General features: G+C 48.8%; 5 protein-coding genes across 12 annotated transcripts in view; 4 read left to right on the forward strand and 1 right to left on the reverse strand.

The window, feature by feature from the left end:
* The window catches only part of LOC308532651 (C-type lectin domain family 10 member A-like), a gene marked incomplete at both ends in the record, with an annotated part of 9,241 nt that extends 5,061 nt beyond the window's left edge, over positions 1–4,180 (forward strand). The window contains 8 exons of the mRNA XM_081110174.1: positions 1,000–1,116; positions 1,425–1,520; positions 1,611–1,682; positions 1,785–1,856; positions 1,963–2,049; positions 2,132–2,283; positions 3,783–3,889; positions 4,024–4,180. Of these exons, the coding sequence (XP_080966300.1) occupies positions 1,000–1,116; positions 1,425–1,520; positions 1,611–1,682; positions 1,785–1,856; positions 1,963–2,049; positions 2,132–2,283; positions 3,783–3,889; positions 4,024–4,180 (860 nt within the window). The remainder of the gene's footprint in view (positions 1–999; positions 1,117–1,424; positions 1,521–1,610; positions 1,683–1,784; positions 1,857–1,962; positions 2,050–2,131; positions 2,284–3,782; positions 3,890–4,023) is intronic.
* A 6,178-nt stretch (positions 4,181–10,358) lies between these two features.
* LOC308531808 (asialoglycoprotein receptor 1-like) lies at positions 10,359–13,008 on the forward strand (the record flags this gene model as incomplete). The annotated part of the gene is made up of 9 exons (XM_081108918.1): positions 10,359–10,425; positions 11,028–11,144; positions 11,453–11,548; positions 11,640–11,711; positions 11,814–11,885; positions 11,990–12,076; positions 12,357–12,538; positions 12,613–12,719; positions 12,858–13,008. The coding sequence occupies 9 exons, from the start codon at positions 10,359–10,361 to the stop codon at positions 13,006–13,008; spliced, it is 951 nt and encodes a 316-aa protein (XP_080965044.1).
* A 6,331-nt stretch (positions 13,009–19,339) lies between these two features.
* LOC308531809 (C-type lectin domain family 10 member A-like) lies at positions 19,340–36,981 on the forward strand (the record flags this gene model as incomplete). Its single annotated transcript, XM_081108919.1, has 9 exons — positions 19,340–19,406; positions 25,437–25,553; positions 31,361–31,456; positions 31,548–31,619; positions 31,722–31,793; positions 31,891–31,977; positions 32,065–32,216; positions 36,282–36,388; positions 36,574–36,981. 9 exons carry the CDS (start codon positions 19,340–19,342, stop codon positions 36,728–36,730), a joined length of 927 nt encoding a protein of 308 aa, XP_080965045.1. The 3' UTR covers positions 36,731–36,981.
* Positions 36,982–41,551: 4,570 nt separating this feature from the next.
* Positions 41,552–43,966, forward strand: LOC308532653 (C-type lectin domain family 10 member A-like; the record flags this gene model as incomplete). The annotated part of the gene is made up of 9 exons (XM_081110176.1): positions 41,552–41,618; positions 42,222–42,338; positions 42,647–42,742; positions 42,834–42,905; positions 43,008–43,079; positions 43,171–43,257; positions 43,346–43,497; positions 43,571–43,677; positions 43,816–43,966. The coding sequence occupies 9 exons, from the start codon at positions 41,552–41,554 to the stop codon at positions 43,964–43,966; spliced, it is 921 nt and encodes a 306-aa protein (XP_080966302.1).
* A 12,891-nt stretch (positions 43,967–56,857) lies between these two features.
* LOC308532872 (C-type lectin domain family 10 member A-like) lies at positions 56,858–64,871 on the reverse strand. 8 transcript variants are annotated; one of them, XM_081110532.1, is made up of 11 exons: positions 64,566–64,789; positions 64,097–64,187; positions 63,728–63,822; positions 63,028–63,144; positions 62,625–62,720; positions 62,462–62,533; positions 62,288–62,359; positions 62,096–62,182; positions 61,647–61,798; positions 57,450–57,556; positions 56,859–57,265 (listed from the first exon to the last, which is right to left on the reverse strand). In XM_081110532.1, the coding sequence occupies exons 3-11, from the start codon at positions 63,792–63,794 to the stop codon at positions 57,109–57,111; spliced, it is 927 nt and encodes a 308-aa protein (XP_080966658.1). In that variant the 5' UTR covers positions 63,795–63,822; positions 64,097–64,187; positions 64,566–64,789; the 3' UTR covers positions 56,859–57,108. The 8 variants fall into 8 exon arrangements, with proteins under 8 accessions (XP_080966656.1, XP_080966660.1, XP_080966658.1 ...); XM_081110533.1 differs by having other exon boundaries at positions 64,586–64,705; XM_081110530.1 differs by lacking the exon at positions 64,097–64,187 and having other exon boundaries at positions 56,858–57,265; positions 63,728–63,855; positions 64,586–64,871.
* Positions 64,872–67,764: the final 2,893 nt, after the last annotated feature.

A 67,764-nucleotide genomic window follows, 5' to 3' on the forward strand; every position in this document is an offset into this window, starting at 1 on the left:
CTGGAAGGGTCCGGAGAGGCAATCTCTGACGTGGCCACGTTTTACGGACAGAGATGCCGGCTGCCACATGGGACCGGCACGGGGTGGGGCGGGACTCACCGCTGATGCTGCCAAAGTGGGAAAAGTTGCTGAGCTGAAGAGATGAGGTCCTGACGGGTCCAGAGCCACGAGGAGGGAGAGGCGGGCACCCAGAGCCGTGGAGGGACGGCCAAAGGGAGTGCTCGCGCCACCCGGGTTTCGAGGCACCAAATGTTAGGTTAGGTGGCTCAGGAGGCGGCGCAAGAAATAGAGTCCAGTGAATCAGAAAAGAAAGGAAAGGAAAAGGTTTATTCTGCGTCCCCGGGAGACCCACGTACCCCAAGGACAGGGCACGTGGATTCACGCCAACAGGGAGGGGGGCGCTTTTTTTATACTGCGGTTGGGTGAGGGGCGGGGACATGAGCTGAGGAATTCTCTGCTGCAGGGGATGGGCGGAATATTCAGGACAAAGTTCTTATCTGTGTGGGGGTTTGTGAATTCAGGGAGAAGCTGGTATCTGTGTCTGGCACCTTGATCTGTGAGAAATTCCAGGGGAAGTCCATTATCTCATCACATGTATCTGATCCTGGGCTCTCTCCAACCTAACACATTTACACTGAGAGAGTGAACAGTCATGTTTGGAAGTAAATGGTGGCTAACCTGACAATACAGATAAGCACGAGCCTGCTGAGGGCCTGGCTGCCCTGGCTCACTCTGTGTCCTCCTGCCCCCTGTTCCAGGCCTGATGATAAGACCTTACATGTCGTCATCATGTGTTTCCGGGGGAGAGGGGGTCTGTGTGACTGAGAACTTTTGCTGGTCCATGAGGGGTGAGATGCCTGGGCATCCCCTGCACCACAACCTCTCCCCAGCGTTACCTTCACCACTTTTCATCCCTGACAGGTCCCTGCGGCCCTCTGCTCCTCCCCCGTGTCTCTCCTGTCCTCAACCTCCATGTCCTGATGTCCTCTCCTCTTGCAGGGCTGCCTCCTCCCCCAGCCTTCCTGCAGCATCTCTGCTCTGGCCCCTGGCCCCTTCTGCTCTCTCTGGGCCTCATCCTTCTCCTGATGATTGGTATCTGCGTGATTGGATCCAAAAGTGAGTGTCCCAGGATGGGCAGGGAAGGGGGCGACAGTGGGGTACAGGAACCCAGGCACTGATGATGATCATGGTGGGTAAAGAAAGCTGCTGGCTCTGTTGCTTACTCATGGGTAATGTAGTCCAAGTGCCCAACCTCTGGAAGCCTGAGTTTCCTCTCTGCAAGCTTGGATAACAACAGTGCCTGTCCCTTGAAGTGGGGTGGCTGTGAGGACCCAATGAGCCAATGTATGTCAAGTGCCCTGCCCAGTGCCAGCACAGAGAGGACTGAGCAATCTTAGCTCTCATTGTCCCCCCTGCCTGGTCAGATGCCAAGATTCAGAGTGATGTGGAGACCCTGAGAACAACTTTCAGCAACTTCACTTCCAACACGATGGCTGAGGTCCAGGCACTGCACTCCCAGGGTGAGCCTGGCTGGAAGGGGCTCTGGATGGGAGGGCTCCTGGTGGGGGAGGGGATCTGAATCCTGAGAACTGAGTCCCCATGTCCTCCAGGTGGCAGTTTGCAAGCAACAATAACATCTCTGAAAGCTGTGGTGGAAAACCAGGAGCAGGAACTGCAAGCAGGTGAGAGGCCCTCCAGGAGTGAGTGTGGGAGGGTGGGGGCCGGGCTCTCAGGACAGAGGTGGGGTGGGCACAGCCTGGGGTGCTGAGTGCCCTCCCCTCCAGCCCGCAGCCTGAATGACAAGGTGTTTTCTCTGGAGAGCAAGCTGGAGAGAGAGCAGCAGGAACTCAAAGCAGGTCAGACCCCTCCTCCCCTGCCCCTGGGCCTGATGTGGTTGGAGGGTATGGAGAGCCCTCAGCTGGCCCCCCATGCATTGTCCCCACTGCCCTCTGTGTGTCCCAGGTCATTCTGAAATGCTCCTGCAAGTCCAGAAACTCGTCAACGGCCTGAACTCCCTGAATTGTCAGCTGGCTGCGCTCAAGAGCAATGGTGAGTGGTGGAGGGCAGTGCCTAGCCCCATATTCTGCCCATGTTGGGCAGCATATCAGATCCTCCTCCCTTTCCACCTCAGACTCGCAAAATACCTGCTGTCCCCCTAACTGGCTGAAGCATGAAGGCAGCTGCTACTGGTTCTCTGGTACTGGGAAGACCTGGCCCGAAGCTGAGAGGTACTGCCAGCTGCAGAACGCCCACCTGGTCGTCATCAACTCCAGAGAGGAGCAGGTGAGGGCTCAGGTCTGAGCTCCGGTCCTGAGAACTGGCCCCACTAAGGAAACGGTTCTCCACTCTTGCTGCACACTGGTATCACCAGGGAGCTTTAAAACCATGGCGATGTGAGCCACACCTGAGGGATTTATAATCATGGGCCACACAATGACATTTCAGCAAGGATGGACCAAAGAGATAACAGTCATCTCATAAGATTAGACTAGAGCGGAAAATTCCTTTCACCTGGTGGGCAGTAGCCGTCATGGTGTAGTGTAGCACATTGCTCAGGTGTGTGTGCTGATGCTGGTGTGAACAGACCTACCTCACTGCCAGTCATATGTGTAAAAGCACAGCACTTACAATTATGCACAGTGTAGTGTACTTGAGAATGGTAATAAACAACTGTTACTGATTTATGCATTTATGATACTACTAGAGGCCTGATGCATGAAGATTCATGCACATTAAAAGGGGATTGATTAGAGGAAATATTTTAATATTGCTATTTGCCCTTTCTCTATAATAGAAGTGTCAGAGATGAAAGAAAATTATTAAAATGTGCATGAAAATATTCCTCCTGTCAGAGTCTGGGGTGCACCGCAGGACCCAGAGACAAGTCGCTGCCCACCCATGGCACCTCAAAATGGCACAAGACCCAGACCCAGTGGGCCCCACCCCCGTTGGGCGAGATCCAGACCTGGCTGGCCCCACCCTTGTCAAGCCCCGCTGGGCAGGGGGCACAGCCTCAGGTCCCCTGGCCTGGTGCCAGGTGGGGTGTGGGGCCTCAGGTTCCCTGTGAAGCCCTGCCGGGTGTGGGGCATGGCCTCAGATCCCCCACCTTGGCCAGGGTGGGGGGCGTGGCCTGAGGTTCCCCTGTCAAGCCCCACTGAATGGGGGGCACAGCCTCAGGTCCCTGCTGATTGCTCGTTAAGGCTCATTAGGGGAGCCAGGCCTCCGCTGTGGGTGCAGCCATCTTGTGTTACAGAAACCCCTCCTCCACTGTGGGCGCCACCACCTTTGTGATGGTGTGACGGTCAATTTGCATTTTCCTGCTTTATTAGATAGAATACTATTATTATGTTAGAGTGTATTCTTTCTACTTATAAAAAAGGTTTGTTTAAATGTAAGCTGTGTTTTGCTGGCAGCAGCCTCATATCATACACCTTGTGTTTACTGTGTCTCTTTTGTGCATCTTTTCCTCTTGTGTTTGATTTTATCATCTCTTGTGGTTTTTGTAGAGTAACACACCATAGAGGCTGATAACCTAGGAGCAATTGGCCATGGCCTAGGTGTGCGGTAGGCTATCCCATCCAGCTTGTTAAGTGCACTCTATGATGTTCGCACAATGATGGAATCGCCAGTCTCTGTTGTTAAAGCAGAGTTTGACGGCAATTGGTCTGGGCATTGGGATAAACATCCCAAATCCTCTCAGCTGATATAATGTACATGTAAAGTTCAGAACTCCTAGTCCAAGGAGTTGGGGAGAAGACATCATTGTCATTCTGTCGTCCCAGATTTTTGTCCAGAAGCACATAGGCTCCTCATACACCTGGATGGGCCTCAGTGACCCTGAAGGAGCCTGGAAATGGGTGGATGGAACAGACTATGAGACCAACTTCAAGTGAGTACACTTGCTTTCTGTGCTCTTCCTCCCCCTTCAGCTCTGCTCCTCGAGGATCTGACCTACAGCCTCTTCTCCCCACCCCCACTCTGTTCCATCTGACTTCCCAACTTGCTGTTGCCTTTCCCCCTCAGGAACTGGAAGCCGGGCCAGCCAGACGACTGGCAGGGGCACGGGCTGGGTGGAGGTGAGGACTGTGCCCACTTCCACCCGGATGGCAAATGGAATGACGACGTCTGCCAGAGGCTCTACCGCTGGATCTGTGAGGCCAGCATTAGCAGGTCCAGATAGGAGTGTCTTAGAGCTGCTTCCTGTGGACCATCGAGCCATGGACATGGCAGGGATGGGGGCAAGATTCTTCCCCAGACACTCCTAACAAGATCTCTGTGGGAGAGAAATAAGCCCTGCGAGATTGGAGCACTGCCATCATTTTGAATTTTTTTCTCCTTAACTTTCAAAGATTATATAGAGTTTCTAAGGTGTTTTTAAAAATTGAATTTCAGCTTGATTGAAGTATAATTGACATATAAAACTTTAAGTTACTTAAAGTATACATGGTTGTGATTTGATATATATAGTAAAGGAAAGACCCCATCTAGTTAATGAACACATCTATAATTTTACATAATTATTATTATTTTTAGTAAATACTTAAGTTCTATTTTCTTAGCAAATGTCACTTATACTATACAGTGTTATCAACTACAGTCACCATGTTATACACTGAGCCTCAGACCTATTCATTTTGTAACTGAAAGTCTGTACCCTTTTACCAACCTCTCCATATTTTATACCCCCACCACCCAGGCAACCACTTTTCTACTATTTCTTACTATGAATATGATATTTTCAGATTCCACATATAAGTGATGCCATGCAGTATCTGTCTTTCTTGGTCTGGCTTATTTCACTTGGTATAATGCCCTCAAAGCCCATTCATGTTGTGGCAAATGGCAGGATTTCCTTCTACCTTGTGAATGAGTAATATTTCATTGCTCATATATACCACATCTTCTCTATCTATTCATCCACTGATGAACACTTAGGTTGTTCCCATATCTAGGCTATTGTTAATAATGCTACAATGAAGATGGGATGCAGGTAAACCATTTTCACTTCATTTGCATATATTCCCAGAAGTGGGATTGCTGGATCATATGGTAGTTCTATTTTTAATTTTTGCAGAAAGCTCCATATTATTTTTCACAGTGGTTGCACCAATTTACATTCCTACCAGTAGTACATAAGAGTTCCCTTTCGCTTTGCCAACCCAGATTTGTAACCTTAAAAATAAACTTTATTGCCGAAACCGGTTTGGCTCAGTGGATAGAGCGTCGGCCTGCGGACTGAGAGGTCCCGGGTTCGATTCCGGTCAAGGGCATGTGCCTGGGTTGCGGGCACAGGATGTGCAAGAGGCAGCTGATCGATGTTTCTCTGTCATCGATGTTTCTAACTCTATCTCTCTCCCTTCCTCTCTGTGAAAAATCAATAAAATATATTTAAAAAAAAATAAAAAATAAAAAATAAACTTTATTGAGATACAATTCTTACATAGTAAAATGAACTCACTGAAAGAGTAGAGATGACTTTTGAGAAATATAAATACCTACATAACTACCACTCCATCAAGGTGTAGAAAGTTTCCTTTATCCCAAAAATCTCCCAGAATTTCATATAAATGAAACCACACAGTATATACTCTTTTGTGAAACCTTATGCATTACACACAGACTAATTTTTAGCAACCATAAAATAACAGAATGAAGAAGCTAGGTGAGGCCTGGGAAAGTCCTGTGTTATAGTGAAAGAGCATTTTCTTTCCTATAGATTGAGTTCCATTATTTTCTGTCACTTAAAAACTGTTTAAACTTAGGGTGATAATGAAAGATGATTCTTTAACTTCTTTGAATATCCCAAAGTTGTTAGGAGAAGCAGATAACATCCCCAGTTGTATTGGTTAGTTATTGTTAACAATCTACCCCAATGAGCGGCTTAAAACAATAAACATCTGTTACAGCCCATGAGTCTATAGATCAACTGGATGTTTTTTGGTCTGACAAGGCTTGACTCACCTTCGCTGCTCTCATTCATGCATTTGAGGCCAGCTGGTGGGTTGGCTGGGAGCTGGTCTAGGACAGTCTCACTTCCATGTCTGATATTTGGCTGGCTACAGGCTGGGACAATGGGGATGAATGGGTTATTTTAGGCTAGCCTGGGCTGATTCACATTCTGCCTTTGGACAGGGTTCCAAAAGAGTAACCGGAAGAGTGCAAGGACTCTGAAGTCTTAGTTTTGGAACTGAAGCATCACTTCTGTTAACTCCTGTTGGCCAAAGTAAATCACAAGGCAGCCCTGCTTCTAGGAGTCAGGAAATAGAACACCTTTTGATGGGAGGAGCTACAAAGTCATAATTTGGAGAGAATGGATATAGGGAGGCATGGAAGATTGCTATGTTTTTCAATCAATTTGGCATACAGGGGAAGCATATTGGGACACCCTGTAAAGAACCAGCCCATAACTAAAGGTTCCCATTAAGAGAGGCCAGGACCCATGCATTCTGGTATTACTTGCACCCAGACAACTGCCTGGCATATAGAAAGGTGTCAATTAAAATTAATTAACAATAGAGAGGCTCAGCTGGCATGGCTTAGTGGTTGAGCGTCAAGCTAGGAACCAGAAGTTCACGGTTCGATTCCCAGTCAGGGCATATGCCTGAGTTACAGGCTTGATCCCCAGTTTGAGGTGGTGCAAGAGGTAGCTGATCAATGATTCTCTCTCATCATTGATGTTTCTATCTTTCTCTCCCACTCCTTTCTTCTCTGAAATCAATAAAAATACAGTGGGGCCTTGACTTACATGTTTAATTCGTTTCGAGACCGAGCTCGTTAAGGAGCTCATTAACTCAATTTACTCTATCAACTCAGTGCAAAAAATCGGCTGAGAGACAGCTGGTATCTCAAAAAAGTCATTAGTCGGGACACTCGTAAGTCAAGGCCCCACTGTATTAAAAAAATAAAGAGGTTGATATCAGAGGGAAAGTATGAGAAGGACAAAATTATCCCTTGGAGGCAGCACAACTTCACTTTTCCCTTCCACTCTCTCTAAAAATCAGTGAAAAAAATATCCTTGGGTGAGTATTAAAAACACCAACAAAAAATTAAAAATGGGGAGACAAAGAAACATCCCCAAATAAAAGAACAGGAGAAATTCCCAGAAAAAGAACTAAATGAAATGGAGGCAAGCAATCTACCAGATACAAAGTTCAAAACAATGACTATAAGAATGCTCCAGGAACTTAGGGGAGGAACGGATGAACTCAGTGAGAACGTAAACAAAGAGATAGTAAGCATAAAAGAGCACATAGAAACTATAATAAAGAACCAGTGAGAAGTGAAGAATACAATATCTGAAATGAAGAATTACACTTCAAAGAAAGGTATAAATTGTGGGTTAGGTGAAGCAGATGATCAAAGCAGTGATTTGGTAGACAAGGTAGCAGGAAACATCCAATCAGAACAGAAAGAGAAAATAATAATTAAAAAAAATAAGGATAGTCTAAGGCAATGGTTCTCAACCTGTGGGTCTTGACACCTTTGGCAGTTGAATGACCCTTTCACAGGGGTCACCTAAGACCATCCTGCATATCAGATATTTACATTATGATTCATAACAGTAGCAACATTACAGTTATGAAGTAGCAACGAAAATAATTTTATGGTTGGGTCACAACATGAGGAACTATATTTAAAGGGCCAGAAGGTTGAGAACCACTGGTCTAAGGGAGCTCTGGGACACCATGAAGGATAACAATATCCACATCATAGGGGGACCAGAAGGAGAAGAAAGCAAGAAATGGAGAACCTTTTTGAAGAAATAATGATGGAAAACTTCCTAAACCTGGTGAAGGAAAAAGACACACAAGTCCAGGATGCAAAGAGAGTCCCAAATGAGATGAATCCAAAGAGGTTCACATCAAGACACATCATAATAAAAATGTCAAAGGTTACAGACAAAGAAAGAATTAAAAGCAGCAATAGAAAGACAGTTAATTACCTAAAAGGAGCTCCCATAAGACTGTCAGCTAATTCCTCAACAGAAACATTTCCGGCCAGTAGGGATTTACATGAAATAGTCAACGTTATGAGAAACAAAGACCTACAACCAAGACTACTCTAACCAGCCAGGCTATTATTTAAAACTAGAGGCCCAGTGGTTGAATTTGTGCATGGGTTGGGTCCCAGCTGCTCGCAGTGCAATGGCAGGTGGGAACTGTGGGCCCCGGCCGCCTGCGGTGCTGTGGTGGGAGGGAGCTGTGGGAATAGAGCTATGTTGCCATCTGACTGGCCTCTGGGTCCCTCCCCCGCCCGCAGGATCTGTGGAACCGGAGCAATGCTGTAATGGGACTGGACCCTACCTGAGGGGTCCCACATCGTGAGAGGCTGCAGGCTGGGCTGAGAGATACCCCCTCACCACACCCCCCAAGTGCACAAATTTTCGTGTACTGGGCCTCTAATATTATATATTTCGTACTCATTTATTGTATCTGTCACCCACCAGAATAGAAGTTCTATGAGGGCAGGACCACTTTTATCTGTTCATAGTTCACACTATTCTTCCTTTGCCTAAAACTAGGGTGAGTGTCTAGGAGGGAAAATCCTGTGTACCAGCCCTTTAAAAAAGGGGCTTTGTCCCTGGGCGGTTCAGGTCTCTGGCTACTAGAAGCACAGATGCTGGTTGGTGCATGGTGGCTATTGCCAGTTCTGGCTGTCCAGGCTGGTGTGCCCTGCCTGGTGTCCAGGCCTCTCTCCTCTCTTGGGGAACCCTCTGCTCCCTGGGCCTGAAGCTCCTGGTGCTGGGCCAGTGCCCATTGGCTCCTTGCCTTTCCTACCAGTTTTGAGGAGATCTCTGCCCTTCCTAGTTTAAAAGTCTCCTCTTCATCCAGTCTTCAGCTGGTATTTTAGGGTGACTATTCCCCAATTTAGTTCAGTTCTAGTTAAATTCTGGGAGGAGGTGGGAGAAAGATCCACCTACTTCACTGCCATCTTCCAATTCCTCCTCCCATGGTCCTGCGTGAACTGAATGGTTAATGTGATACTCAATCAAAGTTTGTTCATGTCCTCAGATCCTCCTGTCCCAATCTGGCCAGGGATCCTACTGTCCTTCACCCTCTTCCCTCCTTCTGGGAAGAGTGAGCAGAGCCAGAGCTGGGGGAGCTTGGTGGTTCAGGCCCCAGAGGAAGTGCAGATGCCAGGGACTTGGGTTACGCTTGAGGAAGGACTGAGAAAAAGGCTCTTCTGGATCTGGGTGTGCAATGGTGGAAGCACTATCAATAATGGAAAATTCTGATGCAGGAAGTGAAATGTTGTGTGGGGCAAAGAAGAAGCAACAAACTGTACCTATGGACCCCTCTGGGAGGGGTTCCTCTCCACAATGGCAACAATGAGGAAGTCAAGGGAGTTCAATAGAAGTTGAAAAGGACCAGACACACCCTGGAGGAGCAGGGGTGAGGTGGGGGGAGCAAAGCTGGCCTTATATATAAGTTCTTCACTCACACAATCTCTGCCTGGGTTCCTATTATTATTTACTACCAAAGTTGAAGAAAAGGGAGATCCCAGGTTATAGACTCCTGGGCTTTTAGACACAGAGACCAGCAGGACTCCAGCCACTGACCTGACTCCTCCCTCGCTCACCTCTACCCCACTCTCTAGGATTTCATTTTATCAACTCTGCTCATTGCTGCAAGGCAAACCCAAGAATCACAGCCTCCAGACTTTGCACAGGTAACTTTGCTGAGGATGCAGGTGAGACCAAGGGGACAGGGAGGGAGTTAGAGAAAGCAGGGAGAGGGGGCTGTGGGTCTCAACTGGGACTGAATAGGAAGAGATATAAAAGGGCAGCTTGGCGATTCAATGAGCTGGTGGAGATTTTAGATTCTCTTCACTTAATTGGATTTGGATTACCCCATCTCTATCACAGTTCCAGCCCCATCTTCAGCCTCCAGCTTAGACACAGCTCTAACCCCATTACAAACACTAGCACCAACCCAACTCTTCAATTTCCAACATCAGCACCAAACTTAGGCCCCACTCCATTCATGGCATCAACACCAATATTGACCCTGGTCCTAGGAGGAGACACAACCTTACTTGCATCCCCAATGTAATACCCAGTCCTAGTAATACCTTTAACTCCAACTCTACCTATACCTTCAATCTCACATTCAAGCCATGCCCAGCCCAAAGACCAATCCTGACCTTATTTCCAATCTCTGCTGCAAACCCAGGCCTATTCCCATTCGTATCCCTAACCCTGGTTCATTCTCAACCTGAACTTCTTCTCTTACCTCAACTCCAGCCCTGACTTCATCTCTAACCTAGTCCCAGCCTCCCCTGTCTCCTATCTCCAGCCCCAGCCTGGTCACTGGCCCTGCCTCCATTTCAGCTCTGACAGCCTCAGAGTTGGTCCAAGGATGTCAATGAACTGTGAAGGCCTCCAGTCCTTGGAGAGTGAGAAGAAAAGCCAGGGTTCTAGAAAGGGTAAGAGGAAAGGAGAAATGGTGTCTCCTGAAATACTCTGTTAATATGGTTAGAAGGATTTCTGCTGTCAGTGTATCTGCACCTCTACCATGTGCACTGCTGGGGTCCCCGACACTGCGGGTGTTAGGATCTAGCTCCTGGTGGCTGCAATATGAAGAGGATTCGAGAAGGACAGGATCAGGGTGGAGCAAAGCAGTCCTGGCTGCTATACTCTGGGGAAGGTCATGAGCATTTACACTGAGAGAGTGAACAGTCATGTTTGGAAGAAAAACGGTGGCTAACCTGACAATACAGATATGCACGAGCCTGCTGAGGGCCTGGCTGCCCTGGCTCACTCTGTGTCCTCCTGCCCCCTGTTCCAGGCCTGATGATAAGACCTTACATGTCGTCATCATGTGTATCTGGGGGAGAGGGGGTCTGTGTGACTGAGAACTTGTGCTGGTCCATGAGGGGTGAGATGCCTGGGCATCCCCTGCACCACAACCTCTCCCCAGCGTTACCTGCACCACTCTTCATCCCTGACAGGTCCCTGTGGCCCTCTGCTCTCCCCCGTGTCTCTCCTGTCCTCAACCTCCATGTCCTGATGTCCTCTCCTCTTGCAGGGCTGCCTCCTCCCCCAGCCTTCCTGCAGCATCTCTGCTCTGGCGCCTGGCCCCTTCTGCTCTCTCTGGGCCTCATCCTTCTCCTGATGATTGGCATCTGCGTGATTGGATCCAAAAGTGAGTGTCCCAGGATGGGCAGGGAAGGGGGCGACAGTGGGGTACAGGAACCCAGGCACTGATGATGATCATGGTGGGTAAAGACAGCTGCTGGCTCTGTTGCTTACTCATGGGTAATGTAGTCCAAATGCCCAACCTCTGGAAGCCTGAGTTTCCTCTCTGCAAGCTTGGATAACAACAGTGCCTGTCCCTTGAAGTGGGGTGGCTGTGAGGACCCAATGAGCCAATGTATGTCAAGTGCCCTGCTCAGTGCCAGCACAGAGAGGACTGAGCAATCTTAGCTCTCATTGTCCCACCTGCCTGGTCAGATGCCAAGATTCAGAGTGATGTGGAGACCCTGAGAGCAACTTTCAGCAACTTCACTTCCAACACGATGGCTGAGGTCCAGGCACTGCACTCCCAGGGTGAGCCTGGCTGGAAGGGACTCTGGATGGGAGGGGTCGTGGTGGGGGAGGGGGAGCTGAATCCTGAGCACTGAGTCCCCATGTCCTCCAGGTGGCCGTTTGCAAGCAACAATAACATCTCTGAAAGCCGTGGTGGCAAACCAGGAGCAGGAGCTGCAAGCAGGTGAGAGGCCCTCCAGGAGTGAGTGTGGGAGGGTGGGGGCCGGGCTCTCAGGACAGAGGTGGGGTGGGCACAGCCTGGGGTGCTGAGTGCCCTCCCCTCCAGCCCGCAGCCTGAATGACAAGGTGTTTTCTCTGGAGAGCAAGCTGGAGAAAGAACAGCAGGAATTCAAAGAAGGTCAGGCCCCTCTTCCCCTCCCCCGGGCCTGATGTGGTGGGAGGGTATAGAGAGCCCTCAGCTGGCCCCCTGCATTGTCCCCACTGCCCTTCTGTGTGTCCCAGATTATTCTGAAGTGTTCCTGCAAGTCCAGCAACTGCTCAGCGACCTGACCTCCCTAAATTGTCAGCTGGCTGCGCTCAAGAGCAATGGTGAGTGGTGTGTAGGGCAGCGCCTAGCCCAGCCCTAGACAAACTATGGCCCGCGGGCCGGATCCGGCCCTTTTGAAATGAATAAAACTAAAAAAAGAAAATACCCTACCCTTTTATGTAATGACGTTTACTTTGAATTTATATTAGTTCACACAAACACTCCATCCATGCTTTTGTTCTGGCCCTCACGTCCAGTTTAAGAACCCATTGTGGCCCTCGAGTCAAAAAGTTTGCCCACCCCTGGCCTAGCCCCATATCCTGCCCATGTCCCACTGGGCAGCATCTCAGAACCTCCCCACTCCCACCTCAGACTCTCAAAATACCTGCTGCCCCATTGGCTGGCTGGAGTATGAAGACAGCTGCTACTGGTTTTCTCGCTCTCCATTGACCTTGCCTGAGGCGGAGAAGTCCTGCCAGCTGAAGAACGCCCACCTGGTGGTTTTGAGCTCCTGGAACGAGCAGGTGAGGACTGGGAGAGCTTTTATGGGAAGCTGGTTGGTCTACTTGAAGTCACAGCCCTCATCCTCTCCCCCCAGAAGTTTCTTGAGCAACACATGTACCGTATGGACACCTGGATTGGCCTTACTGAACAACATGATCCCTGGACATGGGTGAATGGGAAATACTATAAGACCGGCTTCCAGTGAGTGTGTGTGCTCTGTACTCTGTTCCTTTGGCCTGGATCCTGCTATCCCTCCTGGGTGTTTTTGAGGGCAAGAGGGACTCCTCGGCTTGGCTGAGGGTCCGGCTTCCAGGGTCCACATCTATCTGCTCTCATTAGGAACTGGAGTCCAACGCAGCCAGAAAATCGGTACTACGATGGGCAAGAGTACTGTGCCCACTTCGGGACCGATGACCTATGGAAGAATTACCTGTGCGTGATGCCCTTCCGCTGGGTCTGCGAGACAGAGCTGAGCAGATCCAGCTCCTAGCCTCCTCTCCCCTAATCTATTTCCTTAATGCTTTCACCTGCTGAGGGAACCTGGGTGGGGATTCTTTTTTCTGGGGGGCCTCCTGCATCACCCCAGGGGTTTTCATCTAGGATTTGAAGGGCAGGGGAGAGGACGATTTGAGATGAATGCAGAATGATGTTTGATGGGGTGGGTAGATGAAAAACCACGCCACTCTCTGCAATTTGCAGGTTATTATTGTCAACTTTTTTCGAATAAAAAGAAGAGAAAGATACTAAACATTTTGTGCTGTCTGGTGATTGGGGGTTAGGCATGTGCTGCGGCTTGTTGGCACTAGGAAGCCTTGCGGAGGCAGCAGGGCATTGGGAAAACTGTGTGAGTTTTGGGTCAGAAGGTGGGATTGGTTACTTATAGGGCAAGTAGCTCTGCTCTCTGAGTCTCAGCTGTAAAACAGTGTTGTTGCTGGGACCATCCTCTTTCCAGAGCCTCTCAGAACAGAGCCACCCCTGTGTGCCGGAAGCCAATTCCAGCTGTCAGCAGGGCTGAATCAGCTGGGAATGGCTGAGGGCATTTCCCCAAACCTGAAAAGGACACATAAATGATTGTTTGCTGCCAGACAGCTGAGGACATTGCAATCTACATGTTATTGCCTCCTGCTGGCCAAACACCTGAACAGCCATAGGCAGTTCCCCCAGTCTGACAATGGATTCTGTATACCAAACCTTGGCCTTTGATATGTATATCTACCTTGCTTTAGGACAATTTGTGTTAATAAAAAGCAAGGGGTCCAGAGAGACAGGAGAGCTTGATTCCTACAGCCAAGCTCCTCTGGCCCCCCAAAATGCCTTCCAAATTTATGTTTCGTCTCTGGACTCTTGATTAATTTACACACAGCGCCTTCTCCAGATTCCTGAACCCTTCTAGATGCTGGATCAAGACTCCTGGCATTACCTGTGTGTCGAGTGCTTTCAAAGCTCCAGATGAAACTTCTTGGTGTCAATTGCTTGCATTACAGTGAAGAGAAGCAGCATCCACAGGCAACAAGTACAGTGGGGCCTTGACTTACGAGTGTCCCGACTAACGAGTTTTTTGGGATACCAGCTGTCTCTCGGCTGATTTTTTGCATTGAGTTGATAGAGTAATTTGAGTTAACAAGCTCCTTAACGAGCTCAGTCATGGAATGAATTAAACTCGTAAGTCAAGGCCCCACTGTACAATGAATCAAAGCTGAGGCCAGTGTTGGCTCATGCTGTAGACTTTCCTAAAATCTCTCAAAGGTTACAAACCTTGAACATGCAGATCTGACCTTGGCATGCTCCATATTCTTGCCAAGCAGCCCTAGTCCCAGCATTAGCAGCAGCTGGCCTTATCTTTACTAAATCTACTCTTTGCTCTGGAGGCAGACACTATTTCTATTTTCCAAGGCTGTTTGCTATACAAATATCCTTGAAAAGACAGTTGAGAATGTAGGCGGTCAGTGACTCCGCTCCTAAGATGTTCACAAATGTGAGAATTTTCTTCCCAAACCCTAAAGATACAGTTCTCCTACAATTGATATATATACTAGAGGCCTGGTGTAGGAAATTTGTGCGCGGGGAGCGGGGCAGGGGGCGGGGAGAAGGTTGTCCCTCAGCCCAGCCTGCACCCTCTCCAATCTGGGATCCCTTGAGGGATGTTCGACTGCCCAGGCAGTCAGACATTTTTCTCACAATCCAGGACTGCTGGCTCCCAACCGCTTGCCTGCCTACCTGATTGCCCCCTAACCACTCCCCTGCCAGCCTGATTGATGCCTAACTGCTCCCCTGCTGGCCCAATTGCCCCAACCTGCCCTCCCCTGCAGGTCTGTTCACCCCCAACTGCCCTCCCCTGCAGGCCTCTTGTTTCCTAACCACTCCCCTGCCAGCCTGATTGATGCCTAACTGATCCCCTGCTGGCCCAATTGCCCCAACCTGCCCTCCTCTGCTGCTCTGGTCAGAGAGAATCATTGATTGGCTGCCTCCTGCACACCCCCTACCAGGGACCGAGTCCAAAACTCAGGCAGATGCCCTGACTGGGAATTTATTGGTGACCTCCTGGTTCATAGGTCAACACTCACCATGGAGTCACATCAGCTGGACTTGCTTTGATTCAGGTCTTAAAGTTAGCTAAGGATCTTGAAAATTATGTTTCAGCTGACACACCATAGAATTAAATTGTTATCAACAGAATATTTTAAAGATTATAATTCAATTTTGCTTAATACTTTTTTCAAATATTAAATGCGTATATTATACTCCACACTGATCAAATTAGGAAAAAGACATATAGCTGTTTATAAGCCAAAAAATTTATTACACCAATTTGATCTTGTGGACTTAGATTTTTATGGAGAAATGCTTTTAAGCAAATGATTTCTGTGAGAGTGATGTTTCTACAAGTTTGAACATTCAGCATTTTATGGTTGGGTCACAACATGAGGAACTGTATTTAAAGGGCCAGAAGGTTGAGAACCACTGGTCTAAGGAAGCTCTGGGACACCATGAAGGATAACAATATCCACATCATAGGGGGACCAGAAGGAGAAGAAAGAGAGCAAGAAATGGAGAACCTTTTTGAAGAAATAATGATGGAAAACTTCCTAAACCCGGTGAAGGAAAAAGACACACAAGTCCAGGATGCAAAGAGAGTCCCAAATGAGATGCATCCAAAGAGGTTCACACCAAGACACATCATAATAAAAATGTCAAAGGTTACAGACAAAGAAAGAATTAAAAGCAGCAATAGAAAAACAGGTAATTACCTAAAAGGAACTCCCATAAGACTGTCAGCTAATTCCTCAACAGAAATATTTCCAGCTAGAAGGGATTTACATGAAATAGTCAAAGTTATGAGAAACAAAGACCTATAATCAAGACTACTCTAACGAGCAAGGCCATTATTTAAAACTAGAGGCCCAGTGGATGAATTTGTGCATGGGTTGGGTCCCAGCTGCCCGCAGTGCAATGGCAGGTGGGAACTGTGGGCCCTGGCTGCCTGTGGTGCTGTGGTGGGAGGGAGCTGTGGGAATAGAGCCATGCTGCCATCTGACTGGCCTCTGGGTCCCTCCCCCCGCCCGCAGGATCTGGGGAACCGGAGCCATGCTGTGATGGGACTGGACCCTACCTGAGGGGTCCCACATTGTGAGAGGGTGCAGGCTGGGCTGAGAGATCCGCCCCCCCCGACCCTCAAGTACATGAATTTTCATGCACTGGGCCTCTAGTGTTATATATTTCTTACTCATTTATTGTATCTGTCACCCACCAGAATAGAAGTTCTATGAGGGCAGGACCACTTCTATCTGTTCACAGTTCACACTGTTCTCCCTTTGCCTAAAACTAGGGTGAGTGTCTGGGAGGGAAAATCCTGTGTACCAGTCCTTTAAAAAAGGGGCTTTGTCCCTGGGTGGTTCAGGTCTCTGGCTACTGGAAGCACAGATGCTGGTTGGTGCATGGTGGCTATTGCCAGTTCTGGCTGTCCAGGTTGGTGTGCCCTGCCTGGTGTCCAGGTCTCTCTCCTCTCTGGGGGAAGCCTCTGCTCCCTTGGCCCGCAGCTCCTGGTGCTGGGCCAGTGCCCATTGGCTCCTTGCCTTTCCTACCAGTTTTGAGGAGGTCTCTGCCCTTCCTAATTTAAAAGTCTCCTCTTCAGCCAGTCTTCAGCTGGTATTTTAGGGTGACTATTCCCCAGTATAGTTCAGTTCTAGTTAAATTCTTGAAGGAGGTGGGAGAAAGATCCACCTACTCCGCTGCTATCTTCCAATTCCCCCTCCCATGATTCTGCGGGAACTGAATGGTTAATGTGTTGCTCAAAGTTTGTTCATTATCCCCAGATCCTCCTGTCCCAATCTGGACAGGTATCCTACTGTCCTTCACCCTCTTCCCTCCTTCTGTGAAGAGTGAACAGAGCTAGGCCAGAGCTGGGGGAGCTTGGTGGCTCAGGCCCCAGAGGAAGCTCAAAGTCTAGACCATGGGTGGGCAACCCCTGGCATGCATGCCAAACATGGAACGCCAGTAACTTTTGCTGGCACGTGAAAACCTCTCTTATAATCTTCCATTTACAATTTTTGTGAACATTTGAATGACTTAAATGTTAAATTATAAGGAACTGGCAAGACACTTGATGTTATGTTTGGTTACATAAAGGCTTTTGAAAAGAAACTGGAAGTCTTTAAGGGGGATGTAGATGGTGAGAGATTTAGATATTTCCCAAACCTCAAGAGGCACATCAAAGACCTCCCAAAAGATGACAGAACAGACTTTCAAAGCCTTCAAAAGCTGTTTTTAAATACCATCGAGTCAACTATTGAGCAGCTCTTCTCAAGATTTGTGAAATTCAGAGAACTGGAAGAGAGAGCAAAATTCATGAGGTTTCCAGACAGCATGAGACTGGAAGAACTAAACTTACAAATATTTGCATGGCTAGACATGGCTGAGTTTGAAATGCAGTTGATTGAATTTCAGAGTAGCTCAATTTGGAAGCAGAAATGTATTGACCTTAGAGTTGACCTGGAAAACATTGTAAAAAAAGCAATTAGAGACAGGAGTACCAGAGAGAAGTGTCGAAAATGAACTATTGAGGACTTGGAATGCCAGTCCAGAAACTTTTTTCTGTTTAGAAAACTTTGCAACAGTGTTACTATCCATGTTTTCATCCACATACGCTTGTGAATCTGTGTTCTCAGTGATGAATTTTGTTAAGTCTCCTAATAGGAGTAGCCGGACAGATGAAAGTAGTAGCTTGTGCATATCTCTGAAGGTCACAAAATATAAACCTGAGGTAAAATCTCTGTCATCAGTGATGCAGCAGCAAAAGGCCCACTGATAATATCAAATGGAGTCATAAAGTTTTCTGTTGGACTATCAGTGTACATGTATACATTAAAAAATAAATGTATTTTTCATCATCATATACTGTGTTTTTGTCACTCGAATGAATTTTATTATTTCTTCAAGGTTCTTCACATACGTACACCTTAAGAGATATCAAGTAGGCATAACATGTTCTCAAAAAATTAGGGTTGCCACGCAGAAGAATTTTGAGTCAGAGATTTTCCTGGTTTTGGCACGCACTCACAAAAAGTTGCTCATTCCTGTTCTAGACACTTGGGTTACGATTGAAGAAGACTGAGAAAAGGCTCCTCTGGATCTGGGTGTGCAATGGTGGAGACAGCATCATCTCTGGGAAATGCTGATGCAGGAAGTAAAATGGGGTGTGGGGCAAAGAAGAAGCAAGAGACTGTACCTATGGACGGCTCTGGGAAGGGTTCCTCTCCACAATGGCAACAATGAGGAAGTCAGGGGAGCTCAACAGAAGCTGAAAAGGACACACCCGGGAGGCAGATGGGGTGGTGGTGGGGAAGGGGAGGGGCGCGGTGTGTGAAGGGGGAGCAAAGCTGGCCCTATATATAGCTTCTTCACTTGCACAATCTCTGCCTGGGTTCCAATGATCATTTATTGCCAAAGTTGAGGAAAAGGAAGATCCCAGGTTACAGAATTCTGGGCTTTTAGACACAGAGACCAGCAGGACTCCAGCCACTGACCTGAATCCTCCCTCGCTCACCTCTACCCCACTCTCCAGGATTTCATTTTATCCAACTCTGCTCATTGCTGCAAGGCAAACCCAAGAATCACAGCCTCCAGACTTTGCACAGGTAACTGGCTGGGGATGCAGGTGAGACCACGGGGACAGGGAGGGAGTAAGAGAAAGCAGGGAGAGGGAGCTGTGGGTCTCAACTGGGACTGAATAGGAAGAGATATAAAAGGGCAGCTTGGAGATTCAATGAGCTGGTGGAGATTTCATACTCTATTCACATAACTGCTTTGGGTTGCCCCATCTCTAGCACAGCTCCAGCCCCATCTACAGCCTCCAGCCTAAATGCAGCCCTAACCCCATTACAAACACCAGCACCAACCCAACTCTCTTCAATTTCCAACATCAACATCAAACTTAGGCCCCACTCCATCCATGGCATCAACATCAGTATTGACCCCAGTCCTAGGAGGAGACACAACCTTACTTGCATCCCCAATGTAAGATCCAGTCCTGGTAATTCCCTTAGCTCTAACTTTACCTTTACCTTCAATCCCACATTCAACCCAATCCCAGCCCAAAGACCAATCCTCACCTCACTTCCAACCTCTGCTGCAAACCCAGGCCCATTCCCATTCATATCCCTAACCCCTGGTTCATCCTCAACCTGAACTTCTCTTGCCTCAACCCCAGCCCTGACTTCAGCTCTAACCTAGTCCCAGCCTTCTCTGTCTCCTATCTCCAGCCCCAGCCTGGTCACTGGCCCTGCCTCCATTTCAGCTCGGACAGCCTCAGAGTTGGTCCAAGGATGTCAATGAACTATGAAGACCTCCAGTCCTTGGAGAGTGAGAAGAAAAGCCAGGGTTCTAGAAAGGGTAAGAGGAAAGGAGAAATGGTGTCTTCTAAAACACTCTCTTAATATGTTTAGAAGGATCTCTGCTCTCACAATGTATCTGCACCTCTACCATGTGCACTGCTGGGGTCCCCGACACTGCGGGGGTCCCAGACTCTAGCTCCAGGTGGTTGCAATATGAAGAGGAGTTGAGAAGGACGGGATCAGGGTGGACCAAAGCAATCCTGGATGCCTATACTCTGGGGAAGGTCATGAGCATTTACACTGGGAGAGTGAACAGTCATTTTTGGAAGAAAAACGGTGGCAAATGTTAGGTTAGGTGGCTCAGGAGGTGGCGCAAGAAATAGAGTCCAGTGAATCAGAAAAGAAAGGAAAGGAAAAGGTTTATTCTGCGTCCCCGGGAGACCCATGTACCCCAAGGACAGGGCACGTGGATTCACGCCAACAGGGAGGGGGGTGCTTTTTTTATACTGCGGTTGGGTGAGGGGCGGGGACATGAGCTGAGGAATTCTCTGCTGCAGGGAATGGGCGGAATATTCAGGTCGAAGTTCTTATCTGTGTGGGGGTATGTGAATTCAGGGAGAAGAAGCTGGTATCTGTGTCTGGCACCTTGATCTGTGAGAAATTCCAGGGGAAGTCCATTATCTTGTCATGTCTGCATGTATCCGATCCTGGGCTCTCTCCGACCTAACATCCCGGCCTTTTGGTGATAAGGGACGGTGACTCGTTCTGGCTGCTTCCAGCTGGCTAAGGGCGATGGAGTGGGGGGGGGGGGGGTTAAAGGCCAGGGTTAGGCAGAGGCAGGTCGGAGGGCAGCCAAGTGTAGGGATGGAGCAGGAGCTGATTCACAGTCACTCGTGACATCTCCGCGATCCGGGAGTGGATGAACTTGAGGAGGCAGGGGGCTAGGAGAAAAAAAGACACAGATGAGAATCAGGGGCCCTATCATGGGTAGGACCCAGGTGGCTAAGGGGCTTTGGAACCAGCCGGAAGGAGAGTTGTCCTGGAAGTGTCCTGCATGTAGTTCTTCAGTCAGCTTAGTCAGGGTCTGTACGTTTACGTTTTGCTACTCCGGACTCATTGATGTAATAACAGCATTCTTCCTGACGGAATATACAGGTTCATCCATTTTCTGCAGTCAGAAGGTCTGAGGCGAGCCGGTTCTGCAGGGCTACTTGGGCTACTGATGTCACTTGTCACTGTAGGGAGGCTAAAAAGAGGCGGTAGTAGACTCCAGGGCTAACTGGAGCTTGTCATTAAAGTACTGAGCAGTGACCAGACTGTTCCCGAGGGCCCCCCCCCCCGCGAGGCCTATCGAGGTAGCGATACTCACCCCTAACATGACAGGGGGGAAGGCAGCCCGGCGGGTCCAGGGATGGGATGGAGGGAGCAACCAGTGAGCTCCGACTCTCCATACAAGGTTAGTTGGGGAACTACTGTGACCACGAAGCAAGGCCCGGGGTCAGAGGAGTTCATGCAGTTCCTTAAGGTGCTGTTGCACCAAAAGAAGGTACCTGGGCTGGCCTTGGTGAGACTGGCTGCAGTGTGGTATGACAGTCTCTCCCGTGGCAACCCCACAGGTGTTGACATCTTGATTACACCTGTCTGGGTTCCACTGCCAGGTGACTTGTTTGCCGTTCTGGTAGTAGGTTTCACGGACCTTGAACCTCCACACATAAGCGGGTGGGGGTGGGTGTAGGTTGCTCAGGGCCAGGAGGAGAAGGAGGAGGGGAGGGCAGTTAGGGAAGACCTTAGTGGGGCCCAACACCTCACATTTATAGATGTCATGTTGCTCCGGGTTCCTCTTGAGTCTGGAGAGGTGGTGCCAGGACAGGTCGTCAAGCTGGGGTCGCCAAGCAGCTTGGCCGCAGTGGGGACTGTGAGGATTACAGTGTGAAGTCCCGTCCACCTAGGCTCCAAGGCTCGTGGTTGTAGGTTCTTAAGGAGGACCGAGTCACCAGGGTGAAGGGCTGGTCTTGGGAGTCCTGGTCGGTCAGCTCTGGCTTGGGCAGAAACCTGTTCTCGTGTTCTCGGAGCAATTGCCTGGTTAAAGACAGATATGGGAGATACGTACCAAGGGGAGGGGGATCAGTAAGAAGACGGTGGTTGAGCAAGAAGAGTTAAAAGGGCTCAAGAAAATGGGGCTCCTTGGTGTAGCTGGAGTTTGGTCAGGGCCATGGGCAGGAGGTCCGGCCAGGAGCTGCGAATTTCTAGAGAGAGTTTAGTTAGATGGTTCAATAGGTTGGAATTGAGTGGCTATGATGAGGGTTTGAGCCAGTGACAGATATCCAGCAGGATGTAGAGGAGGAGGGACTGATGTCAGAGAGTAGACGGAAAGTTGTGTTGATGAGGGTGGGCATAGGAGTAGGCCCAGGGTTCGTAAATAGAGAGTGACACTAGAGGATTTCCCATCCAGACAGTAGAATTGATGACTCCCCCATCATTCCGTGTCTGTTTCACCTGAAAATATGAAAAACCTGAGCAGAATTGGAGGGTGCCTTGCCAGGTGAGAGCCTGTCAGGAATGATGGGTCATCCGATCCCGGATGGTGTGGCCGAATCTTCTTCGGGGATGGTGGGAGGCACTCGGTGAGCCTGAGAGAGGTAGGTATTGCAGCGAAAGTGGGAGAAAACGTTAGAATGCGCTGATATCCAAAGGAAAATGGAAGGAGCAGTGGAGGCCAGGGACCTGGAGGCTGGAGAAAAGGCGGGGAGGGAGGGAGCAGGTCGCGCAGCCTGTTCCCAGACCTCTAGCCCCTTGGATTTTAAAGTTGCCGCATTTTTTCCTTTGGGGAGGGTGGAAGGGGATGGGGCGAGGTCAGAGCAGTTTTCAGTTCAGAGGAGGGGACAGTTGTGGCGGAGAGAAGGAGAAAAGGCGTTCACAGCGAAGACTGAGCTAGGCAAAGACTGAGCTAGGCTACGACTGAGCTAGGCTACTGTGGTCAGGGACAACTGGGCCCCATAACGGGATGCATGGCAGTGGAGGATCTTTGTCCCTGTAAAGGGAGGGGGCCAGGAGTGGGAGGAGCAGGGAAGCTGAAGGGCTCAGAGTGACTGCAGAGTGGCCACTAGGATGGTGAGGATGTCTCGTCCTAACAGGGGCATGGGGCATGCTATCATCAAGGAGGCAGGGAAGGGGTCCAGTGGCCAGAGGGCAGGTGGATTTGCCGTCAATACCCATGTCCGAGATCTTGGAAGGATAAAGGGGCCCTAAAAAGGAGGGCAGGACAGAGAAGGCAGCCCGGGAAGGTGACCTACTACCTTCATTGTGACCCGAGGCTCAGCGAGGGGATTGGAGTCATCGAGGCTGGGCTTCTTCAGTCTTCAGCCAGTTCCAACATGGCCAGCGGGTGGGTCCTGGACTGCAAGGGTGGTCCCCCCCCACGCTGAGGCGTAAGGGGCCCGCCACTTTTCCAGGGCAGTCACTCTTCCAGTGACTATTTTGACCGCACGCCGGGCAGGGCTTGGTCGGAGCTCGGGGCCAGGGGCACTGCATTGCCCAGTGGCCTTCATTTCCGCATTTGAAGCATCCTCCGGTGGCGTTCCTTTCGTTGCACCCCCACCGAGCACGGCCCCCTTAGGGCCATGGCTGCCGTCAACCTCAGGGCCACAAACAACTAAGGCGTGTCTGCAGGTCCACCTCCTGTGGAAGGCAGGCCTCCCATTCTGACTGTGCCTGCTCCTCCAGGGCATTAAGAACCTTCAAGGCCATTTTTCACTCAATCTCGGACCTGGGTTTGAGGACTAATAAAGACCTTAAAGGTCGGGTTAGAGAGTGGGGGGCATAGATTCAGACTATGCCCTCAGTTCCTGACGGGACTATGGCAGGGGTAGAATGGGCACAGAAATGGAAGAGGCTGTTTTGGAGCTGACGTTCTTAGGATTTGGGCTCTAGGGGAGAAGGAAGCTTCACGTTAAGAGGGTCTGAAGAGAGCACAGCTGCAACCTCCCGCAAAGGGAACTGGCCGGCCACCGGTGAATTAAAGTGCTGGCAGTCATGGTGGCGGAGTTACAGCAGAGCGCACAGAGGAAGGCGGACGGTTAGATCTTACAGAGGGCACTGCGTGGGGTACAGGTTACTAAGGCAGGCTGTAAGGGAAGGGGAGAGCGCGGGAGAGGTGGCCTGGGTGGGCCTGGGAGAGGTATTGGCAGTTCAGTTTAAAAGCTGCAACCTCCCAGGGGCAGAATGGAGGAGGAAGGACAGAAGGAAGGTAGAGCCTACAGACGCTTGTGTGCACCGACTGGGAAAGCAGGCAGAGGCGGCAGGGGACTTTGTTGCCGGCTCCCGCAGTGGCTACGGCTTTAGCGGCTGCGGCGGTGCGCGGACGGACCAACTGCACGGAGGAGGGCATGGGGTTGTAAAAGGCGGTTTGAGTTCCCGGCAGCCATGGGGCGGGCAGAAGAGGGGAGGCGGGGCCAGTGGGTCGACGGAAGGCGTGGCTGGAGGAGAGTCCAGCAGGGAGGAGGAGGGGAGAGTGTGGACGGACAGGGGCACGAGGCAGGTGGGAGAGCGGCGGCTTACGCCAGGGGAATTTGTGGTGGCCTCTGGTGAAGGGGGGTGGGAGAGCACGGAGACAATGATGATGATTACGGCGCTCCGCCACCCACACACAGCACATGAACCCACCTCCACATGCACCACACACCGCGGGCTCAGCGGTGCGGGGAGCGGCACGGTGCAGGGACAGCCCGGAGGGAGAAGGACAGGACTAGGAGAAATGGCGGAAGGAACTTTGGGGGAGGGACGGGGAACGCAGAGAGATGGAGAGAGGCTGAGAGAGAGACTGAGAGAGAGAGACTAAGAGAGAGAGACTTGGGCAAATTTCCCAGTTCGCTGGCAGAAATTACGGGGATCGGTGTGACCTTAAAGTCAGGGCCCCGTGTTTAGCCAGATCGGTGAGCTGGCACCCTAAAGGTGTGCTCAGGTCAGGTTTGGAATTTGGATTCCCCGTGCAATATACCCGTGGCCTGTAGCGGGGCTAAAGGCTGGCGTCCCAGCAGTTTAACCCACGCTACGAAGGGACGGAGGGACCGTGGGTGGGGTAGAGGCGTCCCTGCTACCCCCCAAGGTCCGGAGGAGCCTTCCTGGAAGGGTCCGGAGAGGCAATCTCTGATGTGGCCACGGTTTACGGACAGAGATGCCGGCGGGCGGGTGGCCACCTGGGACCGGCACGGGGCGGGGCGGGACTCACCGCTGATGCTGCCAAACTGGGAAAAGTTGCTGAGCTGAAGAGATGAGGTCCTGATGGGTCCAGAGCCACGAGGAGGGAGAGGCGGGCACCCTGAGCCGTGGAGGGACGGCCAAAGGGAGTGCTCGCGCCACCCGGGTATCAAGGCACCAAATGTTAGATTAGGTGGCTCAGGAGGCGGCGCAAGAAATAGAGTCCAGTGAATCAGAAAAGAAAGGAAAGGAAAAGGTTTATTCTGCGTCCCCGGGAGACCCATGTACCCCAAGGACAGGGCACGTGGATTTACGCCAACAGGGAGGGGGGCGCTTTTTTTATACTGCGGTTGGGTGAGGGGCGGGGACATGAGCTGAGGAATTCTCTGCTGCAGGGAATGGGCGGAATATTCAGGTCGAAGTTCTTATCTGTGTGGGGGTATGTGAATTCAGGGAAAAGAAGCTGGTATCTGTGTCTGGCACCTTGATCTGTGAGAAATTCCAGGGGAAGTCCATTATCTTGTCATGTCTGCATGTATCTGATCCTGGGCTCTTTCCGACCTAACAGCAAACCTGACAATACAGATAAGCATGAGCCTGCTGAGGGCCTGGCTGCCCTGGCTCACTCTGTGTCCCCCTGTCCCCAGTCCCAGCCCTGATGATAAGACCTTACATATTGCCATCGTGTTGACATAGGGATGAGGGGCTCTGGTGACTGAGAACTTGTGCTGGTCCATGAGGGGTGAGATGCCTGGGCATCCCCTGCACCACAACCTCTCCCCAGCTTTACCTGCACCACTCTTCATCCCTGACAGGTCCCTGTGGCCCTCTGCTCTCCCCCGTGTCTCTCCTGTCCTCAACCTCCATGTCCTGATGTCCTCTCCTCTTGCAGGGCTGCCTCCTCCCCCAGCCTTCCTGCAGCATCTCTGCTCTGGCCCCTGGCCCATTCTGCTCTCTCTGGGCCTCATCCTTCTCCTGATGATTGGCATCTGCGTGATTGGATCCAAAAGTGAGTGTCCCAGGATGGGCAGGGAAGGGGGCGACAGTGGGGTACAGGAACCCAGGCACTGATGATTGTTATGCCCAGAATTCAAGATCCCCAAGAAACCACGCCAGGGAGCCAGTCCGATGCAAAAGCAGAAGGTCCTTTATTGAGTTAGCTAACCCGACCCGGGCATCCAGTCGACGCAGCGACCGGAAACCGAGTGCCACTCACGAGAATAGTGAGGGGAGGGGAGCTGACTGTGGGCCCTCCAATTGGCCAGGCGCCAAGTTGGGTCTTGTTCCCCGGGCGTGGCTAGCAGGGGCCTGGACCTCCGGGAAGAAGGCACTCCTCTGCCTCTGCCCCAACATGGAGGATCCAGGGCAAGATAGAGGGCATAGCCCTCGCCCTTTCATTCCCCCCTTGTCTTGGAACTTCCGGCTCAATCATGAGACGGACTGCACTTTTATTTCACCGTCGCTAGGGGCCCATAGCACATAGAACTATCAACTGATCTATTTTATACATTTAATAAATGGTCCGGTGGAAGGGAAAGAAATCATTTTAGCTTTAATAACTTTTATTGAAATAGGATTTTTCTTCTTAAAATTCCTCCATGGCTATCAAAAAGCCAAATCAAGATTAATTTATTTACTGTCCTGATGTTTGCATAAACACAACAAGAATGGTAACTGACTACCTTTGCTGGAATTTCATGGTTGAACCTTAATGTGCCCCGTAGGGCCAGGAAGCCAAGCCATCCAGCTGCCATCAGGCCTGCCTGCAGTATCTGCTGAGTTAGGTGAATCCCTCACCTGTAGCAACTCCACCTGAGCCCACGCTCCGGGCTTTAAGGCCCATTTCAGTAGCCCTCCTACTCGTTGCGGCCCAGAGTGTGTGGGGGTTCTGCAGGGATGCAGAGGCATCTTTACTGCTCCCCTTCTACTCTTATCAACCGCCAGTGGTGGTAGGGCATGGGCCTGATGCTCCAGCGCCAGCCATTTTCAGGGCTCCTAGGCAGGATACCAGGCTTTCTTCGTAGCATTCTTAGTGGCTTCAAGTCTTTAGAGCTCAGACAGGGCTCTTTAAAACATGATACTCCAGTCAAAGTTTTCCGTTAATAAAACCACTATTAGGAACCAGTCTTACTGAATCTATGCAAAGACACGTACTTACTTAGCATTGCCAGATTTCGGAGGAATTACATAAGGAGAAAAACATACTGATTTACTCTAAGATTTTCTGACTTTCCTTGCTAATTTCTTTTCATGGATTTAAAACAAAATAGTAATTGTTGGTCCATGCCTCAGACTTTCTAGTCTAAACAGGCTTTTTCCAGCTTTACTACCCCTGACATGGGCATGGTGACTCAGGCCTGCAAGACAGTATTACAGGCTGTCAACTGTTAGCTGTCTCTCAACAGAGACCAAAACCTGATGGGCACCCTTCCCTGCCCAGTTGGGCACTTGTCCTCTTGGCAGCTAGACATCCTTTACTTTTGGGGGTCACCCCACACAGCTCCCTTCCAGGACAGCCAACATACATTCAAACCTGCAAAAGAATCAAAGGTTAATATAACATATCAATACAATGAAACATAATATTGGCATCATGGCCGCTTCAGGTAGCCAAATCTACCTCTAAACATGTGATCCTATAAATGGTCCTTGTCTCTTTGGAGCCATGTCCATGAAGATGCAGGCATTATCTAAGTGTATTACACAGTATTGTGGGGGCTCCTGGTGACAGGAGCGATCGCGAGTCATGTTACCGGCATCAGGCAGGTCAAGCACTCCGCAGCTTGAGCTTGAGCGGGTTGCGTTGATCTTGATCAATCGATGCTCCATTTGGTGATGAAGTCTCTCTGGATGGACCCAGGTCGTGACGCCGTCTACCTTGAGAGCGGTGGGGGTCTTCAGCACCACGGTGTAGGGACCCTTCTAACGTGGCTCTAGGGTCGCCCAGCAGTGCCTTCAGACGTAGACCCAATCCCCTGGTCTGTGCTGATGAGGAATTGGGTTTGGGCTGGTCTCATAGATGGCGCGGAGGCGCGGCCAAATGTCCTCGTGTGCCCTCTGGAGCCCTCTCAAGGAAAGAGATAGTTAAAGCGCCAGTCTCTGAGTCAGATTAGAACTTCAAAGTCCTGATGGCTTCTAGGTAATCCTGTTTATCAGTTACAACACTCTGCTTTTTGTCTTTTTACCAGTTCCCTTTGTGGCAGAGCAGCAACCAGGCCTCTTTCAAGGGAGTGCACTAGAAGTGGGTACCATTGACCAGCTTCATTCCCACCCACCTTTACAGATTCTAAGGTCCATTGTTTTATTATTTAATTCAGCATAGGCAGGGGGAAGGGCCCATGGAATCTCTGCCCTGAGGAACTGTGAGCCCCACCCTTAAATGTCCCAATCAGACTAGAAAAGTCACAAATATCTTTTAAATCTACCCCAGAATTCTAAAATCCCAACGTAGCACAGAATATATTTTCACACTTACATAAACAAATACAGTCTTGGGATCTTGAGCAGGTAACAGGAACACCGCCCAAGTCCCCTGATGGGGGCCTGACAGGAACAGATGTGGGGGCCTCCCTTTCCCACGTCCCAGGATGGGATTTTTGACCTATGTCTCATCCAGATAGAAACGGTACTCATATTGAACAAGGAAATCAAGACTAAATAGACACGATAACTAGATACATTTCCCATTAAGAACTTTGAGGTGCATGCCACATTTATATCACAAAATACCAACAAATCAGTTTCAGTTGTGTCAAGATACAGAACAAGTCCCTGAACAGAGGCAGTAGAAAACTGCCTAGGAATGCTTTTTTTTTCTTTTTATCTTTCTAAAAGATAGGCTAGATTCGAACCCTTAGCTAGTCAGAGTTTCGACTTCCCTCCGGAAGTCCCAGAGATGGTGAATACCATCTAGAAGCCATTCCTCCAGATACAGGACAAGTCCCTTAGAGATTCTTGATAATCTACATCAGTAATCCATTTATACAATCCCCTAAAAGTTAAAGAGGAAGGAAAGAACCATTCAATGTCCTTCAAGAGGATTAAACACATTGGATCCTCTGACGTTTCACTTAACATTTCTTTCTTTCTTTTTTTTTTTTCTATCACACCAAGGCCATGCTTTCCAGGTAGCTAGAACTCTTAGCCTTAATTCTTAAGTGATTAGCAATACATTTTAAGGGACACAGAAAAAAGAAAAATCTTTTTTTGGGTAACCTAGGTAAAACTTAGGAAAACATTTTCAACACTTAAAAACAGTTCTCAACATAATAGGATTCAGTCTTGACCATGGAATCAATTACTCTTAATTTGTGTATGATATATGTATAACTGTGGTTCTACTGAGAATTTAAGATATCTTTTAAAAAATGTCTCTATCTATAAGCCTTTTAAGAAATACGAGCTCTATTGTCGGCTCTTATAAAGCCAACTGCTCAAAACATTGGTCTATCATACCACTGAAATTATATTAAGACCGTGATTGCTAATTTATTAAGCATTAAATAAATCCGCGAGGCTAGCACACTTTTTGCCCCATCCGCATTTCCGCGGTAAAACTCAGCCTTAAAACTCCACCCCTGAAATTCCATCCTGCCCCAGTGAGCAGACACCCCCCTTGTGATTGGCCAAGTCAGAGGGCGGGGCTGTTCCAAGATGGCGGCCCCCAGGGGCGCGGCAGGCCATGCGGCCAACATGGCGGCTGCCAAGTCAGGCAGCTCAAAGTGGCGGCTGTCTAAACTGTTCTCTAACAGAAAAGATTATTTCCTTATTCTCACAATAAACAAGGGAAGAGCAAACCAAAATTCCTAAAAGATAGATGGCCAACATTATATTGTAGACAAACAGAAATCTCATTAGCTGTTTATACCCTTTATAATTATCTTAAAGAATATTAAGTTTAAACTGGTTTTTGTATTAAAAATCTTCAGTTGAGGTCACAAAATCAATCCTCTCTTCTCAATCAGATTAATAAGCAAAGGCATTTTCAATTAACAGATTAACTTTTATCATTTAGACCTCATATTAGGCATATTTAGATCAACATTTCAGTATTATAAATTTCAATGCTTTTAGATGATTTGCACTTAAAAGTTTTAAGTTTCCAGCCAATAAGCCTGGCATAGCTGCTAAAATGGTCACAATTTTCCTGTTGGGGAAGTCAAGAAACAAAACCATATTCACATGCAAATTTGACCATCAACTTCCTGGTGGTACTTGCCTCAGGGCGGGAAATTTCAAAAGCTACTTTAAATGGCCTTGAGAAACCTGCCTGTATTTCTTTCTTAGGTTCAACTTCGCCATTTTTAAGACCAAAACATCCCCGGTTTTTATTCTGTATGCAGCAAAAAGTCAAGTCCAGCTCAAAACTATGCGCACTCGTTTTCAAACTGGCCTTTTCCCTTTACATGTGCACAGAAATCCCGGATGCATTTATAAATTTGTAAACGCTTTTCAATTACAAGAAGGATTTTAATTTTAGAATACTTGGGGAGGGGGTGACCTGTTTCCACAGACCCTCACTCAGGCAGCCGCCCGACCGCCACACAAAGGAGGGGTGAGAGCAGTCCCCCTCCCTCCACATTCATACACTTTCACCAGACATTCATTCAGAGTTTAAACAATCCATTCAATTCCTAACAACTTCCCCATTCCTGAGGGAGCTCTAAAGCCTTCCCCAATCTCCCCGAAATTATTAATCCAGCAAGTCCACAAAACAAAACGGAAACACAAACAACCAAAGGGCCCAAAAAAGTACACCCTTCCAACTCCATGGAAGCAAAAAAAAACAAACAAACAAAACAAAACGAAATCCAGACGTTGGCTGCGCGCCAACCAGCAGGAGCGACCTGCCTTTTCTCAGATTGAGGGGTTCCTTACAGACCTTCCGACTCCGCGGAAGCAAAATTTCCCCTCTTCAGATGGAGGATTGGAGCGCCCGACTCCTCCTTGCCTGTCTCAGATTAAGGGGGTTCGTACAGACCTTCCGACTCCGCGGAAGCAAAGCTATACCCCTTCAGATGGAGGAGCGAGGCGTCCCTCGGCTCCTCCCACCTGTTGATCCCGTGCATCCACTCAGATCATTATTACAGGCATTTACAGGCATTTACAGATTTCAGAAGTGAGCTCACACCGGATAGATACACAAAACATACGACATAAACAAAACAAGAGACCTACCGCGGTCAGTCAGGCCCTACGGACTGGGAGTCCATCGCTGGTTTTGGGGATCCCGGACGAGCCCCCAAAATGTTATGCCCAGAATTCAAGATCCCCAAGAAACCACGCCAGGGAGCCAGTCCGATGCAAAAGCAGAAGGTCCTTTATTGAGTTAGCTAACCCGACCCGGGCATCCAGTCGACGCAGCGACCGGAAACCGAGTGCCACTCACGAGAATAGTGAGGGGAGGGGAGCTGACTGTGGGCCCTCCAATTGGCCAGGCGCCAAGTTGGGTCTTGTTCCCCGGGCGTGGCTAGCAGGGGCCTGGACCTCCGGGAAGAAGGCACTCCTCTGCCTCTGCCCCAACATGGAGGATCCAGGGCAAGATAGAGGGCATAGCCCTCGCCCTTTCAATGATGATCATGGTGGGTAAAGACGGCTGCTGGCTCTGTTGCTTACTCATGGATAATGTAGTCCAAGTGCCCAACCTCTGGAAGCCTGAGTTTCCTCTCTGCAAGCTTGGATAACAACAGTGCCTGTCCCTTGAAGTGGGGTGGCTGTGAGGACCCAATGAGCCAATGTATGTCAAGTGCCCTGCCCAGTGCCAGCACAGAGAGGACTGAGCAATCTTAGCTCTCATTGTCCCACCTGCCTGATCAGATGCCAAGATTCAGAGTGATGTGGAGACCCTGAGAGCAACTTTCAGCAACTTCACTTCCAACACGATGGCTGAGGTCCAGGCACTGCACTCCCAGGGTGAGCCTGGCTGGAAGGGGCTCTGGATGGGAGGGGTCGTGGTGGGGGAGAGGGGACTGGATCCTGAGCACTGAGTCCCCATGTCCTCCAGGGGGCAGTTTGCAAGCAACAATAACATCTCTGAAAGCTGTGGTGGCAAACCAGGAGCAGGAGCTGCAAGCAGGTGAGAGGCCCTCCAGGAGTGAGTGTGGGAGGGTGGGGGCCGGGCTCTCAGGACAGAGGTGGGGTGGGCACAGCCTGGGGTGCTGAGTGCCCTGCCCTCCAGCCCGCAGCCTGAATGACAAGGTGTTTTCTCTGGAGAGCAAGCTGGAGAGAGAGCAGCAGGAACTCAAAGCAGGTCAGACCCCTCCTCCCCTGCCCCTGGGCCTGGGGAGGGTATGGAGAGCCCTCATCTGGGCCCCTGCATTGTGCCCACTGCCCTCTGTGTGTCCCAGGTCATTCTGAAATGCTCCAGGGAGTCCAGCAACTGGTCAAAGGCCTGAACACCCTGCATTGTCAGCTGGCTGCGCTCAAGAGCAATGGTGAGTGGTGTGTAGGGCAGCGCCTAGCCCCATATCCTGCCCATGTCCCACTGGCAGCATCTCAGAACCTCCCCACTCCCAAACCAGGCTCTCAAAATAACTGCTGCCCCATTGGCTGGCTGGAGTATGAAGGCAGCTGCTACTGGTTTTCTCTCTCTCTGGTGACCTGGCCCCAGGCCGAGAAGTACTGCCAGCTGAAGAACGCCCACCTGGTGGTCATCAACTCCAGAGAGGAGCAGGTGAGGCCCCACCTCCCCAGCAGGAGGCGCCTCTGGAATGCAAACCCTGGGTGGCTGGATCAGGTGCTTTATCATTTTTTAACCTGGGGAAGAGTCCAGAATCAGCAGGCTGGCAGAACGCTGGGCGGTTCATAGTGGAGCAGCCACTGATCTAAGAGGTGGAAGGTTACAGCCAGGAGCTCAGGCAAAGGGGCAGGAGCCAGGTGAGCAGGGGGTGAGGGCCAGTCAGGAGACAGAACGCAAAGACGAACTAATTAAAGGCAGGACTCGGGTGCAGAGCGCCGAGGGGCACTGAGAGTCCTCCTCGCTGTGTGCCAGCCTGGGATGTGGCAGGAAGTTGGATGAAAGGGGCAGAGAGGGCAGGATTCCCAGGGACAGGGGGTTACTGGGTCCCTCCAAGGTCCTCCAGGTCTCACCTGCCCACTGCCCTGCCACCTCCACACCACAACCCCAAACACCAACGTTCACAGGGAAGTGCCAACCTGTTAGAATAGGCGGGGCTTTAACACACACACACACACACACACACGTGCACACAGGATGTTCATGGTAACATTTACCGAGTCCTTACTATGTGACAGACACTTTCATATGTATTCACTCCCTTAATCCTCACAACCCTACAAGGTAGGTATTCTTACCATCCCCACTCAGAGGAAGGGAGAAAGGAGGGAACTGGGAACAGGGGAGCTAAGGGACTTGCCAGGCAGCTAGCAAGTCAGGATGGAGCCAGAATTCAGAGCCACTCTGCCTCCTCCGCCAGTGTTTTCACTACCACATGTTGCCTGAATAATGACAAGCATATTTGGCTTTACCAACCAGGCTGAAACAGCCTGTTTCAATCCATTTGGACCTACACCAATGTCAGTTCCATGTGGGCCAACCCAAGATGCCAGTGCTCTGGGATCTGGCGCCCAAGTTCTTGATGATACAACTTCACAGTGGGCCTGTCCCTTCATCATTCTGAAGTGAACGTCAGTGTATGCTTTAATGCTTTTGCCTTGAATTCATCTTTATGCAACACAAATAGAACGGACCTTGATCTCTGTTCCCTCGCATTGGCTGAATGTATCTCTGGCCATCTTTTCATGTCCAACCTGTTATTTACCATGAATTGGGAGGTGAATTCTCCTGGACTATCTTCTCTGATCACCTGGCACTACAGTGGGGCCTTGACTTACGAGTGTCCCGACTAACGAGTTTTTTGAGATACAGCTGTCTCTCGGCCAATTTTTTGCACTGAGTTGATAGAGTAATTTGAGTTAAAGAGCTCCTTAACGAGCCCCGTCTCGGAACAAATTAAACTCGTAAGTTGAGGCCCCACTGTATTTGATTCCTCCCATCAGTCTTTGACACAGAGGCCTGGGTTTTGATGATTTGCACTCTTAGTTCCGTTATGCAGCTTCTGGGGGCGGGGGGGGGGCGGGGGGGGGGCGGGGGACGACGACTAGGCAGCAGCAACTAGAAGGTCTTGTCTCCAGGCACTTTCTCTCCACCTCTGCTGACTCCTCGGAATTTGGGGAACTGCCCAGCAGCCTCTCAGGGTGCTTATAATGCTCTGTTTGGGATTGAGGCTTCTCAGCCTTGGCTCTGTATTATAAGCCTTTATACTTGACGAGTTTAAAGATTCTGATTTCATTAACCTTGGGTTCCTCTGGAGCATTCAGATTTTTAAAAGTTACCCCAACTGATGCCTCTGTGCAGCCAACTTTAAGGTATTTTTCCTATAGGTTGTGCTTAAGTTTTGTTTTGTGTGTTTTTTTTTTTAAATTGAATGAGTCTTTTAACAGGTGTGTATCTCATTAATTTCTAATAGCTATGCTTAATCTTAATCTGTCTTTTTTCTGTTTACATTTGTTGTGTGAGATGTGTTCTTTTTGTCTTCTCTCCCCGTGGTATTTTGAATTAGCTGTAGCTTATTCTTAGTTATACGAGTGATTCCTTTTATAACTTTCGGTGATGGGCTGAAAATTATTGGCTTCAAAAAAAACAAGGAGTTTATGTAACTTTCCATATGAAGGATGAGAAAACCAGCACACTTATTCACACACCTCATTCTTCCCTTTTAAAATTGAGATTTAACCGACATATAACATTGTATAGATTTGAGGTTACACATGTTGGTCTGGTACGTTTACATATCGCGATATGATGACTAGAGTAGAGTTAGCTGTCACCTCTCTCTTGTCACATAATTATCATTTCTTTTCTGTGTTGAGAACAGTGAAGACCTAGTCTCTTAGCTACTTGGACGTGTATAATGCTCATTCTTTTCTCTCCTCAGTTCCTTAAGTTTCTGCCTGAAGAGTTGGACCGTTTTCTATCTTTAAATTTTGTAAATATCCAGATATATAAGTTGGTTGCTCATTCTATACTTTTGCTCTGAGGCCAGGAGAGTCCTTTTAATGTGTAAACTTAGGTTTCCTCACTTTTGAGAAGATTTTCTTGAGTCATGTATGTGAACACTTTTTCCCTTGTCCATTTGTTCCCTTTTTCCCGGGAACACGTCACCCAAAGGGATGCCCATTGTCCGCCTCCACAGCCCCCATCTTGCTGGCGTTCTTCCCATCTTGCTCTTCCCTCTGCATCCGGGTCCCTTTCTCAGGCCCATCTTTCATGTCTCGGACTTGGTTCCCCGCTGAGGTCCTGGGTTGTTTTATAAATCAAAAATCTTCTCTTGCATTTATTCTCTCTGCTCATTCTATTGTGTGATCTTTCTTTTTAAATATCCTCCTTGATATTTTATGGCATTCATCTCCTCTTTAATTTTTTTTGAGGCTGTAAAGGAGTTGCTCTCCAACATCGCCCTCCGTCCTAAAACTTGCCTTTCATTCAAAGCATAGTTTTCACCTCTCTTTTTGATATCACCGTTCTTTTTCCTCCTCCTCTTCCCCCTCTTCATTTTTGCATAAGTTCCATGATCATTTTCACCTCGGCCACTTTTATGAATGGCCACCGTTCGTTCTTGCCTGTTATTTACTATGAATTGGGAGGTGAATTTTCCTGGACTGTTTTCTCTGATCACCTGGCACTATTTGATTCCTCCCATCAGTCCTTGACACAGAGGCCTGGGTTTTGATGATTTGCACTCTTACTTCCGTTCTTCAGCTTCTGGGGGTGATGGGAAGAGGGGACCAGGCCAGCAGGCAGCAGCAACCAGAAGGTCTTGTCTCCAGGCACTTTCCCGCCACCTCTGCTGACTCCTCTGAGTTTGGGGAACAGCCCAGCAGCCTGTCAGTACGCTCCATCCTGCACAGGACATTGTCCTATGTGCAGGATTCTAGGACTCCAGGATGCTCCTGTGTCTGCCCTCTGAGGAGGTGACCGACTATCATCTTAGTTGTGTCTCCAGGAGGTGAGAGTGGAATTAGGAATTTCCCCGCAACTGCCGTTGGAGACCCTTCACACGCTGCCAAAGGGAACTAACTGTGGGGTGTGTATGTTGGTCATCCGTCCATCTGCTTTCTCCACACTCTCCCTCATACCAGGGCAGCCTCCTATTTTCAGCACCGACAGCCAGTCCCCTTGTAGCTAAGGCATCCTGGGGCTCTGGGCAGTGGGTCCAAATGGAAGCCCCAGGACCCGGTGAACCTCTGGAGATGACAGCTACACAGAAGCAGGAGCGGGGCAGAAGCCCCTGAGGGGCAGTGACACTGATGGCTTGGAGGGGGGGGGAGGGCAGCCGGCACAGGGGCCAGAGTCAGGATCCCGAGAGGACTGGAGTCCAGGTGGCAGCCAGGGGTTGAGGATGAAGAGGGGGCGGGATGGAGCAGCATCACAAACTTAGCACTGCATTGACTTTGGGGGCTCTCCCAACCCCTGCAGGTTCCTTAAATCAGAAGCATTGGAGGGCTTCTGAGGGTTAGATAAAATAATACCCATGAAGCATGTAGTAAATTATCTCAGAACAATAGCTAAGGTTACAAAGGAAAAAGCGAGGACCTAGTTTTGCTGCGGGCTGATGCTTCACCTTGGGGCAGATCAGGCTGGGGCAGGCTGAGGGCCCACAGCTAATGCCTGCACCGAGCACAAGGGACTAGACACTCCGTTTCACCTGTTTTCCAGAGATTCATTGCACAGCACTCAAGCTCCTTTTACACCTGGATAGGACTCACTGAGAGCGATGGCTCCTGGAAGTGGGTGGACGGCACAGACTATGAGAACAGCTACAGGTAAGTGTCACTTCCCCACCCCACCCATCCTTAGGGACCAAATCCCCCAACCCTCTCCCCTCTAGACTCCCAGCCTCCCAGGCTGCAGCCTCTGCTCCCTGAACTCTCCGAGGCTGTGCTTTTGTGAGGTGGGTGAGGGTTGCTGGGATGGGGTGGTCAGTCTGAGCTCTGTCCTGCATTCCTAGGAACTGGGCCATTGGTGAACCAAACAACTGGCAGGGGCACGGGGAGGGCAAAAATGAAGACTGTGCCGAAGTCCTGCCTGGTGGGCGCTGGAACGACGATTTCTGCCTGCATATGCAGCGCTGGGCGTGCGAGATGACGGGGAACATCACCAGCTAGGAGCCCTGACCCCAGCAGATCTCCACCTGCACCCCACCCCTACCCTGCTCCCAGCGTCTCTACTGGGGATTTGGAAGAAAGGAAGAACAGGCAGAGGCATTGGGAGGAGCTGAGGGAAGATGGAACAGAATGGTTTCAGAATCTCAGACCCCGGGACACAGATCCCGCCTCCTCCTGCCACTCACTGTGGGGTCTACCATTTCCAGCCTCCTCGGTGGAGAAGGAAAAAATAAACGAAACACTTGGCACTCTGTGTGGACTGGTTATTGGGAACGGGGAATGCAGGGTGCAAAGGAGGGGGCGCAGAGGGTCTGGGAGGCGGTTTAGTCCTAGACAGCTTCTCCTGGGTCCCCATTCCTGAGGGACATGGACCAGGGAGGGGAGGGAAGAGCTGGGAGCAGGAGCATTGGGGGGGTGGGGGGGGGGAGCTGGCTGGGCTGGGCTGGGCAGGGCCAGTGGGAGGGGCCGCCCACAGCCTGAGGGGCTCCTGAGGGAAGCACTTTCCCTGCAGATGGGGTCTCCTCCAGAAGAGGCTGCAGGGGCACCACACTCCCCTCAGCCTGGGAGCTGTGGCCTGGGCCGCAAGGCGGTGAAGAATGTTGTAAGAGAGGGAGGGCTGGTGGCGCCCTGTCCTGCTGTTTTCAGCGGCGGCCTCTTTGTGACCCAAACAGATCTAGACGGATGTCCAGCACAGGGTGTCCCCGACATGTCCACTGCGGGCAGACCTCATCCTCCAACATCATCCAAAACCAACCTTAGAAGGGTCTTCAAGCAATTCCATTTCTCTTTTATTCTTATTACAAAAGTAACATATACAGTTAGTGAAAAATGTTTTAAAGACACACACACACACACACACACACACATACACGAAGAGATTTATTATAAGGAATTGGCTCCTGTGATTATGGAGGTTGACAGGCCCAAGTCCTGGGGTGAGCAGACCAGCTGGAGGCCCAGGGGAGCGATGGTGGGATGACAAAGGCAGCAGCGCGAACGCCCAGCGGGTGATGTCTCCCCTGAGTCCAAAGGCAGGAAAAGCCAGTGTCCCCATCGGAGCGGGTTAGGCAGGAGGACCTCTCTGGGGTCACGAGGCTCAGCCTCTGGTTCCAGGCAGGGCTCCAACGGTGGGAGGAGGCCCACTCTTGGGGAGAGCAATCTGCTTTCCCAACTCAAATGTTCCTCTCGTGGAAACACCCTCCCAGGCGCACCCAGATAGACTGACCTGATTCCAGGCACCTGTGGCCCAGTCAGGTGGACATGAACGGTTTCCCGTGGGTGTGCCCTGCGTACGTGCACATTTGCAACACTGCGCTGCACTACGCAGCGGCTTTTCCCGCTCTCCCGTGCCTTGTGCACTTTGATCCAATCCTTGCTATTCCCGTGGAACTTAGCAAGGGTGGAGAATTCCAAAATATGGATGTGCCCTATGTTAGCTACTCATTCCCAGTGGTATATAAGGAGTTGGCATTTTTGTATATTTTCACACATAATATTTCAAGCAAATTTTGCTTCTAAGCCTGCAATCGGTAAAGTCTTTCTGATTATCAGTTGCAAAATTTTCTGGGATTTCTCCTTCCAAATGTGTATGATTGGCATGAGGTAAAAAGGAATCATGGAGCCCTAGCTGGTTTGGCACATTGGATAGAGCGTCGGCCTACAGACTGAAGGGTCCTGGGTTTGATTCAGGTCAAGGGCACATGCCAGGGTTCCGGGCTTGATCCCCAGTAGGGGGCATGCAGGAGGCAGCTGATCAATGATTCTCTCTCATCATGGATGTTTTCATCTCTCCCTTCTCCTCTGAAATCAATAAAAATATATTTAAAAATTATGTAAGTAGTAATACATACAAGTAAAGTCTTGTGAGGCTAGAAAAAGCCATTTCTGCTGTTTAGAGAAACCACTCAGTGCTTTTTAGCTGTTTCTTCCAGTGACATCTCAATTTCTAGATAATGCACACAAACAGATATATCTTTATATACCAATGGTTGGCATTATTTAGTTCTACCCTGTAGATACGGTACAATCTTTTAATTGAGTTTACAATAATTGCTATTTACATCGTAATTCAGCATGTGTATCTTTACCACTATGGCTGCGTCAGTAGTGGTAACTGCTGAGCCCAGTAGGATCAGCTGATTACATTTCCTTTCTTGTACAACTTTTGTTTCTTCTGAAGTTTATAATTATTTAAAAGAACATGCTCCATATTCTTTGAACCTATTGTGAAATCTTCCTTAACTGTAAAAGTCTGGCAGTATAATCATCTACATGTGCAAACTGGCCATAGAACTGGTATTTCAGTTGCACTTTTTTCCTAGAGTCACAGGGGTGAATGGAAATTTTATAGAAATTTTTATATAAAAATATTATATAAATGCATGACCACCAGGGGGCAGCTCCTGCATTGAGCATCTGTCCCCTAGTGGCCAGTGAGCATCATAGCGACAGGTCATTCTGCTGTTTAGTCAATTTGCATGTTAGCATTTTATTATATAGGAGGATCACCAGTGTATGAATGATCCAGATTGCTCACATCTTCACCTGCATTTGGTTGCTAACACTATTTTAAAATTTTAGCCATCTTGGTGAGTGTGTAATGAAATAATACTGTGGTTTTAATTTGCATTTCCCTGATGGCTAATAATTTGTACAATTTTCTTGTGCTTATTTTCTTTTTAAAAATATATTTTTAGCCCTGACTGGTTTGGCTCAGTGGATAGAGTGTCGGCCTGCGGATTGAAGGTTCCTGAGTTCGATTCCGGTCAAGGGCATGTACCTTGCTTGTGGGCACATTCCCAGTGGGGTTGTGCAGGAGGCAGCTGATCGATGTTTCTCTCTCATCAATAATTCTCTATCCCTCTCCTTTCCTCTCTGTAAAAAGTCAATAAAATATATTTAAAATATATATATTGATTTCAGAGAGGAAGGGAGGAGAGAGAGATAGAAATATCAATGATGAGAGAGAATAACTGATCAGTTGCCTCCTGCACAACCCCCACTGGGGATCGAGCCAGAAACCAAAGCATTTGTCCTGATGGGGAATCAAACCGTGACCTCCTGGTTCATAGGTTGACACTCAATCACTGAGACATGTCAGCAGGCTCATGTGCTTATTTTCCATCTGTAATTCTCTCTGAAGGAATGTCTTTTCGTGTGTGTGCGCGCGTATGTGCATGTGTGTGCGCGCGTGTGCATGTGTGTTCGCGCGTGTGCATGTGTGTGTGTTTGCCCATTTCTAATTGGATTATTTGTGTTTTGTTTTTTCACTGTTGAGTTTTGAGAATTCCTTATATATTCTTGATGTCAGTTTTTTTAAATATATTTTTTATTATTGATTTTTTAGAAAGGAATAGAGAGTTAGAAACATTGAAGAGAGAGACACATCGATTGGCTGCCTCCTGCACACCCTCTACTGGGGATGTGCCCACAACCAAGGTACATGCCCTTGACCGGAATCGAACCTGGGACCCTTCAGTCCGCAGGCCAATGCTCTATCCACTGAGCTTCACCCTCTTCCCTCCTATTGGGAAGAGTGAGCAGAGCAAGGCCAGAGCTGGGGGAGCTTGGTGGCTCAGGCCCCAGAAAGCTCAGATTCCAGACACTTGGGTTACGATTGAGGAAGAGTGAGAAAAGGCTCTTCTGGATCTGGGTGTGCAATGGTGGAGACAGCATCATCTCTGGGAAATGCTGATGCAGGAAGTAAAATGGGGTGTGGGGCAAAGAAGAAGCAAGAGACTGTACCTATGGACCGCTCTGGGAAGGGTTCCTCTCCACAATGGCAACAATGAGGAAGTCAGGGGACCTCAACAGAAGCTGAAAAGGACACACCCGGGAGGCAGATGGGGTGGTGGTGGGGAAGGGGGGAGCAAAGCTGGCCCTATATATAGCTTCTTCACTCACACAATCTCTGCCTGGGTTCCGATTATTATTTACTACCAAAGTTGAAGAAAAGGAAGATCCCAGGTTACAGAATCCTGGGCTTTTAGACACAGAGACCAGCAGGACTCCAGCCACTGACCTGACCCCTCCCTCACTCACCTCTACCCCACTCTCCAGGATTTCATTTTATCCAACTCTGCTCATTGCTGCAAGGCAAACCCAAGAATCACAGCCTCCAGAATTTGCACAGGTAACTGGGCTGAGGATGCAGGTGAAACCAAGGGGACAGGGAAGGAGTGAGAGAAAGCAGGGAGAGGGGGCTGTGGGTCTCAACTGGGACTGAATAGGAAGAGATATAAAAGGGCAGCTTGGAGATTCAATGAGCTGGTGGAGATTTCAGACTCTATTCACATAACTGGATTTGGGTTTCCCCATCTCTAGCACAGCTCCAGCCCCATCTTCAGCCTCCAGCCTAAATGCAGCCTTAACCCCATTACAAACACCAGCACCAACCCAACTCTCTTCAATTTCTAACATCAACACCAAACTTAGGCCCCACTCTATCCATGGCATCAACATCATATTGACCCCAGTCCTAGGAGGAGACACAACCTTACTTCATCCCCAATGTAAGACCCAGTCCTAGAAATACCTTTAGCTCCAACTCTACCTTTACCTTCAATCTCACATTCAACCCAACCCCAGCCCCAAAACCAATCCTGATCTCACTTCCAACCTCTGCTGCAAACCCAGGTCCATTCCCATTCATATCCCTAACCCTGGTTCATCCTCAACCTGAAATTCTTCTCTTACATCAACTCCAGCCCTGACTTCAGCTCCAACCTAGTCCCAGCCTTCCCTGTCTCCTATCTCCAGCCCCAGCCTGGTCACTGGCCCTGCCTCCGTTTCAGCTCGGACAGCCTCAGAGTTGGTCCAAGGATGTCAATGAACTATGAAGACCTCCAGTCCTTGGAGAGTGAGAAGAAAAGCCAGGGTTCTAGAAAGGGTAAGAGGAAAGGAGAAATGGTGTCTCCTGAAACACTCTCTTAATATGTTTAGAAGGATCTCTGCTGTCAGTGTATCTGCACCTCTACCATGTGCACTGCTGGGGTCTCCGACACTGCGGGTATCAGGCTCTAGCTCCAGGTGGTTGCAATATGAAGAGAATTCGAGAAGGACAGTATCAGGGTGGACCAAAGCAGTCCTGGATGCCTATACTCAGGGGAAGGGTCTGAGCATTTGCACTGGGAGAGTGAACAGTCATGCTTGGAAAGGAAAAATTTTTTGACTGGACAATACAGATAAGCACGAGCCTGCTGAGGGCCTGGCTGCCCTGGCTCATTCTCTATCCTCCTTCCCCTTGTTGCAGCCCTGATGATAAGACCTTACATATTGCCATCGTGTTGACATAGGGATGAGGGGCTCGGGTGACTGAGAACTTGTGCTGGTCCATGAGGGGTGAGATGCCTGGGCATCCCCTGCACCACAACCTCTCCCCAGCGTTACCTTCACCACTTTTCATCCCTGACAGGTCCCTGCGGCCCTCTGCTCCTCCCCCGTGTCTCTCCTGTCCTCAGCCTCCATGTCCTGATGTCCTCTCCTCTTGCAGGGCTGCCTCCTCCCCCAGCCTTCCTGCAGCATCTCTGCTCTGGCCCCTGGCCCCTTCTGCTCTCTCTGGGCCTCATCCTTCTCCTGATGATTGGTATCTGCGTGATTGGATCCAAAAGTGAGTGTCCCAGGATGGGCAGGGAAGGGGGGGATAGTGGGGTACAGGAACCCAGGCACTGATGATGATCATGGTGGGTAAAGATGGCTGCTGGCTCTGTTGCTTACTCATGGGTAATGTAGTCCAAGTGCCTAACCTCTGGAAGCCTGAGTTTCCTCTCTGCAAGCTTGGATAACAACAGTGCCTGTCCCCTGAAGTGGGGTGGCTGTGAGGACCCAATGAGCCAATGTATGTCAAGTGCCCTGCCCAGTGCCAGCACAGAGAGGACTGAGCAATCTTAGCTCTCATTGTCCCCCCTGCCTGGTCAGATGCCAAGATTCAGAGTGATGTGGAGACCCTGAGAGCAACTTTCAGCAACTTCACTTCCAACACGATGGCTGAGGTCCAGGCACTGCACTCCCAGGGTGAGCCTGGCTGGAAGGGGCTCTGGATGGGAGGGGTCGTGGTGGGGGCGGGGGGAGTGGATCCTGAGCACTGAGTCCCCATGTCCTCCAGGTGGCAGTTTGCAAGCAACAATAACATCTCTGAAAGCTGTGGTGGAAAACCAGGAGCAGGAGCTGCAAGCAGGTGAGAGGCCCTCCAGGAGTGAGTGTGCGAAGGTGGGGGCCAGGCTCTCAGGACAGAGGTGTGGGGGGCGCAGCCTGGGGTGCTGAGTGCCCTCCCCTCCAGCCCGCAGCCTGAATGACAAGGTGTTTTCTCTGGAGAGCAAGCTGGAGAGAGAGCAGCAGGAAATCAAAGCAGGTCAGGCTCCTTCTCCCCTGCCCCTTGGCCTGATAGGGTGGGAGGGGATGGAAGGCCCTCAGCTGGCCCCCTGCCCTTCTGTGTTTCCCAGATTATTCTGAAATGCTCCTGGTAGTCCAACAACTGGTCAAAGACCTGAACTCCCTGCATTGTCAGCTGGCTGCGCTCAAAAGCAATGGTGAGTGGTGTGTAGGGCAGCGCCTAGCCCCATATCCTGCCCATGTCCCACTGGCCAGCATCTCAGAACCTCCCCACTCCCACCTCAGACTCTCAAAATACCTGCTGCCCCATTGGCTGGCTGGAGTATGAAGGCAGCTGCTACTGGTTTTCTCGCTCTCTATTGACCTGGCCTGAGGCAGAGAAGCACTGCCAGCTGGAGAACGCCCACCTGGTGGTTGTGGGCTCCCGGAAGGAGCAGGTGAGGGTGGGAGAGCTTGTTTGGGAAGCTGGTTGCTCTACTTGAAGTCACAGCCCTCATCCTCTCTCCCCAGAAGTTTCTTGAGCAACACATGTACCCTGTGGACACCTGGATTGGCCTTACTGACCAACATGGTCCCTGGACATGGGTGGACGGGACAGACTATAAGACCGGCTTCCAGTGAGTGTGTGTGCTCTGTACTCTGTTCCTTTGGCCTGGATCCTGCTATTCCTGCTGGGTGTTTTTGAGGGCAAGAGGGACTCCTCGGCTTGGCTGAGGGTCCGGCTTCCAGGGTCCACATCTGTCCGCTTTCCTTAGGAACTGGAGTCCAACGCAGCCTGACAATTGGTACTACCATGGGAAAGAGGACTGTGCCCACTTCATGACCGATGGCCGATGGAACGATAACCTGTGCGTGATGCCCTTCCACTGGGTCTGCGAGACAGAGCTGAGCAGATCCAGCTCCTAGCCTCCTCTCCCCTAATCTATTTCCTTAATGCTTTCACCTGCTGAGGGAACCTGGGTGGGGATTCTTTTTTCTGGGGGGCCTCCTGCATCACCCCAGGGGTTTTCATCTAGGATTTGAAGGGCAGGGGAGAGGACGATGTGAGAGGAATGCAGAATGATGTTTGATGGGGTGGGTAGATGAAAAACCACGCCACTCTCTGCAATTTGCAGGTTATTATTGTCAACTTTTTTTAGAATAAAAAGAAGAGAAAGATACTAAACATTTTGTGCTGTCTGGTGATTGGGGGTTAGGAATGTGCTGAGGCTTGTTGGCACTAGGAATCCTTGCGGAGGCAGCAGGGCATTGGGAAAACTGTCTGAGTTTTGGGTCACATGGTGGGATTGGTTACTTACAGGGCAAGTAGCTCTGCTCTCTGAGTCTCAGCTGTAAAACAGTGTTGTTGCTGGGACCATCCTCTTTCCAGAGCCTCTCAGAACAGAGCCACCCCTGTGTGCCGGAAGCTAATTCCAGCTGTCAGCAGGGCTGAATCAGCTGGGAATGGCTGAGGGCATTTCCCCAAACCTGAAAAGGACACATAAATGATTGTTTGCTGCCAGGCAGCTGAGGGCATTGCAATCTACATGTTATTGCCTCCTGCTGGCCAAACACCTGAACAGCCATAGGCAGTTCCCCCAGTCTGACAATGGATTCTGTATACCAAACCTTGGCCTTTGATATGTATATCTACCTTGCTTTAGGACAATTTGTGTTAATAAAAAGCAAGGGGTCCAGAGAGACAGGAGAGCTTGATTCCTACAGCCAAGCTCCTCTGGCCCCCCAAAATGCCTTCCAAATTTATGTTTCGTCTCTGGACTCTTGATTAATTTACACACAGCGCCTTCTCCAGATTCCTGACCCTTCTAGATGCTGGATCAAGACTCCTGGCATTACCTGTGTGTCGAGTGCTTTCAAAGCTCCAGATGAAACTTCTTGGTGTCAATTGCTTGCATTACAGTGAAGAGAAGCAGCATCCACAGGCAACAAGTACAGTGGGGCCTTGACTTACGAGTGTCCTGACTAACGCGTTTTTTGAGATACCAGCTGTCTCTCCGCTGATTTTTTGCATTGAGTTGATAGAGTAATTTGAGTTAACAAGCTCCTTAACGAGCTCAGTCATGGAATGAATTAAACTCGTAAGTCAAGGCCCCACTGTACAATGAATCAAAGCTGAGGCCAGTGTTGGCTCATGCTGTGGACTTTCCTAAAATCTCTCAAACGTTACAAACCCTGAACATGCAGATCTGACCTTGGCATGCTCCATATTCTTGCCAAGCAGCCCTAGTCCCAGCATTAGCAGCAGCTGGCCTTATCTTTACTAAATCTACTCTTTGCTCTGGAGGCAGACACTATTTCTATTTTCCAAGGCTGTTTGCTATACAAATGTCCTTGAAAAGACAGTCGAGAATGTAGGCGGTCAGTGACTCGGCTCCTAAGATGTTCACAAATGTGAGAATTTTCTTCCCAAACCCTAAAGATACAGTTCTCCTACAATTGATATATGTACCAGAGGCCTGGTGCAGGAAATTTGTGCGCGGGGGGGGGGGGGGGGGGGCTGGGGGGGGCGGGGGGGAGGGACGTTGTCCCTCATCCCAGCCTGCACCCTCTCCAATCTGGGATCCCTCGAGGGATGTTCGACTGCCCAGGCAGTCAGACATTTTTCTCACAATCCAGGACTGCTGGCTCCCAACCACTTGCCTGCTTACCTGATTGTCCCCTAACCACTCCCCTGGCAGCCTGATCGATGCCTAACTGCTCCCCTGCTGGCCCAATTGCCCCAACCTGCCCTTCTCTGCTGGTCTGGTCAGAGAGAATCATTGATTGTCTGCCTCCTGCACACCCCCTAACAGGGACCAAGCCCAAAACTCAGGCAGATGACCTGACTGGGAATTTATTGGTGACCTCCTGGTTCATAGGTCAACACTCACCATGGAGTCACATCAGCTGGACTTGCTTTGATTCAGGTCTTAAAGTTAGCTAAGGATCTTGAAAATTATGTTTCAGCTGACACACCATAGAATTAAATTGTTATCAACAGAATATTTTAAAGATTATAATTCAATTTAGCTTAATACTTTTTTCAAATATTAAATGCTTATATTATACTCCACACTGATCAAATTAGGAAAAAGACATATAGCTGTTTATAAGCCAAAAAATTTATTAAACCAATTTGATCTTGTGGACTTAGATTTTTATGGAGAAATGCTTTTAAGCAAATGATTATTGTGAGAGTGATGTTTCTACAAGTTTGAACATTCAGCATATTGAAAGCTGTGTCTTTTAGAAGATTTATAGGACAATTAGATTTATGCAAGTGTGTTAGTAATCCAGAACATCTTTTATTCTCACACAACGAGAAATAATGACTTCTCTTAATTTCAGTCGCACAAAGACTCTGTAGCTGCCTGGCCGGCAAAGCTCAGTGGTTGAATGTTGACCTATGAACCATGAGGTCACAGCCCCATTCCCAGTCAGGTCACATGACCAGGTTGCAGGCTCAATCTCCGAAGTGGTTGGTGCAGGAGGCAGGCTATCAATGGTTCTCTCTCATCATTGATGTTTCTATCTCCCTCTTCCTCTCCCTTCCTCTCTGAAATCAATAAAAAAATATTTTTTAAAAAAGTCTGCAGCTTCCATTCTACAACTTCAGCCTTGGGTCCAAAGTAAACACAGAAATACAAGGACTCCTTAATCCAAGAAAGTGAGGCAGGAACTGGGAAGAAAGTGAGGCAGGGACTGGGAAGAAAGAGGGCACAGTGGCAGTTCAAGGTGGCACAGTAATGCATAAACCAGGGTCCTGCACCTCTTGTGACTTTAAGGCTCGCTTACTATCTCGCAAGAGTACTTCATTAAGAAGTCTGTTGCTTAATTTTTGGAAACCTCCCTAACTGGCCCTCAAATTATGCAAATGAACCCTCTATAATGCAAAGGTCCTCTTCTGAAAAAAGGATTTTGGGCCCAAGAAGATAAGACAGCTCTGTGAGTGAGCATGTTAAAGTGTGTCTAAGTTGTCTTTGGGAAAAATGAATCTTGGCTAAGGACGAAATGAGACTGTGGAAGGAATGGTGTGGTATTTTATCTGTGTTTGTTGGAGTCTTTTACTGGTAGGGCTCATCAGCTATAAAGTACAAACAAAACTGGAGCAAGGGTATGAAATAAAAGAGCATTTGTTACAAGAATACAGAGGTGTTTCACAGAACCCAAGAGCAGGGTAGCATCTGAGGCCCTGAACAGAGTGGAAATAGGAGCTGGAACCCTTTTCTGGCTTTTTTTATTTTTTTTATTTTTTTTACATTATTTACTTGATTTTAATTGCTTCAAATTCATTAATGCAAAAGTAGTAATAACATACTATGGGGTTCATACAGTATTTAGAATTATTATTAGTCCTTAATTGACAACAATAACAAATTATGGGAGAGCAGAAAAGAATACATTTTTTAAAATAATTCAATGCTTTTAAATGTTTATTTATTTAACTGTATCTTTATTGTTGAAAGTATTGCAGATGTCCTCTTTCCCCCCCCGCAGTGGACGCCCTCCCTCTGCTCCGCCTCCTCTTCCCCCCTCGCCCCCTCCCAGGCCTTCGTGCACTGTTGTCTGTGTGCATGGGCCCTGCACACAGGCACATATGTTCTTTGGTTAGTCTCTTGTGGGAGCACTTCCTCCTGAGACTTTCTTGCTTTCTTGCAGCTGATCACCACTCCGCGTCATTCTTTGCTTCACTGCGGCCATCTTTGTTTCTGTGTCCATTTTTTATTCATTTAAAAATTCTCTACATTTTTATGATGCTTTGACATCTGGCAGATAACCCCAATCTATATGAATTCTTTTCTTTTTTTAAAAAATATATTTTTAAATTGATTTCAGAGAGGAAGGGAAGAAGGAGTGAGAGATAGAAATATCAATGATGAGTGAGAAATATTGATCGACTGCCTCCTGCACACAGCTTACTGGGGACCGAGCCCGCAACCCAGGCACGTGTCCTTGACCAGAATCGAACCTGAGACCCTTCGGTCTGCAGACTGACGCTCTACCTGCTGGGCCAAACTGCCTAAGGCTGAGTGCTCTTCTTGAGGGCCCCTTCACCTGGCTGGTGAAGAACCACCTGGGACCAATGCAGAAACAGAGGTAAATGTCTTTAAAAGAAATTTTACTTTAGAAAAATTTATTTGTATAGTCTGTCCTCAAGAAAAGTTACATAGGAGTTGGAAGACACAAAAGAAAATAGCAAAGAGTAAAACATACCACAGTCAAAAGAAGACATAAATAAAGAAGAAATCACAGAGAACACTGAAGCTATAAAAATAACTTAAGCCAAAACCAGTTTGGCTCAGTGGATAGAGCGTCGGCCTGCGGACTGAAGGGTCCCAGGTTCGATTCCGGTCAAGGGCATGTACCTGGGTTGCGGGCACATCCCCATTGGGGGATGTGCAGGAGGCAGCTGATCGATGTTTCTCTCTCATCGATGTTTCTGACTCTCTATCTCTCTCCTTTCCTCTCTGTAAAAAATCAATAAAATATATTTTAAAAAATAAATAAATAAAAATAAAAATAACTTAAAATCACATAAACCCACATCTGAAGTTTGGAGTAGGGACTTGAGAAAATATACATAATGCAGAGAGAAAAGGGCGGGGGGAGAAGGATAATAAACTTAAATAACAGGAAGGTGGAAACTCTGTATGACAGAGTTGGAAATACAGAATTTGGGTAATAGTCTCCAACTAGAAGAAAATAACAAATGTAGTAGAAAACCCCCCATTCAATCATATGACATAAGCCTATTAAAATGGAAACGGGAATATATGTTAGTCACGACATTTAGAAAACCGGAAATATAGGCATTAGACATATTCGAAGGAAACCATAACCCTAGTGAAGGACATAAAGAAAGATCTAAACACATAGATAATCATATTCTACTATTGGGTAGGAAGACTTAATTTAATAAAACTGTCAATTCTCCCAGTGTCAGTATAATGCCATCCCAACTAGAACACAAACTGGGTTCTCTTTATTAAACTAAACTTCCATTTTGAAATATAGATTCACGTAGAGGTTGAAAAAACAGTACAAAGAGTTCCCTAGCACCCTTCCCCCAGTTTCCTTCAATAGTGTCACGTGACATAGTCTTAGTATAATTACTGGAACCAGAAAAGTGAGATTGGCATAAGACAGTGATGACGAACTTATGACACACATGTCAGAGGTGACACGTGAACTCATTCTTTTGGTTGATTTTTCTTTGTTAAATGGCATTTAAATATATAAAATAAATATCAAAAATATGAATCTTTGTTTTTCTATGGTTTCAAATATCAAAAAATTTCTATATGTGACACGGCACCAGAGTTAAGTTAGGGTTTTCCAAAATGCTGACACGCCGAGCTCAAAAGGTTCGCCATCACTGGCATAAGACTATTAACTAGAGACCTTATTTGGATTTCACCAGTTTTGACATGCACTCTTTTGTTTGTTTGCTTGCTCTTCATGTATAGTTCTAGACATGTTATCACAGGCATAGACTAAAGTAACCAGTCAGGGTACAGAACGCAGACCACCGGAGACCCCCTCTCCTTCCCATTTTAGTCATATGCTCCCGCCACTCTAGCCTCTGGAAACACTGGCCTGTTGTCTATCACTGGAGTTTTGTCAGGTGGAGATGCTTATATAAGAGGAATCGCACAGGTTTAAACTTGGGATTGGCTTTCTTTTTTCACTTGGTTGGAATGTCACTACTGGCTGGATGTTGGTTGAACTCCAGACTCTTGGATCCACACCCAGCTGCCATCTGAGTGGCCAGCGGCATAAGACAGTGATGAAGATGCAAGACGCATTTTTGCCGTAGACCAATTCCAGCAGGTCATAGTTTCAAGTTTCATCAAAAGGTTGATGAGATTTAGGGACTCAACAGGGTTGAGTCACACATGTGAGTCACCTGTTGGGAATGGCTAAAGGCATTTCCCCAAACCTGAATAGGATACATTAAATTGTGGCTGCCAGACAGCTAAAAGGCATCTTAATCTACATGTTATTGCCTCCTACTGGCCAAACACCTGAACAGCCGTAGGCTAATTCCCCCATTCTGACAATGGACTCTGTACCAAACCCTGACCTTTTGAAGTGTATATCTCTGCCTTTCCTCAGGACAAGTTGTGTTCATAAAAAGCATGGGGTCCTGGGGACGAAGAGAACCTAAGACCTTAGACTTAAGATCTTAGAACTTAGCTCCTTTAGCTAAGCTCCTCTGACCCCCAATGCCTTTCAAAATTATATTTCGTCTCCGAACTCCTTATTAGTCCCCGGATTCCTATGTCACCTACGCATGGCCTTCTCCAGATTCCTGAACCCTTCTTGATGCTGGGACAAGAACCCCGGCACATTTTCCTATTGGACACAGCGGATTCTGTTTCTCATCTGTTTGAAACTCCAGAGCACGAGGGGTAACTTTAAGGGTAAAAGTGTGAATTTTATAGTGTGAATTTAGTTGATCATGCGAAGAAGAAACTTATTAGACTTGCGGGAGAGCAATACTGTACAGCCACAGATGTGCGTACTGTTAAAACAGGTACCCTTTAAGAGACAGAATCATGATTATGCAATGTATCTGCTAATAGTTTTATACCAAGAGTCTTGGAAAACTGAAGGATGGGAGAAAAATAAGACTGAAGTAGACATGGAAGAGTATATATGGAAAAATAGCTCCTCAGAAAAAAGTATCTTGAAAACACTTCTCCAAATGAAAGCCACAGAGAAAAACCTGGGAGTAAGTAAAGAAGTTAAAGACTACAAAAAGTCTGTTGTGAGTCATAAGAATGACGGAGACCGCCGAAACCGGTTTGGCTCAGTGGATAGAGCGTCGGCCTGCGGACTGAAGGGTCCCGGGTTCGATTCCGGTCAAGGGCGTGTACCTGGGTTGCGGGCACATCCCCAGTGGGGAGTGTGCAGGAGGCAGCTGGTCGATGTTTCTCTCTCATCGATGTTTCTGGCTCTCTATCTCTCTCCTTTCCTCTCTGTAAAAACTCAATAAAATATATTAAAAAAAAAAAAAAAAAGAATGACGGAGACCGTTTCTCAGTACAAAAAAATCAGTGAAGATACTGTTAAATCTGACATGGATTATGTAGGGAAAAGATGGACAACATATGTGATGAGATCATGTGAAATGCAGATGGATTTTAAACATATAGGCAGTGAAGCTGTGGATAAAAGTGGATTACTGTAATGAGAATTCGTTAATGTGTCTGGATACACAATAATGATGCAAAGGAGCTACATTACACCGAGTGTTCTTGGTCCGCAGTTCATGGGATACTGAACTTACTGGAGGCCTTTGTGGAAAAGCTATTTTCATCATAATACAAAGATGACATTTGATTTCCCACTGTGTTAAAATGGACACAGATGGTGCAAGATGCATGGTGTCGAAAACGGCTCACAAATTAGCATGAGCCAAGACAGTGGCACCAAACTGTAGCAGTCGTTCTATTCTTTAGTGCCGTGTACTCCCAGAAAAAGCATACCGGTTTCAATGAAGAATGTTCTTATTAAAATAGCAAATATGGTCACATGATATTATAGAACTGTAATATGTGCTCCAGAGCACATGTTGGTTACGGAGAAGGGAGAAACATTTCACTTTAGCCCGAATGCTCTGGCTCAGCGGCTGAGCATCAACCTATGAACCAGGAGGTCACGGTTTGATTTCAGGTCAGGGCACATGCCCAGGGTGCGGGCTCATGGGACGTACGGGAGACAGCCGATCAATGAGTCTCTCATCGCTGATGTTTCTGTCTCTCTCTCCCTCTGCCTTCCTCTCGGAAATCAGTAAAACTATATTTTAAAAAATAATTTCATTTTAGATGTCTGACTCCTGTGACTGGGAAACATCGAGGGTGCTCCTTCTCCACCGTCCACTCTACCCAGGAGCTGAGACCACCTCAGTTAAATGACAGTGTGGTCCCTCCCTCCCGGGGCTTTGTCCATGAGACAGGACATGGTTTAACTAGTAATTGCAAATGGCTGACAGACCAAAGGGGGAAACCCAGAGTTATAGAGGGATTTGTAACTTGGGGGTGGGGGGTGGGGGGGGGATTCCTTATTCTACAGGGGACAGGGCAGCCTACCTTGAAGAAGTGATCTTTAAATTGATATTTTAAGGATGAGCAGATTTTAAAGAAGGGGAGAAAGGAGATGAAGAAAAAGAGATTTAATGAGAGGTAAGAGAAAATGTGTGTAATCAAGTGTTGTTTCTATTTCTGAGGGCGGGGGGGGGGGGGGACCAAGGCTCAGAGAGGCCAAGTAACTTGCCAGAGGTCACGCAGCACTGTAGCCCAGGTCTCCCTGACTGTGGGCTTGAGGCTGTGTTACGTTGCTCACTGCTCAAACTTAAAGAATTGACAGCACTTGGTAACGCCAGCATCTCAGGTCTCCAGGCTAGGAAGTTTCCTGATTACAGCATTCTCCCTTCTATTTACAAATCCTTAGCCAGACATCAATCACAGATTACTGACTGTGATGGGGGAGAAAACTACTGTAATCTCCTTTCATTCGGATCTGGTGCTCTTGGCTGAACTGAGACCTCCTGAGGACTTGTAGGCCTCTTGTACTTGCCTGTTCATTGATTGAGCCAGGCAGTGCCCTGGCCTCAGATGCATCGATGAATGAGCCCTGTCGTCCCCTTAATAAGCACCTTTAGCTCTGAGCTGATTTTTGCAGCTGAAATGACTCCCCTCAGATCCCACTGAAATGTCTCAACAACCTGTGATTCTCAGAGAGCAGAAAGAATTGCCAAGGTACACACTGCTAAATAGGGCTAAATTTGGGGCTGTGGTTGGACTGATTCAGAGACTTTATTTGAGGCTGAGGCTTGAAATTGGGTTGGAGTTTAGGATGGAAGTAGAATTGTGGCTAAAATTGGGCCTGAGATAAGAGTTTGAGGCAGAATCTAGTGCCCAATTTGGTGTTAGATTCATGGCTGGAGTTGGGGCTGCCCACCCCATTCTAGAGGTATGTGGAGAGATAGCCCGTATCAATCCTTGATCTTACCCCAATCTCTCTCACTAGATCCCACCTAAAACCCCAAGTCCGGCCCCTGCCCCCACCTGCTTTCTCTCACCTCCTTGTTTTCTCATTCCCACCCGTGTCCTTCATCCAGTTTCCTGCAGCAGAAAAAGGAAGGTGGGCGAGAGTCAGTACAAATGACCAGAGGCCTCATGTGTGAGTATCTGAGACCCAGAATTCTATAACCTAGACCTCCTATTCCCAGACGTCACACAGTAAATTAAAAGGAGAATTAATTGGGATTGGGCACAGGCAGAGGGCCACATAGGTGGCAGTGGTTATATGGTCAACCTCACTCTCCTCCAGGGTGTGTCTCCTTCCTTTCTGCTTCTTTTGCATTCCCCCCACTTCCTCTTTTTTACCATTTGGGAGAGGGGAGTTTTCCCAGCAGAGTTCACTGGTATGGTCTGTTATTTCTCCTCTGCCCACACCCCCTTTCACTTCCTGCCTCAGAATTCCCCAGTATTGTTGGTGTTGCCCTCATTGTAAACCCAGGACCAGAGAAGCCTTTTTCTCTGCTCTTGCTCAATTATGACCCAAGTCCCAGGCATCTGAGCTTCCTCTGGGGCCTGCGTATTTGATCAGTTTTTTTTTTTTAAAAAAAAAATGACCCAGTGTATTTGAAAAGCATGCACATTATGTAGGTAATGAATGCAGTGTATTAAATACGTCAATTGGATCATAATAGTACAACACATGTTTCTTTGGTGATTTTTTTTGGTCTGTTCAATCTGTCAATGATTAGAGAGATGTATTGTAATCTCCTACTATACATATGGATTTGTCTATTTGTTCTAGTACTTCCAGATGCAGGCAAGAGAGGATCCAATCCAAGAGAAAGGACCAGGAATTTCTCAGGATGAATAGGAAGTTCCAAGATAACGGCTCTGCCACAGGCTTAGAAACAGCCTCTCTGGTGGGGTCTGAGGACAGGAGACCGGCTGTGGGGCAGAGGAGTTAGGGGGAGGGAAGACATGGATTGACAGCGAGCCTAAGGGAGCTTGAACTCAAGGGCCTCTCTCGGGCCCCTTCAAGGTCCCCAAGGGCCCTAGTGGTGTCTTTACATAATTGTAAGTTTTTGTAAACGATGAAAACAAAAGTTATTTTGACTACAATCGGCTCAGATGGCCACTGCCACTTTCCACTCCAACTCCCCCTTCTTCACACGTTCCTCCGTGTCACCTGGCTTTTGTCCACCTGAATAAGAAGTTGGCTTGAGCGAGAGGGTTCCTATGTGGTCTGCAGTCACGTCGTGTATTCTTAGGGTTGTCCCGCCAGCTCCGGAATGGCTTTCAGGGGCACTTCTGTCACCCACGGTGCAGGTTCCTATAGGTGACATGAAGGTGGCACATGTGCATGCCCTGAAGGACCTGACAGCAGTAACATAGAAGAACCGCACCAGAGGAAACACTTGACAATCTCTTCTCTCCGTGGACACTCACCTTACAACACTTGTCGCATGTAAACAGTGTGTGTGCAGCAAAGAAGTACAGGGAAAACAGTAAAGTTTAGCAGGGGTGGGCAAACTTTTTGACTCGAGGGCCACAGTGGGTTCTTAAACTGGACCGGAGGGCCGGAACAAAAGCATGGATGGAGTGTTTGTGTGAACTAATATAAATTTAAAGTAAACATCATTACATAAAAGGGTACGGTCTTTTTTTTTTTTTTTAGTTTTATTCATCTGGCCCGCGGGCCGTAGTTTGCCCACGGCTGGTTTAGAGGTATGCTGGGAGATGATTTAAAATACTATGTCATGTTTGGGATGCTATGGCAGCTTCAGCTTTTTAAATTTGTGAGTTTTTAACTTAAGGAAATATTAAATTTTATGCTTAATTTTGTATTCTTTTGTAAGGACAGCTCCCCAAAACTGTGTACACTTCAAACTTCATAAAATTTCCATTCACCCCTGTGACCCTAGGAAAAAGGTGCAACTGAAACACCAGTTGTTCTGTGACTAGTTTACAGGAGCAGATGATTATATTGCCAGGCTTTTTACAGGTAAGGAAGACTTTGCAATAGGTTCAAAGCACATGGAGCATCTTCTTAAATGAAATAATTATGAACTTCAGAAGAAACAAAAGTTGTGCAAGAAAGGAAATGTAATCAGATGATCCTACTTGGCTCAGCATTTACCACTGTTGACGCAGCATAGCTGATACACATTCTGAATTACGATTTAAATAGAAATTGTTATAGACTCAGTTGGAAGATTGTACCTCATGTACAGGGTAGTGACTAAATAATGTCAACAATCGGTAAGGTTTATCCGTTTATGTGCATTATCTAGAAATTCAGATGTCAATACTGGAAGAAACAGCTAATACACAGAGAGTGGTTTCTCTAAAGAGCAGGAATGGCTTTTCCTAGCCTCACAAGACTTTAGGTTGCATGCATTATTGCTTCTATAATTTATTTTACTTCATGTCAATCATGTACATTTAGAAGGAGAAATCCCAGAAAATTTTGCAGCTGATAATCAGGAAGTCTTTACCGATCACAGGCTTAGAAGCAAAATTTGCTTGAAATATTATATGTGAAAATATACAAAAATCCCAACTCCTTATATACCACAGGGAATGATTAACATAGGGCACATCCATATTTTGGAATTCTCCACCCTTGCTAAGTTCCACGGAATAGCAAAGATTCCATCAAAGTGCACAAGGCACGGGAGAGCGGGAAAAGCCGCTGCGCAGTGCAGTGCAGTGTTGCAAATGTGCACGTACGCAGGGCACACCCACGGGAAACCGTTCATGTCCACCTGACTGGGCCACAGGTGCCTGGAATCGGGTCAGTCTATCTGGGTGCGCCTGGGAGGGTGTTTCCACGAGAGGAACATTTGAGTTGGGAAAGCAGATTGCTCTCCCCAAGAGTGGGCCTCTTCCCACCGTTGGAGCCCTGCCTGGAACCAGATGCTGAGCCTCGTGACCCCAGAGAGGTCCTCCTGCCTGACCCGCTCCGATGGGGACACTGGCTTTTCCTGCCTTTGGACTCAGGGGAGACATCACCCGCTGGGCGTTCGGGCTGCTGCCTTTGTCATCCCACCATCGCTCCCCTGGGCCTCCAGCTGGTCTGCTCACCCCAGGACTTGGGCCTGTCAACCTCCATAATCACAGGAGCCAATTCCTTGTAATAAATCTCTTCATGTGTGTGTGTGTGTGTGTGTGTGTGTGTGTGTGTATGTGTCTTTAAAACATTTTTCACTAATTGGATATGTTACTTTTGTAATAAGAATAAAAGAGAAATGGAATTGCTTGAAGACCCTTCTAAGGTTGGTTTTGGATGATGTTGGAGGATGAGGTCTGCCCGCTGTGGACATGTCGGGGACACCCTGTGCTGGACATCCGTCTAGATCTGTTTGGGTCACAAAGAGGCCGCCACGCTGAAAACAGCAGGACAGGGCGCCACCAGCCCTCCCTCTCTTACAACATTCTTCACCGCCTTGCGGCCCAGGCCACAGCTCCCAGGCTGAGGGGAGTGGGGTGCCCCTGCAGCCTCTTCTGGAGGAGAGCCCATCTGCAAGGAAAGTGCTTCCTCCAGGAGCCCCTCAGGCTGTGGGCGGCCCCTCCCGCCCGCCCGCCCGCCCCAGCCCAGCTCCTCCCGCAGCCCCAGCCCCAGTGCCTTCCACTGAGTGCTCCTGCTCCCAGCTCTTCCCTCCCCTCCCTGGTCCATGTCCCTCAGGAATGGGGACCCAGGAGAAGCTGTCTAGGGCTAAACCTCCTCCCAGACCCTCTGCGCCCCCTCCTTTGCACCCTGCATTCCCCGTTCCCAATAACCAGTCCACACAGAGTGCCAAGTGTTTCGTTTATTTTTTCCTTCTCCACCGAGGAGGCTGGACATGGTAGACCCCACAGTGAGTGGCAGGAGGAGGCGGGATCTGTGTCCCGGGGTCTGAGATTCTGAAACCATTCTGTTCCATCTTCCCTCAGCTCCTCCCAATGCCTCTGCCTGTCTTCCTTTCTTCCAAATCCCCAGTAGAGACGCTGGGAGCGGGGTAGGGGTGGGGTGCAGGTGGAGATCTGCTGGGCTCAGGGCTCCTAGCCGGTGGTGCTGCGAGTCATCTCGCAGGCCCAGCGCTGCACCCTCAGGCAGAAATCGTCGTTCCAGCGCCCATCCTCCCGGAGTTCGGCACAGTCTTCATCTGCATCGTCCTTGTGCCCCTTCCAGTTGTTTGGTTGACCGACACCCCAGTTCCTAGGAATGCAGGACAGAGCTCAGACTGACCACCCCATCCCGGCAACCCTCACCCACCTCACAAAAGCACAGCCTCGGAGAGTTCAGGGAGCAGAGGCCGCAGCCTGGGAGTCTGGGAGTCTGGAGGGGAGAGGGTTGGGGATTTGGTCCCTAAGGATGGGTGGGGTGGGGAGGGGGCACTTACTTGTAGCTGTTCTCATAGTCTGTGCCGTCCACCCACTTCCAGGAGCCATCGCTCTCAGTGAGTCCTATCCAGGTGTGTAAGGGGATCAAGTGGTGTGCAATGAATCTCTGGAAAACAGGTGAAACAGAGTGTCTAGTCCAGTGATGGCGAACCTATGACACGCGTGTCAGAGGTGACATGCGAACTCATTTATTTGGTTGATTGTTCTTTGTTAAATGTCATTTAAATATATAAAATACATATCAAAAATATAAGTCTTTGTTTTACTATGGTTGCAAATATCAAAAAATTTCTTTTTTTAAAAAAATATATTTTATTGATTTTTTTACAGAGAGGAAGGGAGAGAGATAGAGAGTTAGAAACATCGATGAGAGAGAAACATCGATCAGCTGCCTCCTGCACATCTCCTACCGGGGATGTGCCTGCAACCCAGGTACATGCCCTTGACCGGAATCGAACCTGGGACCCTTCAGTCTGCAAGCCGATGCTCTACCCACTGAGCCAAAAACGGTTTAGGCAAAAAATTTCTATATGTGACACGGCACCAGAGTTAAGTTAGGGTTTTTCAAAATGCTGACACGCCGAGCTCAAACGGTTCGCCATCACTGGCCCTTGTGCTCGGTGCAGGCATTAGCTGGGGGCCCTCAGCCTGCCCCAGCCTATCTGCCCCAAGGTGAAGCATCAGCCCCCAGCGAAACTAGGTCCTCGCTTTTTCCTTTGTCACCTTAGCTATTGTTCCGAGATCATTTACTGTGCGGAAGTCCATTCTGAGTGCTTCATGAATATTATTTTATCTAGCCCTCGGGAGCCCTCTAATGCTTCTGATGTAAGGACCTCGCGGTGGTTGGTAGAGCCCCCTAAGTCAATGCAGTGCTAACTTGGTGAGGCCCCCACTTCATTCTCAATCCCGGGCTGCTACCTGGACTTAGTCCTCTCGGGATCCTGACTCTGGCCCCTGTGCCGGCTGCCCCCCCCCCCCCCCCAGCCGTCAGTGTCACTGCCCCTCAGGGGCTTCTGCCCCGCTCCTGCTTCTGTGTAGCTGTCATCTCCAGAGGTTCACCGGGTCCTGGGGCTTCCATTTGGACCCAGTGCCCAGAGCCCCAGGATGCCTTAGCTACAAGGGGACTGGCTGTTGGTGCTGAAAATAGGAGGCTGCCCTGGTATGAGGGAGAGTGTGGAGAAAGCAGATGGACAGATGACCAACATACACACCCCACAGTTAGTTCCCTTTGGCAGCGTGTAAAGGGTCTCCAACGGCAGTTGCGGGGAAAGTTCTGAATTCCACTCTCACCTCCTGGAGACACAACTAAGATGACAGTCAGTCACCTCCTCAGAGGGCAGACACAGGAGCATCCTGGAATCCTAGAATCCTGCACATAGGACAATGTCCTGTGCAGGATGGAGCGTACTGACAGGCTGCTGGGCTGTTCCCCAAATTCAGAGGAGGCAGCAGAGGTGGAGGGAAAGTGCCTGGAGACAAGACCTTCTGGTTGCTGCTGCCTGCTGGCCTGGTCCCCTCTTCCCATCACCCCCAGAAGCTGAAGAACGGAAGTAAGAGTGCAAATTATCAAAACCCAGGCCTCTGTGTCAAGGACTAATGGGAGGAATCAAATAGTGTCAGGTGATCAGAGAAGACAGTCCAGGAAAATTCACCTCCCAATTCATAGTAAATAACAGGCAAGAACGAACGGTGCCCATTCATAAAAGTGGCCGAGGTGAAAATGATCATGGAACTTATGCAAAAATGAAGAGGGGGAAGAGGAGGAGGAAAAAGAACGGTAATATCAAAAAGAGAGGTGAAAACTATGCTTTGAATGAAAGGCAAGTTTTAGGACGGAGGGCGATGTTGGAGAGCAACTCCTTTACAGCCTCCAAAAAATTAAAGAGGAGATGAATGCCATAAAATATCAAGGAGGATATTTAAAAAGAAAGATCACACAATAGAATGAGCAAAGAGAATAAATGCAAGAGAAAATTTTTGATTTATAAAACAACCCAGGACCTCAGCGGGGAACCAAGTCCGAGACATGAAAGACGGGCCTGAGAAAGGGACCCGGATGCAGAGGGAAGAGCATGATGGGAAGAACAGCAGCAAGATGGGGGCTGTGGAGGCGGACAATGGGCATCCCTTTGGGTGACATGTTCCCGGGAAAAAGGGAACAAATGGACAAGGAAAAGAATGTTCACATACATGACTCAAGAAAATCTTCTCAAAAGTGAGGAAACCTAAGTTTACACATTAAAAGGACTCTCCTGGCCTCAGAGCAAAAGTATAGAATGAGCAACCAACTTATATATCTGGATATTTACAAAATTTAAAGATAGAAAACGGTCCAACTCTTCAGGCAGAACACTTAAGGAACTGAGGAGAGAAAAGAATGAGCATTATACACGTCCAAGTAGCTAAGAGACTAGGTCTTCACTGTTCTCAACACAGAAAAGAAATGATAATTATGTGACAAGAGAGAGGTGACAGCTAACTCTACTCTAGTCATCATATCGCGATATGTAAACGTACCAGACCAACATGTGTAACCTCAAATCTATACAATGTTATATGTCGGCTAAATCTCAATTTTAAAAGGGAAGAATGAGGTGTGTGAATAAGTGTGCTGGTTTTCTCATCCTTCATATGGAAAGTTACATAAACTCCTTGTTTTTTTTGAAGCCAATAATTTTCAGCCCATCACTGAAAGTTATAAAAGGAATCACTCGTATAACTAAGAATAAGCTACAGCTAATTCAAAATACCACGGGGAGAGAAGACAAGAAGAACACATCTCACACAACAAATGTAAACAGAAAAAAGACAGATTAAGATTAAGCATAGCTATTAGAAATTAATGAGATACACACCATTAAAAGACTCATTCAATTTTTTAAAAAAAAATATAAAACAAAACTTAAGCACAACCTATAGGAAAAATACCTTAAAGTTGGCTGCACAGAGGCATAAGTTGGGGTAACTTTAAAAAATTTGAATGCTCCAGAGGAACCCAAGGTTAATGAAATCAGAATCTTTAAACTCGTCAAGTATAAAGGCTTATAATACAGAGCCAAGGCTGAGAAGCCTTAATCCAATACAGAGACTCACAGGTTGGAAATGAAAAGATGGGCAGAGATACATTCAGCAAATGGGAGTGAACAGAAATCAAGGTCCGTTCTATTTGTGTTGCATAAAGATGAATTCAAGGCAAAAGCAATAAACCCGACACTGACATTCACGTCAGAATGATGAAGGGACAGGCCCACTGTGAAGTTGTATCATCAAGAACTTGGGCGCCAGATCCCAGAGCACTGGCATCTTGGGTTGGCCCACATGGAACTGACATTGGTGTAGGTCCAAATGGATTGAAACAGGCTGTTTCAGCCTGGTTGGTAAAGCCAAATGTGCTTGTAATTATTCAGGCAACATGTGGTAGTGAAAACACTGGCGGAGGAGGCAGAGTGGCTCTGAATTCTGGCTCCATCCTGACTTGCTAGCTGCCTGGCAAGTCCCTTAGCTCCCCTGTTCCCAGTTCCCTCCTTCCCCCTTCCTCTGAGTGGGGATGGTAACCTTGTAGGGTTGTGAGGATTAAGGGAGTGAATATATATGAAAGTGCCTGTCACATAGTAAGGACTCGGTAAATGTTACCATGACCATCCTGTGTGCATGTGTGTGTGTGTGTGTGTGTGTGTGTGTGTGTGTGTGTTGAAGCCCCGCCTATTCTAACAGGTTGGCTCTTCCCTGTGAACGTTGGTGTTTGGGGTTGTGGTGTGGAGGTGGCAGGGCAGTGGGCAGGTGAGACCTGGAGGACCTTGGGGGGACCCAGTAACCCCCGGTCCCTGGGAATCCTGCCCTCTCTGCCCCTTTCATCCAACTTCCTGCCACATCCCAGGCTGGCACACAGCGAGGAGGACTCTCGGTGCCCCTCGGCGCTCTGCACCCGAGTCCTGCCTTTAGTTAGTTCATCTTTGCGTTCTGTCTCCTGACTGGCCCTCACCCCCTGCTCACCTGGCTCCTGCCCCTTTGCCTGAGCTCCTGGCTGTAACCTTCCACCTCTTAGATCAGTGGCTGCTCCACTATGAACCGCCCAGCGTCCTGCCAGCCTGCTGATTCTGGACTCTTCCCCAGGTTAAAAAATGATAAAGCACCTGATCCAGCCGCCCAGGGTTTGCATTCCAGAGGCGCCTCCTGCTGGAAAGGTGGGGCCTCACCTGCTCCTCTCTGGAGTTGATGACCACCAGGTGGGCGTTCTCCAGCTGGCAGTACTTCTCGGCCTGGGGCCAGGTCAATCCAGAGGGAGAAAACCAGTAGCAGCTGCCTTCATACTCCAGCCAGCCAATGGGGCAGCAGTTATTTTGAGAGCCTGGTTTGGGAGTGGGGAGGTTCTGAGATGCTGCCCAGTGGGACATGGGCAGGATATGGGGCTAGGCCAGGGGTGGGCAAACTTTTTGATACGAGGGCCACAATGGGTTCTTAAACTGGACCGGAGGGCCGGAACAAAAGCATGGATGGAGTGTTTGTGTGAACTAATATAAATTTAAAGTAAACATCATTACATAAAAGGGTACGGTCTTTTTATTTTTTAGTTTTATTCATTTCAAACGGCCCGCGGGCCGTAGTTTGCCCACGGCTGGGCTAGGCGCTGCCCTCCACCACTCACCATTGCTCTTGAGCGCAGCCAGCTGACAATGCAGGGTGTTCAGGCCTTTGACCAGTTGCTGGACTCCCAGGAGCATTTCAGAATGACCTGGGACACACAGAAGGGCAGTGGGCACAATGCAGGGGCCCAGATGAGGGCCCTCCATCCCCTCCCACCCTATCAGGCCCAGGGGCCGGGGAGGAGGGGCCTGACCTGCTTTGAATTCCTGCTGCTCTCTCTCCAGCTTGCTCTCCAGAGAAAACACCTTGTCATTCAGGCTGCGGGCTGGAGGGGAGGGCACTCAGCACCCCAGGCTGCGCCCCCCACACCTCTGTCCTGAGAGCCTGGCCCCCACCTTCGCACACTCACTCCTGGAGGGCCTCTCACCTGCTTGCAGCTCCTGCTCCTGGTTTTCCACCACAGCTTTCAGAGATGTTATTGTTGCTTGCAAACTGCCACCTGGAGGACATGGGGACTCAGTTCTCAGGATTCAGCTCCCCCTCCCCCACCAGGAGCCCTCCCATCCAGAGCCCCTTCCAGCCAGGCTCACCCTGGGAGTGCAGTGCCTGGACCTCAGCCATCGTGTTGGAAGTGAAGTTGCTGAAAGTTGCTCTCAGGGTCTCTAGGTCCCTCCGCATGTTGGCATCTGACCAGGCAGGTGGGACAATGAGAGCTAAGATTGCTCAGTCCTCTCTGTGCTGGCACTGACAGGGCACTTGACATACATTGGCTCATTGGGTCCTCACAGCCACCCCACTTCAAGGGACAGGCACTGTTGTTATCCAAGCTTGCAGAGAGGAAACTCAGGATTCCAGAGGTTAGTCACTTGGACTACATTACCCATGAGTAAGCAACAGAGCCAGCAGCCATCTTTACCCACCATGATCATCATCAGTGCCTGGGTTCCTGTACCCCACTGTCGCCCCCTTCCCTGCCCATCCTGGGACACTCACATTTGGATCCAATTATGCAGATATAGACCAGCAGAAAGAGGCTGAGGCCCAGGAAGAGCAGGAGGAGGCAGGGTACACTGCAGAGACGCTTGAGGAAAGCTTGGGGAGGACATGGCCCTGCAAGAGGGGAGGACAACAGGAGCTGGAGGTCCAGGACCGGAGAGGCACAGGGGAGGAGGAGAGGGCCACAGGGACGGAGGCTGATGCAAGTAAAGCTGAGGGAGGCATGTGGTTCAGGGGATTCCCACGCCTCTGACCCCTCATGAACCAGTGTAAGTCCTAGTCACATGGGCCCCACCCCTACGGCAACACATGATGGCAATATGTGGGCGAGGGGGCAGGAGGGCACAGAGTGAGTTGGGGCAACCAGGCCCTCAGCAGGCTCATGCTTCTCTGTATTGTCAGGTTAGCACACACTTTCCTTTCCAAATACGACTGTTCCTTCTCTCCCAGTGCAAACGCTCATGCCCTTCCTGAGAGCATCGGCCACCAGGCTGCTGCCTTCCTCTCTGACCCTGTCTTTCTGGGGACCTTGAATCGTCTTCATACTGGAGCCCCCAGGGTCTGGGGTCTGACCCCCTCAGAATGGGGGACCCCAGCAGTGCACATGGTAGAGGTGCAGATACGCTGTGACTGCAGAAATCCTTATAAGCACATTAAGAGGGTATTTTAGGAGACACCCGTTCTCCTTTCTTCTTACCCTTTCTTATCCCCTGGCTTTTCTTCTCACTCTCCAAGGACTGGAGGTCTTCATAGTTCATCGACATCCTTGGACCCACTCCGAGGCTGTCAGAGCTGGAATGGAGGCAGGGCCAGTGACCAGCTAGGCTGGAGAGAGGAGACAGGGGAGGCTGGGACTAGGTTGGAGCTGAAGGCAGGCTGGAGTGGAGGTAAGAGAAGAAGTTCAGGCTGAGGATGAGTCAGGGGTTAGGGATAGGAATGGGCCTGGGTTTGCAGCAGAGGTTGGAGGTAAGGTCAGGATTGGTCTTTTGGGCTGGGATTGGGTTGAATGTGGGATTGAAGGAAAAGGTAAGTTGGAGCTAAAGGAATTACTAGGACTGAGTCTTACATTAGGGCTGCAATTAAGGTTGCATCTCCTCCTAGGACCGGGGTCAATACTCATGTTGATGCCATGGATGGTGTGGGGCCTAAGCTTGGCCCTGAAGTTGGAAACAGAAGAGAGTGAAGCCCAACTTTGGGTTGGGGCTGATGTTAAGATTCATGTTGACTTTGGCGTTCGGACTGTGGTTAAGGTAGGAATTGGTGTTTGTAATGGGGTTAGGGCTGGGGCTAAGCTGGGGCTGAAGATGGGGCTGGAAATGGGCTGCAGATGGGGCTCAGTGTGAGTCTCAGTTTGTGACTGAGGTTTGGCTGCCGAAGTTCAACCTGAATCCAGTTAGTGAATAGAGTCTAAAGTCTCCATCAGGTCATTGAATCTCTAAGCTGCCTTTTTATATCTCTTCCTATTCAGTCCCAGTTGACACCCACAGTCCCTCTCCCTGCTTCCTCTAACTCCCTCCCTGTCCCCTTGGTCTCACCTGCATCCCCAGCCAGTTACCTATGCAAAGTCTGGAGGCTGTGATTCTTGGGTTTGCTGTGCAGCAGTGAGTAGAGTTGAATAAATTGAAGTCCTGGAGAGTGGGGTAGAGGTGCCTGAGGAGGAGTCAGGTCAGTGACTGGAGTCCTGCTGGTCTGTCTGAAAGCCCAGGGGTCAAAATCTTGGAACTCCCGTTTCTTCCGCTTTGGGCAGCAAATAATAATCGAATCACAAGCTGAGTCTGCGTGTTTGGCAAGTGAGATATGAAGCCAGCTTTGCTCTCCTCCTCGGGGTGTGTCTCCTCCCTTTCCGCTTCTTTTCAGTTTTTCTGACTTCTTCATTTCTGGTATTTGGGAGATGAGTCCTCTGACACAGTCCCTTCACTTCCTGCATCTGATTTCCTGGAGTTGTTGGTGTCTCCATCATGGCACACCCAGGCCTGCCCTTGTTCAGTTGTGGACTAAGTTGCTGGTATCTGAACTTTCTCTGGGACCTCAGCTACCAAGCTCCCCCAGCTCTTGCCTAGCTCTCTTCACTCCACTCAATTGGAGGGAAGAAAGTGAAGAAGAGCAGGATTCCTGGCCAGAGTGGGAGCGGAGGAGCTGAGGAAAGGAACAAACTTTATTCATCATCAAATTTCTGACAGGGATTGTGCCAGACACTTGCTGAAAGTTCACCATTTAGTTCCGACCAGAATCATGGGAGGCACGCTGGATGATTAGTATTATTGAAAAAGTAGATTTGACCTTGTGGACCCCTGACAAGGTCTCAGGGACCTTAAGGGGTTCATGGTCCACACATTGAGAGCCTTGGTGTAAAGTAAGTAATATTTTTTTAAAAATATATTTTATTGATTTTTTACAGAGAGGAAGGGAGAGAGGTAGAGAGAGTTAGAAACATTGATGAGAGAGAAACATTGATTAGCTGCCTCCTGCACACCTCCTACTGGGGATGTGCCCGCAACCAAGGTACATGTCCCTGACCGGAATTGAACCTGGGACCCTTGAGTCTGCAGGCCAATGCTCTATCCACTGAGCCAAATCGGTTAGGGCAAGTAAGTAATATTTTATAATGACCTTTTATTCAGCCATATTGACAAGTTATTTTTGTTAATTCTAGAAGTTTTTTAAAAATACCAGCTTCTTGCATCTGAAGGTGTCAATGATTAGAGAAAATTATGTCAAAATATTTTATTTTCCTGCATGTATTATATTTTCTTACTTATACATTATATTTTGAAAGTCAGTTGAAATGGATTTAACTCATTAATGAGGGAGTCAACAGCATGGTCCCATGCTGGCTCTTGTATGCATTTGCTATCCAAAGTTATACCAGACTCTCTTCTGAAAAAGGACTTTGGTTCAAAGAGGATCAAACTGCTCTTTGGCGATCATGTAAAGTTTTCCACGTTACCTCTGGAAACCAAGACTCTTAGGTGAGGAGGGGATGAGATGGAGAAAAGAATGGGGTGACATTATACTAGTTTGAACTGTTCTCAGAGTCCTATATTAGAAGGACTTTTTGATTATAAACCACAGGAGATCTCTGGATTTAAGTGATGCAACAAGGCCATTCCGTAGACAAGGGTGTCTCACATGGCCCATTTTGGGTTGAACTGTGTCCTCTAAAAAACATGAAGTCCTTAACCCCAGTACCTGTGAATGTCACTTCTGGAAACAGGGTAGTTGCAGATGTAATTAGTTGAGTAGGGGGGTCTTTACACCAATATGACTGGGGTCCACATGAGAGGAGACACAGACACACAAGGGAACAAGCCATGTGACCATGGATGCAGACTGCAGCACTGTGGCTGCAAACCAAGATTGCCAAGGGTTGCCCGAGCACCACTGGAAGCTAGGAAGGCGCAAAGAGGGGCTCTGCCCTGCAGGTTTCAGAGGGAGCATAGCCTCTTGATTTCAGACTTCCAGCTTCTGGAAGTGTGAGACCATGCTTTTCAGTTGCTTTTGTGGTCTTTGAAAGATCAGACAGAGGCCGAAAACCAGGACTACAGGCTTTATTAGGGGAGAAGGACCTGCCGGGCTGTCTCGCAAGGGGAGGACAGCAGCATGTGCAGGGGTGGGCACGCCTTGTGAGGGGCGGAATGGGAAGGGGTGGGGGGCTTAGTGTACTCGGCGCACACTGATTGGTGGCTTACTGCATTGTCCATGTAGGACAAGGGCTTAGGGTATTTGGCAGGTGTGGACTGGTGGTCCAATGTATAGTCCATATAAGGTACCTGGTTAGTCACTCAGGTATTTCTGGGCTGCAGGTTACGTCATACTCCGCCCACCAGTTGGGGGAAGGGAGGATCTATCAGTCTTCTGTTAAGGCGGCCCTGTTAAACCAATACGTGACTCAAGGGCAGGGAAAAGGCTGAAGCCCTGAGACAGACTGAAAAGGGGGAGCTGGACCCCTGAGGGTCACCATCTGCTTTATTCCTCTTTCTCACTGCAGATCATCATTTTCTCCTCTGGCCAACACTCTCCATGGTAATTTTTGGACTCTTTGTCCGAATGAACCCACAGACAGAAAGTGATATAACAAAGATGGAGATTTATTGAAGAACAAGTACAGACTCCCACATGGGGAAGGAGAAGAGTTCCACTGGGTTCCTTTCCCTATGGCTTATAAAGGCTGCAGATTCTGGTGCCTGAAATCCCCTCTGATTGGTCAATATTCCACTTTGAGCTGGGTTCAAAGGTCGAACCTCACATGGGACATGTGAGGTTCTCCCCCCTCCTTCCCTCTGGGCTTTCTTCTTTTCCAATTGAATGAAGGGCTTCTTTCTCTTTGTTTTGTAAATGTGACCTTTCCTGGCTACCTCCAGTTCCCTTGCCTTATGTAAATGCAACTGTTGTTGCTCCCTTGTCTCATGGAGCTGTAACTGCACCTGGCTTCCTGGTGTTATGGAAATGTACCTTCTCCCAGTCTGCAGCCCCAAACTTTTCCCTGGACCCCAATTCTAAAAAATCCCTAAGCCTGCCTATGTTCCCCCGAAATTCCTGCTTCAATTTCCACTTCCTTCCTATGCAGGTCTGGGCCACCAACCAGCCCAGAATGGTCCCTTCTCCCCTTACTACCACGAACTAAATTATGATTGGTTTAAACCTCAAGGAGAACACCCTCTCTCTTTTATGGGTATTGGTTTAAGAGAAGACATGTGACTTGGTTTTGGCCCAGGACACTTGAGGATCTGGAAA

The sequence above is a fragment of the Myotis nattereri genome, assembly GCF_964212035.1.
Source record: "Myotis nattereri genome assembly, chromosome: 16".
Classification (NCBI taxonomy): domain Eukaryota; kingdom Metazoa; phylum Chordata; class Mammalia; order Chiroptera; family Vespertilionidae; genus Myotis; species Myotis nattereri.

Excerpts from the sequence above, each read along its gene's own strand:
- LOC308532872 (XM_081110530.1), bottom strand. The coding sequence starts at position 63,794 with ATGTCGATGAACTATGAAGACCTCCAGTCCTTGGAGAGTGAGAAGAAA. Across the intron at positions 62,534-62,624 it reads CCAGGCACTGCACTCCCAGG|GTGGCAGTTTGCAAGCAACA; the intron begins GTGAGCCTGGCT and ends CATGTCCTCCAG. Across the intron at positions 61,799-62,095 it reads GGCTGCGCTCAAGAGCAATG|GCTCTCAAAATAACTGCTGC; the intron begins GTGAGTGGTGGA and ends CTCCCAAACCAG.